The 70,286-nt window shown below is 40.5% G+C and overlaps 7 protein-coding genes across 7 annotated transcripts in view; 3 read left to right on the top strand and 4 right to left on the bottom strand.

The window, feature by feature from the left end:
* Positions 1-18,334, bottom strand: part of LOC132984661 (uncharacterized) — a 21,530-nt gene extending 3,196 nt beyond the window's left edge. Inside the window, exons 1-10 of the mRNA XM_061051533.1 lie at positions 17,884-18,334; positions 15,861-16,175; positions 14,288-14,575; positions 14,032-14,106; positions 11,751-12,065; positions 9,569-9,856; positions 9,331-9,387; positions 1,521-1,835; positions 671-958; positions 343-489 (exon numbers count right to left, since the gene is read on the bottom strand). Coding sequence (XP_060907516.1) covers positions 343-489; positions 671-958; positions 1,521-1,835; positions 9,331-9,387; positions 9,569-9,856; positions 11,751-12,065; positions 14,032-14,106; positions 14,288-14,575; positions 15,861-16,175; positions 17,884-17,929 — 2,134 coding nt within the window. The 5' untranslated portion in view covers positions 17,930-18,334. The remainder of the gene's footprint in view (positions 1-342; positions 490-670; positions 959-1,520; positions 1,836-9,330; positions 9,388-9,568; positions 9,857-11,750; positions 12,066-14,031; positions 14,107-14,287; positions 14,576-15,860; positions 16,176-17,883) is intronic.
* Positions 18,335-26,343: 8,009 nt separating this feature from the next.
* flvcr1 (FLVCR choline and heme transporter 1) lies at positions 26,344-38,298 on the bottom strand. The gene is made up of 10 exons (XM_061051538.1): positions 37,010-38,298; positions 35,887-36,028; positions 34,521-34,661; positions 33,981-34,048; positions 31,207-31,310; positions 30,919-31,029; positions 28,897-29,002; positions 28,514-28,625; positions 28,344-28,411; positions 26,344-26,945 (listed from the first exon to the last, which is right to left on the bottom strand). The coding sequence occupies exons 1-10, from the start codon at positions 37,721-37,723 to the stop codon at positions 26,847-26,849; spliced, it is 1,665 nt and encodes a 554-aa protein (XP_060907521.1). The 5' UTR covers positions 37,724-38,298; the 3' UTR covers positions 26,344-26,846.
* A 1,828-nt stretch (positions 38,299-40,126) lies between these two features.
* On the top strand, positions 40,127-42,747 carry LOC132984674 (spermatogenesis-associated protein 45-like). The gene is made up of 2 exons (XM_061051548.1): positions 40,127-41,972; positions 42,586-42,747. The coding sequence occupies exons 1-2, from the start codon at positions 41,732-41,734 to the stop codon at positions 42,603-42,605; spliced, it is 261 nt and encodes an 86-aa protein (XP_060907531.1). The 5' UTR covers positions 40,127-41,731; the 3' UTR covers positions 42,606-42,747.
* Positions 42,748-43,190: 443 nt separating this feature from the next.
* tatdn3 (TatD DNase domain containing 3) lies at positions 43,191-51,240 on the bottom strand. The gene is made up of 10 exons (XM_061051546.1): positions 51,097-51,240; positions 50,231-50,263; positions 49,993-50,066; positions 49,153-49,237; positions 47,869-47,931; positions 44,896-45,005; positions 44,658-44,713; positions 44,446-44,558; positions 43,610-43,690; positions 43,191-43,518 (listed from the first exon to the last, which is right to left on the bottom strand). The coding sequence occupies exons 1-10, from the start codon at positions 51,151-51,153 to the stop codon at positions 43,384-43,386; spliced, it is 807 nt and encodes a 268-aa protein (XP_060907529.1). The 5' UTR covers positions 51,154-51,240; the 3' UTR covers positions 43,191-43,383.
* Positions 51,241-51,320: 80 nt separating this feature from the next.
* On the top strand, positions 51,321-56,025 carry nsl1 (NSL1 component of MIS12 kinetochore complex). The gene is made up of 6 exons (XM_061051547.1): positions 51,321-51,565; positions 53,248-53,320; positions 53,446-53,576; positions 53,840-53,894; positions 54,552-54,619; positions 54,709-56,025. Exons 1-6 carry the CDS (start codon positions 51,374-51,376, stop codon positions 54,955-54,957), a joined length of 768 nt encoding a protein of 255 aa, XP_060907530.1. The 5' UTR covers positions 51,321-51,373; the 3' UTR covers positions 54,958-56,025.
* A 189-nt stretch (positions 56,026-56,214) lies between these two features.
* Positions 56,215-58,868, top strand: batf3 (basic leucine zipper transcription factor, ATF-like 3). Its single transcript, XM_061051405.1, has 4 exons — positions 56,215-56,584; positions 57,213-57,317; positions 58,138-58,182; positions 58,380-58,868. Exons 1-4 carry the CDS (start codon positions 56,510-56,512, stop codon positions 58,521-58,523), a joined length of 369 nt encoding a protein of 122 aa, XP_060907388.1. The 5' UTR covers positions 56,215-56,509; the 3' UTR covers positions 58,524-58,868.
* Positions 58,869-68,513: 9,645 nt separating this feature from the next.
* The window catches only part of atf3 (activating transcription factor 3), a 5,917-nt gene continuing 4,144 nt past the window's right edge, over positions 68,514-70,286 (bottom strand). Inside the window, exon 4 of the mRNA XM_061051500.1 lies at positions 68,514-70,286. This exon is cut by the window's right edge and continues 1,157 nt beyond it. The gene's annotated coding sequence lies outside the window, so the exon portion shown is untranslated.

The raw sequence follows: 70,286 nt of genomic DNA, 5'->3' as shown, positions 1-70,286 counted from the left end.
TGCGTATGCTGACTTTTCTATAAGTAAGAGATAAGAGATAAGATAAGATAATCCTTTATCTATCCCACAATGGGGAAATTTACAGTGTTGCAGCAGCAAAGAGCAAAGATTGCAAACAAAAAGTGAACACAGTACAATTTAAATATAAATAAATAAATAAAAATAAAAAATGTACAAAAAATAGAGATACCACAATATAGATTTTAAAAAAGTGATTTAAAAAAATAGTACAACATATAGCAAAGCATAATATAGCATAAAGCACATAAAATCGGATTACATTCATACCTGAACCTCACATGAATCACAGTGCTTAAAAAAAACAGCTACAGTGTCACTGACCTTCAGTTACTTTGGCTCTCTTCTTGTATTTGATTAGAAAAGCAGCCATGACAACCAGCAGAAACACCACCCCGACCAACACACCGACGATGATGAAGGTTTGTTTGGCATCAGAGTCAAAGCCAGTGTTAGGACCAGGATCAGGATCTGTGATCAGAGGATTGAGTTTAATTACAACATATACAATCCACTTGTTTTCTCAAAATACATTATCAAGGACATAAGACTACTTGATTACAATCCATTTACAGAATATTGAACATGTTTTGGGTCATATTTAGATTTTCTTTTTGGTCTTTATAGACTCACTGATCCTACATGGTCCTACCTGTGAGGTCAGGTGGGTAGTCGGCCTGTATCTCCACTTTATTCCTCTGAACAAACTGGCAGGTGAATTTCCTGTTGTCTCCACTCTGATTCTTCACCTTCAGACGAAAGACGCAGTTTGTACCTCTGGAAAACTTTTGGACACCTTCAGTAACCTCAGTTCTGGTCTTGTCCAACCAGCGGAGGCCGTTTGGTTCACAAGGGGGACGATTGTTGTATCTCAACAGAGAGCACTCTAATGTGACTTCACTGTTCATCGTTTGATCAGAGTCTGCTGGAAGCTGAGAGACTGAAAGACAAAAATAACTCAGTTAAATGTTTTTCACATCCGCTGAAAAGTCAGTACTTTCCTTAAAACACCCTGATATGTGTCTGTTCATCTTCAGTCCCTTGTCAAAAACCACAATCTAGATCCTCTGTTTGTTCTAACTATATGCTTCCTTTTCTGTCTAACCTATTTAAACAAAATAGACTTAACACAGCATGGAGTACAAATGTATTACAAACCAAAACCAGAACACTTTCCATGCTGACAACCCGGACCCCCTGTGTTCAGATTCTACATTCTTATGTAAAGACAAATAATACATTAAGAGATTAAGCTCAATTGCAAATCCATTTTCAGTTTTCAAACGCTTGTGGGAATCTAAAAAGTGATAACCATAAGAAGGGAGAAGTTAAAATCCAGGTTTTTAAAATAGTTTATCCAGATATCAACTGGTTACACCAACACATTCTGTAAGCCTCAGAGGATAAAGCACAGTTAAACAAAGGCTGATGTGTTCTTAGGTTGAGCAAAATGCAATATTTCATCCAGAACAAAAACATGCCAAAAATGATCTTTCTATTACCTGTCAGAAGACTTAGATACACAAGGACATCAAAATCCAACTGCTGGTCCAGCCGACACGTGTAGCGACCAACATCCTCAGCAGTGATGTGTTTAATGACCAAAGAGCAGTCTGAGTCCACACTCAGCCTGTCAGCTCGGGGTGACTTCTCCTCAATATTTTCACTCTTCGCCACTAAAACTGTCCCTGGTGAATCTCCGTTATAAAGCCATGACATCCTGGAGCACTGCTGAGGTCCATTTTCAGTGCCACAGGGCAGAGTGACATCTTGATCAGGGTGGTAGAAGCGATCGAGCTCTTCTTGACTGTTGCCCACTGGAAAACAAAAAAGGAGAACTGTAAGAATTAAATTAACAATAAAATATCTCTCTGGAGAGAAATAATTCATCTAAGGTTTTGTTTTTATTTTGTTTTAAAAAAGGAACAAAAGACCATAAATAACCATGTGACACCAACATCAGCTGTGTCACTTCCACTTATCCTCCTTTGCACACTGCTTACATAACTGTTTTATTATAATGTTTATATCAGCACCCTTTGCACTCCTCATCGCCGCACTATTGTCTTATGTAGGCTTGTATTTATTAGTGTATTGGTTATTTTTAGCTTTCAAATGACGTCACCATAGACTGTAAATATTAATGTTTGAAGCTTGAGTGATGTCACCCATCTGTTCCTGCAGGGGGCACCAGAGGCTCAAGCTGGAAATCCTGTCTCAGTCTAACTTTCAGTCAACTTAAAGACAGGCTGAAAGCTGGAGCTCAGACAGGTTTTAACAAACGGTTACATCGCCCCCAACTGTCAATCATGTCAGCTGCGTGCCTAACTTTGGATAACACGTATCATTTATGAGTTGTAAAAAAATTCACCCCCCAAATGTGCCGCTATATATATACCTTTTGGGACCTTTAGTTTCCCCTGAACTTAAAATTATGAATCGATATGATCTTTAGAATTGCCTCTTAGGCTTTTAATAGTTGTTGTTTTGATGTGTGTGCTCTCAACCAGGAAGCAGATGTTTATTTGTTTGTTAATTTGTGGATTCAGAGCTGACGTCATAATGAATGATTGGTTGCAGGCTTGTAGCCACCTCCTGTTTAAGATGTTAGAAGAACTCTTTGCCTGATGAAGGTCCGGTACCACTAATACATTTTAGTCAGGAATACTCTCGTCATAGATTTCACCATTTATTACACCTATGGTTACAGTTGTATTTGGCGGTGTTGTATCTGTTCTTAGCTCTCAGCAGTATCAGTGCAGCATGCCACAGATCTTTGCTGAGAGCGCAAACATTTCAACATTTCAACATAAAAACCGTAATCTGTAAGAGCAGAAGTATTAACTATGTTTGTTTCATCTTTTGCAAGTGATGGTAAGACATTTAAATAAAATGTTTTATCATTTGTCACACTTCATTTTTTAATTTTCTAAAACTGATTTCAAAGATAATCACCAGTTTTTCAGTAACCATATCCTTCTGATCCTTAATAGCTACGAAAAAACATGAACACTTATCAAATTATCTCGACTCAGGAGACTTTATAAACCACAGGAGTAATGGAGAGTACACATATTATTTATATTTCCTTAAGTACATCTGCTGACCTCTGATTATATGTAATAATCTCTCCAAAAAAAGGAATTCTACCCTTCTCACAAAACTTTTGATCAACTTTTAAAGTCCTAAAAGAGGCCTATTAAGGGGTGCCGTTTGCCTAGGTCGTGGAGGCGTAAGAGAACAAAAATAGATCTTAAAAAAGAGGCATGATAATAATGTTTCTTGTAGTCATGTCACGATAAGTCAAAGTACAACATGTATTTAAAAAGAAAAGAGCTTTACCTTCAAACAGAAGAGCAAAAACAATGATTAGTTCCAGTCGATCCATTCTCTGTCCATTCTCTGTCAGCGCTCGTTTGCTCTGACTTTAAACCCACATTGATCTGATGTGAGGCAAACGCTGCAGTTTCCTCTTTGTGGTTGAACTACTGTGTTAAAATAACTTTCAAGCAACTGCCTCTCCTTCCATCGAGCTTGTCGCAAGGCCCACAAGCTTTCATCATCAACTTGTTCCTCTTAACAGACTTCTCACGACACGCGCGAGGGGAGGGGGGACAGAGGTGTCAGATGAACAGACTAACCAATAATGAGCATTTCACTTCCTTTTATGATGAAGTTGTTAAACTGAAAAACTCAAACAGAAGTAATATAATGTTTTAAATAAGTGAACATGCATTTAAAGTCATCAAACAAAAATAAATCATAAAGTCTGTCCTGTGTAAATGTGTCTCTGAGTCCTGACTGTCTACAATGAGGGAGAAGCTCGAGTCCCGCTGGCTGTGTTGTTGTCAGAGCCGTGTTTACATGGACGGGACGGCCGGCTCCTCCCCTTGTGTATGATAGCCTTTTTAGGGTGGTTTCACAGTAGGGACCCGGGCTCGGATCCGAGTACACTTGACCCGGAAGTCCGGTTCATTTGATCAGTGTGAACACAAACGTCCTGTACTCGGGTGCTGCGCACGAATCTGCTTGAAGAGGTGTTCTCGGGCACGTTTCATGTGTACTCGAGCTCAAACAAGGAAGTGGACGGCTGTATGACGTCATTCTAAACGGCTGCCGTGGCTTCAAAATCCGTCGTATCCGCACAGCAAGGGCCTGTGTTGTCCTCTGAGCGGGAAGAAGGAAGAGGGTCGTTGTTGGCATCTCAGAAATAACAAAAAACATCCACAGTTAGCAGGGGGGACTCGGTCTGCGAGTGGTTGCCATGGTTACTTCTTCTTTCTGCTGTTTGGAAGCCAACTCTGAGCATACTGCCGCCTGCTGTATCGGACTGTGTACATACACAAGTGTACTCGGGCACGGAAGTTACTAATGTGAAGACAGAATAGCGGGGTAGAGGGGGGGGGGGGGGGGGGTAAGGCACTGTATGAAACAATCATACCAAGGACTAGAGAAAAGAAGAATATACTCACTGCTTATTTTAATTGTCAAGTCAGCGTTTTTAGATCACGCTCCTTCTGTGTCAATTCACATGCAACGTGAAGCTACGAGCTAACTAAAGAGCGCTAACATTAGCATGCTAACACAACAATGCAGGCCACAGGCAATTGCAGCTCGAGCCAAAGACAATTTTGTCCGCCGCCTGCGCTAAAGGCGGGTGGAGGGGGGTTGGAGGTGTGTCACCGGAGGAGAGCGGAGGCTTCAGTATGGAGGAGGCGTGGCCAAACAGCAGTTTGTTTTGGTTTCATGCTGGTGCTCAAAAAGTCGCACATTCTTCCTTTAACAGATGATCCAAGACGGGATTATTTTATCTTTAAACATAAACATCAGGGTCTCTGTTTATACTTTTATTTTATCCTTGCTAAATATATATTTCATTAAGCTGTAACTGGATAGTTGAGCGTTTTTGTATCATCCAAAGTGTTATTTTGGATGATTGAAGAACTGCTCTGAAAATTTTCAGCCTTTAGTTTGCAAAGTTTTCTGCATTAAATCCTGTATCAGAGTATAATATGACTGATGATTATACTATCAAGTTTTTTAGGTAAGTCCCCCTTTCCTTCCACCTGTAGCCCTGTCTGGCTGCTGGCCTAAAGAAATACAGCACAGATAATGAATACACCCCAGTGTGGACTATTTATCTCACAGCGTAGGGTAATGGAAATGTTGTTGTTTCCATTCCCTCATGTGGGTGTAATCAAAAGAGGAAGTGACACGTTTGGTAAGAAGCATGCTCGACCTGTGGGCAAATATTAACTGGAAACATGAACTACAGCTGAGAATGGTGATGAAATCATTCTTTTTGATAAACACTGAGCAGTGTGAGAGAGACGTAATCACTAGTCTCCAGAGCCCGTCCCATAGACAATAACAATATATGTTACCTCTTTTTTTTCTTTTTTTTTTACGCCTGTAAACACAACATTCAAAACGGGGCCCCTCCTCCTGGGCTCATCGCGACGTGGTGTGTACTTGTACTGCTTGTAGCTACAATGCAAGCTACCGCACCGCATGCTAGCTCAAGCTAACCACCAGTGTTTGGCACCCGCTCGTCCAACAGAAAGCAGACCAAGTACACGTCTTCCGGTTAAGGCTAACACAAGATTCACCCTCATTTCTAAATGAGCTAGGTCCACGGCCATCATATTCAGTTTGAATCGTGTCCAAGCACTGAATTGAATCCACTCCTAAACTCACCTGCGCATTAGGAAACACATCAGCTCCCCGCCCAGAAACTCTCCGTGTCATCCAAAAGAAAGCATCAAAATCCAGACTGACTCTATCTTTAACGATGTGACAGCATTCAAAAACTCAAGAAGAAGTTCTGTATTTTATGAAAAGCTTGTGTAGAGTGTCTCAGGGAATACTTTGTTTCTCTAGTTTCAATAATTAGAGAACATCAGGTATCCAGTGTGTAAAGGAGAGTAAGTGTGTGCTATTCATCAGAGTGATATTTAAAAACTAGCGAACAAAGTGACGACCACAACACAGCCGGCCTCAGCCTTTGAAAGTACGAGTGTGACTGGAGGGGTGGGCAAACCTCTTTAGATAGGGATCAGGTAATGTGTCCTGTTTTGTTGTTTATGACTTACTGCCTAATTCCACCAAATGCGTGCTTGGTGGATGAACTACAGCAGTTATGCAAGGCTTCTATTTTTGCAGGATAGCGGTGCACGGTGCATCAATTTACCACAGAACAGATGGAGAGGGAAGTTAAAACACCCAGTTTATTTTCAGAATCAAACACTCCATTTTGATGGTTGGGAGCCAAGACCATATGTGTGTTTGTTGCATGGTTTGTTGTTGTGTTTATGAGGGTTTTATACGGTTTTATATCACATACATTGTATTATCTCGCGGCGTTACGAGGGAATCGTAATGATGAGGGAGCCCAGAGCCGTAATTGAAACGAAATGAACACGTATCTGATGGAGGTTCTGTTAACTTTGTTCAATGTTATGTTTTAAAGAGCTCTCACACAAACAGAAATTGTTCATAAATGTTCAGTTTATTGCAGGATTTTAAGGCCGCTTTTGACAAAATCTTTGTTTACATACAGACAAACAGCAAGCGCCTATACTCTGGCTTTGTTGCACTATAAGCTACAACTTTTGTATCTGTATAAACTTGATCGTCACTTTATATGAATTGTGCAGATATTAACTGCTCTATGACTGCATATCAGCCTTATACCTTCTTTTTCCAGGATATGATTAACCACCATATTTGACTACCCTTACTCGTTTCTTTTTCTTAACTGTTTTCTTTATAACTGACCATTTATCATACTACTTTATTTAAATGTAAGTTTCCCCTGAGCACGAAATAATAATAATAAAAAACAACAACAATAAACGTCACAATTTGCTTCAAACACATTTATAAAAATATAACTTTCGAGGTGGACTTCAGAGACAGTATGACAGCGTGCTAGCTTAGCTAACAGGCTGCTAACTAGCCAACAGGTTATTTCCTTAGATTCAGTCGATGTTGATTGTGAAGTAAACCTTTTCTAGTTTTAAGACATTGTGAGCTATGTTAGTTTCCTAAAATATGGTTATATATTATATACAGTCAGATTGTCTTCATCATTTTGATATTCTCCAAACACATATTTCAAACTACTGGATGGTGAAAAAACATCATTAGTTTCTCCTCCATCGCTACAGGTAGTATCCATCAGTGAAGAAATGCACTTCCTTAGGTTTGACACTAGGAGGCATCATCTGTGTGAATATATATACAGTATATACATTTTAAAAGTTGTATTAGACATACTTTATTAATCCCTGAGGTGAAATATGGGTTAGACATGCTACTCACACACACGGGCGCGAAATACAAACATGCACCAACCGGACCTCAGGACAGGCATTAATGGAGATTTGTCAGATTACAAGCATTTGTATGCAATTTTCTAAGGACTTAAAATTGTGACTTTGCACAAACATCTTGGTTTTAGAGTCCTTAAAGAATCATGCTAAGAAGATTCATATGTTGCCAAATTTTGTTGGATAAGTCAGTACCTCAGGAGGGACACCCCAGTTAAAACAGTCTGGACACGCCCCTGTATCTGCTTGTTGTTGGCACTGTAAAATTCTGACATATTTAAATTTGAAGAAGTAAAAAAGACTATTGTATCTTAAACATAAAATAATCATCCCTACAGGAGCTTTGTATCTAGTTGAGTATTTACTAATTTACCAATAATATTTATTTGAAAATCCTGAACTTTAGCTTGATTAAGATGAGATTTTTGATCATATTGTCTTATGTACGGAAGCCCTAAGTGGACATTTACATATTTATTTTTTTGACTCTGTTTTTCTGATGATTCGTTATTTCCAATATTTTTCCAAGATCTCGTCTTATTTATGTCGATATCTCTAAATAGCAACTCTGTGATATGGAGTTAATTTGTCAAGACCTCAAGAAAACGACTGTAATTCACTCATATCAAAAAAAACCCAGACATGTTATCCCTTCTGTTCTTTCGCCTGCTATTTGTGTAGTATGTTTAGTTGTTGCATTATTTCTATATTTTGTTTTGCTTGGTGATCGGGTAACACTGTAGGCACCTGAGGTTATATACTGTAGGTAGATTTGCAGCTCTAGAGGACCAGCATGCACCTGGGTGGGCCCATGGTTTAAAGCAGCAGGAGCCATGATTTTCTTTTTTGTTTGCTTGCTTGATTTTGGATAAAATTATATAGAAATGTTGATCCCTTGCATGGACAAAGGACTTATTTTGTCTGCATACAGCACATCCCTGCAGTGCCTCAGTGACCATCTGATTATGTTTGATTTAAAGGTTATTAACATTTCTTGGACAATAGCCACTAAAATCACATTCATGTCATTTTAACTCAAAGCTTGGATCGATCAGAAGAATGACTCCGATGACGCTCGACGTTCTTGTGAGTTAAAGTTGGTCTGGAAGTTGTTGATCAGTGCACTTCAGCAGCAGGAGGGCGTGCTTCTACATTTTCATAGGTGAGTTCGATGACGTCCTCATCATCTTCCTCATGCACCTGTGAAATAAAACACAACAAGTGAGAGTCTGAGAAAAATGTGTCAACAGAGCAAACTGCAGCGTCCATGGTCTCAGAAGCATCATCAAAGTCAAAGGAATCCTTACATTACATTTTTCAAATCATTCAAGTTAGCTTTCAACTTACATTGTTTCCTTTGTGCAGTGATTTGATGTAGCCTGGAAATAAAGTTTAAAAAAAAGCAGTATTAATGTTCTATACATTATTCATATTATCCAGTCGTATCAAATTCATGCCGTTTGTTTCCTTACCTCTGAGGCTGAAGACCAAAGCTGTGGTCACGATCATTAAGATGAGGGCTGAAAAACGCAGAGCCAGCATGATGTAGCTCAGAGAAAACCAGAGTGAGGCTTATGAGAAGAAAAAAACAAACAGTCGATGAGTTTCTGCAAAAAGCTAAATAGCCAGTTTTTCAGGGAAGAAGATTATTTAATTATTTGAAATATCAATACATCTGTTAAGAAAAATTATTTAAAGCCACAACAACTTTGTTTTTGTTTCCTCACATCATTCCTCTACTCTGAAAATCTGGTGCACACAGTAAATTAAAACAGTTAAAGAGGATGGTAAGAAGTCACTCGTGGACGTAAGCTGTCAGGGAGTTTTTAAAAGGGAAAAAACTCCACTCCTACGCCGATGACACACAGCTCTACTTCAGCACCAAACTCACCCCCACTTCCCACTTTTCGCTTGAGTGATGCCTCCTGGAAAGAGAGTAAATGTTTTTTTTCTTATGACTTAAATATAGTAAGTTAGTAACCTTTAGTTGGTGGACCAGGATTAGAACCAGGATCATGATTAGAACCAGGATCAGGATCTGTGATCAGAGGATTGAGTTTAATTACAACGTATACAATCCGCTTGTTTTCTCAAAATACATTATCAAGGACATAAGACTACTTGATTACAATCCATTTACAGAATATTGAACATGTTTTGGGTCATATTTAGATTTTCTTTTTGGTCTTTATAGACTCACTGATCCTACATGGTCCTACCTGTGAGGTCAGGTGGGTAGTCGGCCTGTATCTCCACTTTATTCCTCTGAACAAACTGGCAGGTGAATTTCCTGTTGTCTCCACTCTGATTCTTCACCTTCAGATGAGAGACGCAGTCTGTACCTCTGGAAAGCTTTTGGACACCTTCAGTAACCTCAGTTCTGGTCTTGTCCAACCAGCGGAGGCCGTTTGGTTCACAAGGGGGACGATTGTTGTATCTCAACAGAGAGCACTCTAATGTGACTTCACTGTTCATCGTTTGATCAGAGTCTGCTGGAAGCTGAGAGACTGAAAGACAAAAATAACTCAGTTAAATGTTTTTGACATCCGCTGAAAAGTCAGTACTTTCCTTAAAACACCCTGATATGTGTCTGTTCATCTTCAGTCCCTTGTCAAAAACCACAATCTAGATCCTCTGTTTGTTCTAACTATATGCTTCCTTTTCTGTCTAACCTATTTAAACAAAATAGACTTAACACAGCATGGAGTACAAATGTATTACAAACCAAAACCAGAACACTTTCCATGCTGACAACCCGGACCCCCTGTGTTCAGATTCTACATTCTTATGTAAAGACAAATAATACATTAAGGGCCAGATTTACTAATCTCCCAATTAAAGAGTACTAAATTGCGTGTTCACTCCAAAAGTTTGCACGTTTGGTTGGTTGGCGTTTTGCGGGTGATCTACTAAGAACATTTGCGTGAATGACACCAGGTGCAAACCTTATGGAGGCGGTACTATTTAAGTTAGTTTTTTGCGTGTTCTACTGGTTTACATCATGGAGAGTTTGGACAGAAAGCAGGATGACTGCAAGCGCAAAATAGGTATCAGTGAGAGGCAAATAAACGCACAATACTTTCGAGTTATAGGAGATAAATCTGAATATTACAAAGTAAATTTTGGTTATAAGAAAACATCGGCATTAAACAGGGCCTCTCTTTTCTTCCCTTCATCTTAAGAATGAAGTGTCATACATTGCGCAGGAGGTGTGAGCTGTGTCCTCTGTGGCACAGGAGCGCTCTACACATGGGCCGTTGTTGCGCACCAGACAGCTGGCCAGCGCTGTGTCTGATCGAACATAAATGCCCTGGAAAAAGGTATCGAAGACGGGGGTACAAACGGTGGTGAGGTCCCCCAATCAAAGCGTCCTACAGAGTAGCAGCAGCGGGCTTTAGAAGGAGGTGAAGCGCATTATGGAGAGGAGCGCACGAGCTGGGGGAGAGACGCGCAACACGAGAAAAAGGAAATCCCCAGTTTGAAATATAATGTTGGCGAAAAGAGGGAAATAGGAAGACTGAAATGTCAATGTTGAAATTCTATACAATGCAGAGGCTGTGAATGTTCAGTTTTCTTTGGCTGTAGGCTTTGGCAACAATAGCCTGTAGTTTAATCATGGTGTTTCTCTTCCCGATTAGAATATTGAATCAAATTAAAAAATAAATGTATGCCATTTATTTTTCTGTCATTTGAAACATGTAAACACTTGTGAGGAAAAACGCGATCTTTATGCCTTCTTTTGTTGAGCCTATGTCTCCTCCTAACTTCAATAACAGCAGCCTGTTGTGTGTAACACTGGTCTCCTGGGTTAGCACGTTCTTTTCAAAGGTGTTAAATACAGACACCGTCATGAGGCTTGGTAAATCACAATGCGTGTACTAACTTAACTTGTTTGCATTTTCTCCTCCCAGTATTTTGCACGTTAGGGCAGAAACGCCCCATGTTGCATATTCATTAAGGCAAACGTACTAAATGGTCTGTGTGTTTTGCTCATTTGAAAGACGCAATCCTCACTGCGCACTGTTAGTAGATTAGATAGCACTTTTTTTGCTGGTGGTATCAAGTTTGCACACGTTTTAAGACACGCAAACCTTTAGTAAATCTGGCCCTAAGTGATTAAGCTCAATTGCAAATCCATTTTCAGTTTTCAAAACGCTTGTGGGAATCTAAAAAATTGATTATATTATTATATAGATTATATATTTATTGATAATAAAAAGGGAGAAGTTAAAATCCAGGTTTTTAAAATAGTTTATCCAGATATCAACTGGTTACACCAACACATTCTGTAAGCCTCAGAGGATAAAGCACAGTTAAACAAAGGCTGATGTGTTCTTAGGTTGAGCAAAATGCAATATTTCATCCAGAACAAAAACATGCCAAAAATGATCTTTCTATTACCTGTCAGAAGACTTAGATACACAAGGACATCAAACTCCACCTGCTGGTCCAGCCGACACGTGTAGCGACCAACATCCTCAGCAGTGATGTGTTTAATGACCAAAGAGCAGTCTGAGTCCACACTCAGCCTGTCAGCTCGGGGTGACTTCTCCTCAATATTTTCACTCTTCGCCACTAAAACTGTCCCTGGTGAATCTCTGTTATAAAGCCATGACATCCTGGAGCACTGCTGAGGTCCATTTTCAGTGGCACAGGGCAGAGTGACATCTTGATCAGGGTGGTAGAAGCGATCGAGCCCTTCTCGACTGTTGCCCACTGGAAAACAAAAAGGAGAACTGTAAGAATTAAATTAACAATAAAATATCTCTCTGGAGAGAAATAATTCATCTAAGGTTTTGTTTTTATTTTGTTTTAAAAAAGGAACAAAAGACCATAAATAACCATGTGACACCAACATCAGCTGTGTCACTTCCACTTATCCTCCTTTGCACACTGCTTACATAACTGTTTTATTATCATGTTTATATCAGCACCCTTTGCACTCCTCACCACCGCACTCTTGTCTTATGTAGGCTTGTATTTATTAGCGTGTTGGTTATTTATAGTGTTCACATGACATCTTTTAAGGTGTTTTTTTTTTAACATATGAAAGACAGCTGTTGATAATTTGTGATGCACTGACTAACGAGGAGATGAGCCCAGCTTTACTTCAACAGAATTGAATTAGAGAAAGAAAACCCAGAGAGGAGGAGATTGTGGAGTTAAGCTGTGAAGACGCTCCACTGTCTCTGTGAGGGAACAAAAGAATCTCCTCATCCTTACAACACATATCGTGTCAACTTCATCCACATATTTCTGCCTTTTAGCGGACATTACTAACTTAAAGTGACAGCTGACAGTCATCCTGATATTATCATTAACACACGTTACAGAGGGGAGCTGATAAGCACGCGTATCTGGTAGAAGCTCTGGGGGTTTGAGTCCGACCCGTAGCCCCTCACTCCCGACTCTCTGTCCTCTAACTTTCCTACTCTCTATCCGCTGTGCTCTCAAATGGAGGCGTAAAGGCACAAAAATAGATTTTAAGAAAATAGGCTTTACAATAGTGTTTCTGGTAGTAATATTTCCCACTATAGTTTCTATAATAGAGTCATGAAAATATCACGATAAGTCAAAGTACAACATGTATTTAAAAAGAAAAGAGCTTTACCTTCAAACAGAAGAGCAAAAACAATGATTAGTTCCAGTCGAGCCATTCTCTGTCCATTCTCTGTCAGCACTCGTTTGCTCTGACTTTAAACCCACATTGATCTGATGTGAGGTAAACGCTGCAGTTTCCTCTTTGTGGTTGAACTAATGTGTTAAAATATCTTTAAAAAACTACCCTTCCTCCCAACGAGCCTATCGCAGGGCCCACAAGCTTTCATCATCACCTTGTCTTAACAGACTTCTCAAGAAACACGGAAAAAACAAAAGTTTCACAAAATGTCGACGTGTCAGATGAACAGACTAACCAATAATGAGCATTACACTTCCTTTTATGGTGAAGTTGTTAAACTGAAAAACTCAAACAGAAGTAATATAATGTTTTAAATAAGTGAACATGCATTTGAAGTAATCAAACACAGATCAGATCATCTTTAAAGTAAGGATGTGCAACGTTTGACACATAAGTGGTTTCCATGGTTGCTTCTTCTTTCTGCTATTTAGAGGATTTGCAAACCAACTATACTGTCACCTGCTGTAATGGACTGTGTACTCGGACATGGAACGATGTTAATTATGTGAATGCAGACCAGCGGGGTAGAGGGGAGGGGGTGGTCAAGCACTGGGCGTCATCCTGGCCTCAACTCTCTAATTCCACTCCCACATCAAATCCGTCACTAAATCTGCTTCTTCCATCTAAACAATGTATCTGGACTCCGGCCATCACTCTCTGACTCCATGGCAGAAAACCCTCACCCACGCCTTCATAACCTCCCGTCTGGATTAGTGTAACAGAGTCCTGTAGCTATTTTCCTGACAATTTTTTTCGGTCACCTATTAACGGGCGCTGTTGCTTTTTGATCGTGTACACTCACCTTCTGCTCTGCGCTCTACTCTGCAGTAAACGCAGCGCACACCGTGTCCTTTCTGAAATGTCTTTAACTGTGATGTATGACAAGACATAATGATGCCATGTCCCTGTTTGGTGTAGAGAAGACTTTTTGTTTGAGTGATGCCTCCTGGAAAGAGAGTAAATGTTTTTTTTCTTATGACTTAAATATAGTAAGTTAGTAACCTTTAGTTGGTGGACCAGGATTAGAACCAGGATCAGGATTAGAACCAGGATCAGGATTAGAACCAGGATCAGGATCTGTGATCAGAGGATTGAGTTTAATTACAACATATACAATCCGCTTGTTTTCTCAAAATACATTATCAAGGACATAAGACTACTTGATTACAATCCATTTACAGAATATTGAACATGTTTTGGGTCATATTTGGATTTTCTTTTTGGTCTTTATAGACTCACTGATCCTACATGGTCCTACCTGTGAGGTCAGGTGGGTAGTCGGCCTGTATCTCCACTTTATTCCTCTGAACAAACTGGCAGGTGAATTTCCTGTTGTCTCCACTCTGATTCTTCACCTTCAGACGAGAGACGCAGTCTGTACCTCTGGAAAGCTTTTGGACACCTTCAGTAAACTCAGTTCCGGTCTCGTCCAACCAGCGGAGGCCGTTTGGTTGACAAGGGCGACGATTGTTGTATGTCAACAGAGAGCACTCTAATGTGACTTCACTGTTCATCGTTTGATCAGAGTCTGCTGGAAGCTGAGAGACTGAAAGAAAAGAATCAATAATTCAGTTAAAAAATATTTGACATCCGCTGAGAAGTTAGCGACTTACTTAAAAGATCCATTCAAATTTCTATTCTGCTTTGTGGATTTTGAACAAAGAAATCATGAATTGATTGGAAAGAAGAAAAAAAAAATTCTCAACAAACCAAACCAGGAATAAAATGTTCAAAAGAAACATTTCAACTTGATTTATCAGTAGTTAATATGCAAATCACTTTAGTTTAAGCAGATGGGACTTTGTCAGGATCACATCTTTTGATGTTTTTGCAGCTTAGAGGGTCCCTAAAGTTTAGGTCTGTCCCCTGTGACAGAGAGGCCTTCAGTATGAGGAGTTTGTGTTAATGAAAGAGGTGTCTCCATTACTACTACTGTAGATAAATGATGGTATCTGTTAACCCTCTGGTTTAGCTCCTGATCAGTGGCTACAGCAGAGCTGTGGGTTAATGAGAGGGATCAGTTTGAAGACTCCTAGTAGTAGTACTCCTTAGTTCAGACCCAGGCCAGGGCCAGAGTTGAGGAGTGGCTGAAGCAGAGCTGTACCAATTTCAAACATTGTCTCTCCTTTCTTGAGTTTGTAGTTTCTAGTAGGAATCTGAACCAGCAGATGGAAGAGGAAGTTTAAGCTCAGATGTTTTGAAGCCCATCTGTCAGATAATAACTCATGTGTACCGAGATGGAGCGCAATGCAATATTTCTGTCCCAAAAACATGCAAAAATTATCTTTTGGTAATCATGGAAGATAAACATGCTTGTGACACTTAGAAACACAGATACCTCATAAAGATAGGCATCATAAACCAGCAGACATGTGCAGAGACCCACATCCTCAGCAGTGATACCTGCCTTAGTTTTAGCTTCACTGCACTGGTTGCCAATCTCTTTTAGAATGATTTAAAAATTTGACTGACAACTTCTGCTTTTAAAGCCAGCCTTAAAACTAATTTTAGCTGACAGATCATTTAATCAGAGCTCCGGCGTGCAGATTTGAACTCTCCTGTTTTAATGTTTTTACCTTCATTAGTCTTTTTTTCTTTAACTGTATGTCTGAATCTTTGCTGTTTATGTATCTGTAATTGGAAACGTCTTTTTTAAATTACTTCTGTTCTTGACCCGTCTTGAAAAGTGCTCCACAAATAAAGTATAATTATTATTATAGGTTTATTGATCCAGGAAGAAGTCGAGGATTAGACCGTACTGATGTGTTCTTAGGTTGAGCACAAAAAAACATGCCAAAGATTATCTAGATAATCATAGAAATAAGACCTACCTGTCAGAATACTTAGAAACACAAGGACATAAAACTTGAACTCCTGTTCCAGCTGACACGTGTAGAAACCAGCATCCTCAGCAATGATTCGTTTAATGACCAAAGAGCAGTCTGAGTCTAAACTCAATCTGTCAGCTCGGGGTGACGTCTTCTCAATCTTTCCATCCCTTGCCTCTGAAAAAGTCCCTGATGAATTTCTCTTATAAAGCCATGAAATCCTAGAGCACAGTTGAGGTCCATTTTGAGTGGCACAGGGCAGAGTGACATCCTGATCAGGGTGGTAGAAGGGATAGAGCTCTTCTTCACTGTTGCCCACTGGAAAACAAAAAGGAGAACTGTATCAATCTTTGCACTCTGCTTCTATAATTATTTTATCACTCTTGTCTTATGTAGGCTTGTATTTATTAGCGTGTTGGTTATTTATAGTGTTCACATGACGTCTTTTAAGGTGTTTTTTTTTTAACATATGAAAGACAGTTGTTGATAATTTGTGATGCACTGACTAACGAGGAGATGAGCCCAGCTTTACTTCAACAGAATTGAATTAGAGAAAGAAAACCCAGAGAGGAGGAGATTGTGACAGTAGTGCCGTACTGTCCCTCGAGAGCATTGCGGTCCCGGAGTGCAGGCCTGCTGGTGGTACCTACAGTCTCTAAGTGTACTATGGGGGGTAAAGCCTTCAGTTATCGGGCTCCTCTCCTCTGGAACCGCCTTCCAGCCGGGGTCCGGGAGGCAGACACAGTCTGTATTTTTAAGAATAGACTTAAAACTTTCCTTTTTGATAAATCTTATAGTTAGGGCTGGTGCTGGTGTAGACCAGCTCTTAGTTATGCTGCTATAGGCTTAGACTACCGGGGGAACTGGCACCCTGAGCTCCTCTCTCTCTCTCTCTCTCTCTCTCTCTCTCTGTGCATATACAGTACATCATATTACTGCATGTATCTATCTATAAATCTCAGTCACTAACCACCTACTTTCCTGGGAGCTCTTGAGCTCTCCTAGGCTCCTCAAGATCGTCGGTTGACGGCTTGCCAGAACAACCCCCACCCCACCACTACCCCCTCCCCACCGGATCGTCGGTTGACGGCTTGCCAGAACAACCCCCACCCCACCACTACCCCCTCCCCACCGGATCGTCGGTTGGCGGCCTGCCAGAACAACCCCCCCACACCCCCTCCCCTCCCCAACGGATTGCTGATGGACGGTCTACCTCCCCCCACCCCCTTGCTCCCTATCCCTCTTCCTGCATCTTATCCCATCTCTCCCCCTATCCCTTTCCAAGCCCGGCGCAGTCTAGTCCTGTGAAGACTGTTTCGTCATGAGCCGGGGATCCGGCCGAAGATTTCTGCCTTTTAATAAGGCAGTTTTTTCTTACCACTGTAACTTTTGCTGCTTTGCTAAAGTGCTCATGATGGATAGGCCGGATCTTTGTAACATAACAATAAGTAAGGTCTTTTACCTGCTTTTTGTAACATAACAATGAGTAAGGTCTTTTACCTGCTTTTTGTAACATAACAATGAGTAAGGTCTTTTACCTGCTTCTTGTAAAGTGTCTCGAGATAACACTTGTTATGAGTTGACGCTATACAAATAAAAATTGATTGATTGATTGATTGATTGATTGTGGAGTTAAGCTGTGAAGACGCTCCACTGTCTCTGTGAGGGAACAAAAGAATCTCCTCATCCTTACAACACATATCGTGTCAACTTCATCCACATATTTCTGCCTTTTAGCGGACATTACTAACTTAAAGTGACAGCTGACAGTCATCCTGATATTATCATTAACACACGTTACAGAGGGGAGCTGATAAGCACGCGTATCTGGTAGAAGCTCTGGGGGTTTGAGTCCGACCCGTAGCTCCTCACTCCCGACTCTCTGTCCTCTAACTTTCCTACTCTCTATCCGCTGTGCTCTCAAGGCTAGGTAGTAATATTTCCCACTATAGTTTCTATAATAGAGTCATGAAAATATCACGATAAGTCAAAGTACAACATGTATTTAAAAAGAAAAGAGCTTTACCTTCAAACAGAAGAGCAAAAACAATGATTAGTTCCAGTCGAGCCATTCTCTGTCCATTCTCTGTCAGCACTCGTTTGCTCTGACTTTAAACCCACATTGATCTGATGTGAGGTAAACGCTGCAGTTTCCTCTTTGTGGTTGAACTAATGTGTTAAAATATCTTTAAAAAACTACCCTTCCTCCCAACGAGCCTATCGCAGGGCCCACAAGCTTTCATCATCACCTTGTCTTAACAGACTTCTCAAGAAACACGGAAAAAACAAAAGTTTCACAAAATGTCGACGTGTCAGATGAACAGACTAACCAATAATGAGCATTACACTTCCTTTTATGGTGAAGTTGTTAAACTGAAAAACTCAAACAGAAGTAATATAATGTTTTAAATAAGTGAACATGCATTTGAAGTAATCAAACACAGATCAGATCATCTTTAAAGTAAGGATGTGCAACGTTTGACACAGCAGAGCTGTACCAATTTCAAACATTGTCTCTCCTTTCTTGAGTTTGTAGTTTCTAGTAGGAATCTGAACCAGCAGATGGAAGAGGAAGTTTAAGCTCAGATGTTTTGAAGCCCATCTGACAGATAATAACTCATGTGTTCCGAGATGGAGCGCAATGCAATATTTCTGTCCCAAAAACATGCAAAAATATCATACACCATCCGACACGTGTAGAGACAAAGCGGCAACCTCCGGTCCTGAAAAATTAAGCCACTGCGGAAGTGCATAATCCTGCAGTTTGTGGAGTGTCCGCTTGAGACTGGTTCCAGGAACACCTGGAGTCACATACACACCACATCGAAAAAAGTTGTTTTTACACCATAAATAAACATGTTCACAGCCTGGTACAAAAAACTTAACAGGTCTGATTAGTTATTGTCATCATGGGCACACACTGTACAGGGAATTCATTTAAATGGCTTTGTTTTCATTTGGAAACGATACGTGTTATCCATAGTCAGGCATGTAGCTGGCATGATTGAAAGGTGGGCGCCGGGTAACGGTTTGTCAAGAGGCTTAAAACCCGCCTCAGCTCCAGCTCTCAGCCTGTCGTTAGGTCGACTGAAAGTTAGACTGAGACAGGATTTCCAACATGGCGGCTGCTGCCGATGAGCCTCTAAAGCCCCCTGCAGGAACAGATGGCTGACGTCACTCAGGCTGCGTCCATTAACATTTACAGTCTATGATAGAGATCCACATCCTCAGCAGTGAATTGTTTAATGACCAAAGAACAGTCACGAGTTAGACAGTAGCTGATGTGTTCTTAGGTTGAGCACATTGCAACAATTAATTCACAAACAAAAAGTAAATTCTCTGGATAATCATAGAAGTACGACCTACCCGTCAGAAGACCTAAACACACACCGACATCGTACTGATAAGTATTATTCAGCCGACAAGTGTAGACACCAACATCCTAAGCAGTGATTCGTTTAATGACCAAAGAGCAGTTTGAGTCTAAACTCAGCCTGTCAGCTCGGGGTGACGTCTTCTCAATCTTCCCACCCCTTGCCTCAGAAAAAGTCCCTGATGAATTTCTGTTATAAAGCCATGAAATCCAGGAGCACTGTTCAGGTATATATAGAGTGTCACAGGGCAGAGTGACATCTTGATCAAGGTGGTAGAAGGGATAGAGCTCTTCTTCACTGTTGCCCACTGAAAAACAAAAAAAGGAGAACTGTAAGAAATAAAACAAACATCGAACATAAAAGTATCTCTCTGGAGATGAACACCTGCAGGTTAAGTTTTAATTTGACCAAAGAAAAGGTATAAAACAGATGGTCAAGGTCTGAGTTTGGTTCCTGCATTTCCAACCCGAGAGGGGATGTGTCTCCCTGGCTTGCTCCAATTAGTGGTTGTATTTATAAGAGAGTAAAGTGGGAATACATTTAGAGCCGACGGAGATCAAAATGAATCCAATGATGTGATGTTACTGTCTTTGTTCAGTTGTGCATGCTTTGCTGTGCAAAAATATGCATCAAGATTGTAAATGTAAATTTAACTTTAACATCCTATCCATGGTTAGAGCATTAATGAAGAAAATATTAAATACATTCCAATTAAATATAAAGTCGTGTTTTTAAAGGAGCAACATGTAACTCTCACACTTAGCGTTTAAAATGGGTACTGCAGTCAAAATTCAAAACATTGGAGCGCGCTCTCTCCCCCGCCTCAGTCAATGTGCTCTTGGGTTCCCATGTGGTGGACACTGAAGCTTCAGTGTTTATCCAGCTCTGCATGGGTCTGTAAACCTTTCTGTGTTCTAACCTCTCTCCATTTTTCAAAAGCATCTCCAATATTGATCCTAGTTTGAGCACGTTTCTGCTCGTGGAGCTTATTAGAAACATGCAGAGGCTTTTTAGGTCGGGTACAATCACTTATATCTGAACCACTTCTCTTGCCCGCTTCCATCGCTGCAACACCTGTTGACCTGATAACTACTCTCATATCTGACAAACCGAGGGGTGTCCAAAACGGCCGTGTGGCTGTGCCTTAAAACCTCCTACCTTCTCTGGTCCAAACAAATCCAGAGCATTCAGGAGCAGAATCTAAAGTTAGAAGGAGGACATACTGGCTGCTGCATTGTTGTCAGAGAAGCCAGCACTTCAACATAGCTTCCTCCATGTTTCCTTGATGTCAATCATTTTATGATTTAATCCAGTAGATATTTTACGAGTGGTCCTTAAAAAAGAGAGTGAAGTCAGTCTCTCTGGGTTTGTCGTTCTGAGCTCTGTGTTAACATTGATGGGACAGCGTCTCCCCCAGCTTGTTTATGTTGCAGGAGTCCAATTCAAGGAGAACCAATGGACTTTCCACACCGAAAAAAAATACTGTTGTGTGGAGAAAGAGCTAAATTTAAACACTGTCAGAGTAGGTACATTTTTTCAACAATTATATGAGATAATCCAATAGTTGCTTTGATGTTTGGTCCAACAGAAATCATTTGGATAAGGACAGCAGTACCATCAGTGTGTGCACGTGCACATTTGCATCGACTGGCAGTGTTTCTTTCAGTCGATGATGTATGTTTTCAGGTATTTTAATTTTGGGTTAAATGTACTTAATCTTGACGTCCCTTGAACTGAACTTGTATTGCTGTAATGTGTTGTGTCTTTGCAATGTCAAATCTCCTGCCTGAACATCTGTCACATTAATACTTACCACAGCTGAGTCAAAGTTGCCCACATAATTTACACAATAAGGAAACCAGCTATTCTTTCAAGTTTGGTTCAGTATGATATATCTCTTTGGTTGCTCCGGTTTGGTCTCCCACCAACTCCTGAAAAAATAAAACCTGAAAAGTGTCTTACCTCTGTCATGCTGAGCAAGTGTACAGTGGATACAGGTTGGATGACAGCATGGTGAAATAAATGGTGTCAAAACATGGTGACAATCTAACTGCCAAACTTAAGGCTTCAAAATGTTTCTCCTCAATAAAAAAGGAAATCAGCTTGCTGCAGGGGCTTTTCTTAACGTGCCCACTTCCTGATTCCTGAGGACCAATCTGTCCTCAGCTATGAATATATATATATATATATATATATATATTTCATCCATTCATCTATTTCAATGTCATACAAAGGACATTGAGCTTACATGTGATGAAATGTGCTTTACAAATAAAATTGCTATTGATGTCTCCTCTTTTTTTCTCTTCTTTGCAACAATTGCAGTAAAATCAACTGCTGCTCAATATTTATCAGCTCCAAATCCATCATACTACGCTCGGTTAAAGACGCCACGGTTTCTTGTACACAAACAGATGTTACTGGTATCCTTTGTTAAACTTTTTTAAGAATTAAAAGGGTTGTTGCTGCTGTCGAACCTTTTACCACTGTAAAGATAAATAAACACTCAAAGATATTTTGTATCTTATTCCCACAAGAAAAACAACAATTACAGTTCACATGTTGCAAAATACAATAATGAATGGCTAAATAACAGAAAGATTTGACATTACCTTCGAACTGAAGCACAAAAATGAGGATTAACTCCAGAGGAGCCATTGTCTGTGATTCTCTAGAGACTGGTGATGTACTCTAAGGCTACATGTGTCCGTGCAGATCTATAAATGGAGATGTCATTTCCTTTTTGTGGTTTCTGAGAAAAGCAAATCTTAAAACAGCATCACTTACCAGCCAGCCAACAACCTATTCAGACAACATGGGGGAGATGGGATATTTGTGTGTGTACATCTGTGAATTTCACTGTAGTAAAGTAAATGTCTTCATCCATCCTGGGAAAAGTGAACAATCTGACATTAAAATAAATACTTTTTTTAACTTGTGAAAATTTGCTGTCGTAGCAACCAAGTCACGGAAGTCCTGAGATAGTCACGGGCTATTTTGATAAGACAATCTTCACACAATCTCTTGCAACGTGCAAAAACATGCACAGCTTTAAACTGCATTCATTTACTTTACTTTAGTCAGTTAAAGTAATCACACAATTTCTACAGGATTTTAAAGTTTGCTGAAAGCTGATCCAAGTAATTGACTAAAATGTAAAGAACAATATAAGTCTTCACCTTAATTTCTAAAGGCTTTTTAAAAATCTAATATGAGCATTTTACACAAATTTATATTCTGCTGGTGTGAGACGTTGTTAAGATGACACTTCATACTTGCTCACACAATGTCAGTAATTGAGTGTTTAGATATTAAAATGACATTCACTTCACACTCCAACACTTAAACCTGATAGAAAAATAAATGTTGCATATTTTAATGTTGAGACAGGATTTTAATGGGGCTACGTCAGGATTTTAATGGGGCTACGTCATGCAGTGTAAAGAGTAAGGACTTGTTTAGGGCTGGTTTCATGCTCAAGGGCGACATCTACTGGATCAAAAAGTTGCATATTCTTCCTTTAAAAGTTCATACAGTCCTGTGTATCAATTTAAAAAGTAACACAACCGAGTGGCAACATATAAATCTTCTTTGCTTAATTCTGAATGGACCAAAAAAAAATTTGTTGAATGTCGCAATTAAAGGCAGGGTTGGTCATTTTCTCCAGATCCACTTTTTAAGATTTTGGTTGAAATTGTCTGTAGGTCCTGACAGAAATTAATAACTCATGTTCTCTGAAAAAGGAACAAAGAAAATCCCTCATCTGTAGCAGCTTTAAGCCTGTAAAAACTTTGACCGAAATTTTTGGGGCAATATTCAAAAGATCCAACAATGGTTTTAAGATATAAGTAAATCAAACTGTCTCCATCAACAAATAAGCATTCAACTGTTCTGGAGATACAAGGTTTGGCTATGACACTGTGTGTAAATGTGGATGTTTTTGTGTTTTTGTGTTTTTGTGCGGGGTTAAAAAACATGATGACACTCACAGATGTCGAAGGTAAAAGCTTTTAGTGTTGTAATTTTAATGTGCCTTTTGATTTCAACAGAAGCGTACATAGTAATGTCATCTGCATACGGTGTGATTACAGTTTCAATTACAGATTCTCCATCATCCTACAGCGTGTGGATAACTTATGAAATAACTTAAAATCCAACAGCAGCTCTGCATATTTGACATCAGACATTTAATGGGATACATTTAGACAAGAAAAAGCTGAACAAATCTCAGTATCATTCAAGGTCAGTTTTTCGATTTAAATGAACTCTTAAACCAGAGTCCAGTTTCATAGTGACAGTAGAGCGAATTCAATTGGTTTTAAACATAAACTGACTTGATGTCAGTCACTAAATGAAGACAAATAGAAGCCATTTTCAGACTGCCGTTTCAAGCCCTGGTATTTACACCCCTGTTACTTTTCACCTTCAATCTGAATTTAGTGGAGGCGTAATGGGGGGACAAAAGGATCCCCTCTCTGTACCGTTTTCTGAGGTAGTAACAGAGGCGTTACAGAGGTGGGACGGTTTAGGCGGGGTAGCGCAGTGCTGTGTGCTTGCATGTCCGACTTTTGCAACAAAAAAGAAGCAGTCTGAAGAGGAGTAAAATCTGTTCTGCATTTTACCTTTAACAAAAACAATCCTCCTTGTATGAAAAGAAATGTTGAAAACAAAATAAATACAAATGAATGGTTTTACAAATGTGTCATTACGAATGTAAAACATATAACCAGAAATGTTGATTATCAAACAAGACCATGTCTTAAAGTTGTATTTTTTGGGCCTTTTTGCCTTTATTGGATATGACAGAAGAAGAGAGAAAGGAATATTGGGAGGAGAGAGTAGAGGACGACATGCAGCAAAGGGCCAAGGTCGGATTTGAACCCACAGCCGCTGCGATGAGGACTACCGCCCCATGGCACACGCGACAAAGCAGCTAGGCCATACTAATAGTTTTCAAACCAAAGAACCAATGAAGGAGCTTGTAATAACATGTTATTTCACCTTTTTTCAGTGCTATTTTTTTATTAAATAATTTACACAGTGAAATTAATAAATAGCCTAAGTTGACAACAAAAACATACAAACATATAAGTGCTCTATAACGGTTACAAAAAATGAGATAAATACAAAGGAATGTTAGATCTTCATTACTAAAAAAACAAAAACAAACTGAAGAAACTTTCCAGTTTTACACAAAGTATCAGTTTTTGGGCCTGAAGTTTTCACATGTTACCGTGTCAAAAGTACAACAAAGAGATGGAACTGAACTAATAAACATCTTTCTGTTACAGAAAAAAATTGGACCCATCTTCTTCCATCTCTGAAATCTGTGTCAGTGTTTCATGAAGCCCACAAGATGGCGTCAAACTTCTGCTTTATCTTCAAACCTGACACTCAGCAGCTCTCTGAGGCTGAGAGACTCAGTGTGATACCTGACCAGAGTCGACATTAAAAAGACATTTAAAATCATGCAATCGAGTATAAAACTTGTACTTGTTGTGCATTTGTTTCTTTTTGTGCACTGAACTCAGAACATGTTCACATTCTGTTTGGTCCACTGTGGTATTTGTGCAAGCAAACACATCAGACAGTATGCTCAAAATGATTCTGTAAATATCCGCCATCAGGGCGTGCCTGAAGGTTATGCTTACAGAAAGGCATTTGTCAATACAATCTTGAATTAATCATAAGTCGAGTTTTTTTTTAAATTCTGGGTATCAGTTGAGTCCCGATCCTTGTCTCTTTGAGGTCGTGACTTCAGGAGAGGAAAGGCGGTTCATCTTTAGATAAATGTTCTCCACAGTTTATGTGTGATCCTGTGAATGTTCAACATGTTCTCATTCAAGGATATCAGAAACCATCTCTTCAGGGTCCGTCTCAAGGTACCTGTTCGGGTCTGAACTTAGATTATTACTTTCTCTAAACCTTGTGTTTTAAAATGATACTCTCTGTTATTCTAGGAACTGAAACTTAAAAAAATATTACAAGAAGCGAGCTGCGTTGGAGAGGAAGGTATCCATTATAAATTCCAGGCGAACTCCTGCACGCCGTCTAAACACACAAAAACATTTGCAGCATTTCAGAACAGAAACTTTGCCATTGTTTTTGTTTAGACAGCGTGCAAGAGTTTGCTTGAAAACAAGAAAGATAACTGAAAACAAGAAGTTACCAAATATCGGGTGCAAAGACTTTTTTTTTTGGAGCAATGGCGTCAAAAGTGTTTGAATTTTACTGGTATTATAACAATGTTTAAAACTCCAACTTGGCTTCATATTTTGTCTCTTACATACAAATCGAAGCGCATTACCTCCACAAGATAAAACAGCCTGTCCAAACAGCACGCGATTAAGCGTCATCCTCAAAATCAGCCTGATTCTATCGATTCCTATTGGAAACGGGGCGCCATTTTTTTTTGGTTTTAACCCTGACCCCCCTTTTTTTCTATTCTCCTCTCTGTGTAGACAGTTGAGGAACGAGGAAGGAGGGGGCACTGGCACTCGCTTTTCTCTCTCAGCACAGCTCGTTTTATACTTGTTAGCTTGTTGTTCAAAGCGGAGACACCGGTGAATAAATAATATCCACATGCGTGATTTGAATTGTTGGGCGGAGAAAAACTTTTTCCGGCTCACAGCGAGCTGTTTATAACGAGCCTCTGATTGTTGTGATTTGAGTCACCAGCTCATCAATACAAAGCAGCACACAACCGTTAACGTCCACCTTCAATACAAGAGCACCAGATGTCATTCTGTCCTCAAGGGGAAACAGTGTGGACCGTCAGCATGCCATCATCCATGATGCGACACATAAACACTCATTTTTCGATCACTATTGGAAACCAAAGGAAATGAAACGGACCGATACTAAGAACATTTACAGCGTGTTCTACAACGTCAGTCAAGCACATGAAATGATGATTCAAGTCAACTCAGGAAAGGTTGGCCCCTCTGCAGTGGGCAGGAACCAAACCAAACAGGATGGCTTTTCTAGTACTCCTTCTCAGACCTGCAGCTGTGATCCATCGAGAAGACCCAGAAGCATTTCCTCGTTACAGGCTAACTTTTTCTTAGCTGTCAGTTTTCTTTTACGTCTTTTTTTTTTTTTTTTTTTTAACGTAGAAGTCAAATTTTGATACAGTAACCAAAGTAGGAGTTCCAGGGTTTTTCCTACAGATCCAATAAAGTGCGTTGAAGCTTCTTCTGCTTGCATACATTTTCAACAATCCACCTTTTCCAGAATAAAACCTAAAGTTTTGTGCACTGGAGGTATTTCTTACTCTGTGCAAGTGCTTTGAGCGTCAGCAACCTTACGTCTCCTGCAGAGGAGCCTTGAAGGAGCCTTGAAGGAGCCTTAAAGTCTGGGGGGGGGGGGGGGGGGGGTTGGTGTTGATTCTCCTGCCTTGTTGGCTGCCCCCCCAGCTGGCTTGAATCCACTGCAGATTGTGGCTGTGCTTCATCAGACTTTGCTCACCTCCAAAGCCTCCAGCAGACATCATACTTTGCATTAAAACCAATAGCACCCTCAGGTAGTTCATGTAGAGCTGTGCCTGGAATGCCTCCCAGGGGGAGCAGGTTTTTAAAGTTTTTAATGTCTTCAAAGATTCAGTGAGGTGGCAGGCTCACAGCGAGGTTTCACGGGAGAAGCTGACGGAGGGTTCCAGCTTGACTCCGTTGGTTTTCTGCTCTAAAGGGCAATCCCCGGGACACTCAGTCGGAAGCTAAGAAAAAAAAGAAAAGAAAGAGAAGACATTTCAAACGAGTGTCAGCTAAGAACTTGTATTATATGTTATGTGAAAAGTTTTTTAAGTTTTTAGGTAGGCGTAAATAAGACAGAAAATATATATCAGGTCATGTTGTCATCTTTAAATTCACTTTTAGGCCGAGTATCTTTCAGACCGGGCTGAGAAAAAAATAAGTTTTGATTACATTTCTTGAATTCTATACTGTTGGAACAAAGCTGGTGATGTGTGGCCTCCTCTCTTAACGGTGCGGCCCCACTGCATAAGACAATTCGCGAAATTTCATGCAAGACCTCGCTTGTCGCCTAGCCTTTCTGCTGCTTGTGGGCGTGAACCATGGCCTAAATAAGCAGCTGTCAATCACAGCAGAGCGTACACCACAAACTTATTATTTCGGCCAAATGGGTCAAGATTCAAAAACTACAAATAGCCTTTCCTGTCAATCACGGGAGAATACAGAATATCCAATCAAATAGCGGTGCTCGGATCGCACTCATTTGAATATAGTTCACTGAAGTTCAACTTTTGTCCCGCCCCTTTCTCGCATCTCGTGCCTGCGCCTGCTCGCCAAGCATCCCATAATCCTTTGCCCTACTCGTCATCTTTAGTGGAAGCCAAAGCTTAGGTTGGAGGACAAAGAGAAAGCAGAGGATGGATGTGATGGTTGTCTTCTCTAAAGGGCGCGTTACAGTGACTCAGCAGGATGGAGGGAACATTGGAGGAGGAGGATTGAAGAGAGTTCAATCCGCAGGTTTAATGGCCAGGCTCGTCTGGAGGCTGATTTGTGGGACACCTTCAGAAACCATGAGAGGGAATCAGCTGGTAGAGAGGTCGCAGTCAAGAAGAAGAAAAGGAGTTCACCGCTTTTTGTTTATTCAGAGGACCATGGACACAAAAAGATTTACTGTCCAAACTGGGGGGGAAGGAGACTCTGTTCAGGGAGAGTTGAGAGCAGTTCAAGAATCTGTCTCGTCAGGGTCACCTCATGGGACGCCAGGAAAAAAAACTGAACAAAGAGACGCTCAGATGAAAAAATGCTTTTTGTTCTTAAAAAGGGCAAACCAGGAAAACAGAGAGAGAGAAAGTCAGGACATAATAGAGCAAGAGCTGCAGGGACGAATGGATCCCCCCTCTGTACCGTCTTCAGAGGTAGTAGCAGAGACGTTACAGAGGCGAGACAGGATCAGCTGAGTCAGCAGGAGAGCACAGCGCTGTGTGTGTGTGTTTTCTCGTTTTGCTGCTTCAAGTCCTCACATCTCTCTCTCTCTCATTCTAATTGGGAGGAGCGGACGTAAGGAACAGACGCAAGTGAAGGAAACAAGGAGACAGTTAGTGTAAAACAAAATGACCCACTATGAGAGTTTTTCATGCACTTACAGCGAGTAGGGGGTTCCGGTTTGCTTCCATGTTGACATTGTTTCGTTTCAGTTCTGACTTGATTAAAGCTGAAACACAACAAAAAAAAAAGAAGCATTACTTCTCCAACACTTGGTGTAACTAGCGCAAATAAGCAGAGTTACACACATTCACACACACACACAGCCTACCAGTGAGCAGGATTCCCAGGAAGATCCAGGCGCACAGGAAGAGATTCCCAGACAGCGGGCCGTTGTGTGTGGTCAGTTTGCCCTGAATCAGAGTGAAAATGATCCCAAAGATCTGCACAAACACACAAACACACACACACACACACACACACAGGTCAGAAAGCAGCACTAAGAGAACGTCTACTGTCTCTTTAAAATCCGTCGTATCTGTGCAGCACAGGCCCGCTTCACCCTCTGAACTGCACGGTACATGTCAAAGCAGCAATCATGCCCGGGCACGGTACTGAAGAATCGTGCCTATTGTGAAAACGCTCTAAAGTAGCCCGGACTCATATCTCAAAATGTTATTTACAGCAGGTTTTGAGAGAGGAACTTTTTGATACCTGAGCGAAAGCATTGAGGAGTCCAGACGACGTTCCTTCAGACTCTGGGTAGGTGACCTCCACCCCGAACTCGAAGCCCAGAGGCAGGTAACCCGTCATGAAGAACCTGAAACACAGACATCACCCAGGAGAGTAAATTAAGTCAAATGATGCATCTATTCTTCCTGCATGTGTGAACACAGCCTCAAACTATCTCAACAAAACAGAAAATTCCAGAAAATGGAAATGAAAAGAATAGGTAGGCGGTTTTAAGGCGACCCCGCACACGGTCCGTTTTGGACGCCCCTCGGTTTGTCAGATATGAGAGCAGTTATCAGGTCAACAGGTGTTGCAGTGATGGAAGCGGGCAAGAGAAGTGGTTCAGATAGAAGTGATTGTACCCGACCTAAAAAGCCTCTGCATGTTTCTAATCAGCTCCACGAGCAGAAACGTGCTCAAACTAGGATCAATATTGGAGATGCTTTTTGAAAAATGGAGAGAGGTTAGAACACAGAAAGGTTTACAGACCCATGCAGAGCTGGATAAACACTGAAGCTTCAGAGTCCACCACATGGTGACCTGTGTGAGCATCAACTCTAGAGAGGAGGGGGGGGAGACAGCTCTCTATGATGTTTAAAATTTGGACTGCAGTACTCATTTTAAACACTAGGGGTCAGAGCTACAGTGTCTGATGATACAGTAAGGTCATTTCATGATTTAATACAGTAGATGTCTTACAGATTTCTCCTTTATATTCCACTGAACTGAACTATTTTGTCATTTTTTGTTGTTTTCAGATGTATGTGATCGTCTTCTTTTACGTCTTGTCTGTTTTTATGGATCAGTAACAAAACATCTTCGTTCCTGTTATGAATATTAATTTTTCTATACTTTAAACATCTTTAAAATTAACTCAGAAGATACATTTTTATTTTTTTTTAAGGTTTATTTTGGGGATTTTTATGCCATTATTTCAGAGACAGGACAGTGGGATCGGAGCCACAGGTCGGAATCGAATCCGAGCCTCCCGCCTGGAGGACCACAGCCTCTGCACATGGGGCGCGTGCACTAACCACCAGGCTGCCACCTTTTTTTTGATTTATCTCTGACGAGGGTTGCAAACCTTGCAGAGTCGTTGGTCTTTCTGATCCCTCTGACATATCTAGAAGTCGTTTGTGAGGTCTCTCCGTCTTGTGTGAGAGGATTCTTGTGCAGCCTATTGTTGCTATGCAATGTGTAACATCACAATGAAGCGTGTTGGATTCTGTCTAACCGCCTCAGGGCTGCACCGACAGGAACGTGAGCGGTTTGACTGTCAGGTGTTGCCACAACAACATGAAGAGTCTCATTGCAACGGCTGCTTCTCGGAGCTTGAAAAGGTCAGACGTCATCATTAAATACTCGTCTTTACTCAAGAAGTCGTAATTCTATTGTTCCTCTCAACATGTGGACTCGCAATAAACACACGTCAGATGAAACTCGAGCTCGTTATCAGATACCCTCAGAGGACAATGGGCGGTAAAAAAAAAGTTTGTCAGAGCAAATCACCTTCTTTCATTAAAGGCTTCATATGTGATTTTTTGATCCAGTAGATGTCGCCCTTGAGCACCAGCATGAAACCAAAACAACTCGCGCTGCATTGTTGTGTTAGCATGCTAATGCTAGCGATCTTTATTCTGCTCGTATCTTCACACTGCATGTAAATTTACCTGAAATGAGCGTGATCTAGAAACACAGTTAAGCAGTGAGTACAGTATGTTATTCTTCTTTTCTCTAGTCCCTCAATTAAACAACTTTTATACGCGAGGGGAGGAGTCAGCTGGCCGTCCCGGCGATGTAAACAAACTGAAGATAGGACTCTGAAAACTCTGAAAACATCACAGACAGTGGGACTCGGGTGTTACACCCATTGTAGACAGTTATGACTCACAGAGTTATTTTCAGAGGATAGACTTGATTTATATTTAAGAGTGAAAAGTCACATATAAAGCCTTTAAAGAACATATATTTTAAGGACACGTTCTAATAGTCTCATAGTCTTACCCCAGGACTCCAGCAGTGAAGAAGACCAGGTAGATGTTGTTGAGGTTCAAAGTGAAGGTGAAGACCACCATGCCCAGAAACGACAGGATGTACACGATGAGTGTGGTGATCCTGCAAAGACGCAGACACACTTCAGTTATTTGATTTATTTCATAGGAAATCCCCCCCCAGGTGGAAAAGTGAGCGCAGGATAGAAGAAGGTTATATATTATTGTTTTTGTCAACAGATGTTTGCATCCTGCCGTGTATGTTATCAAAACGTGGTAAAAGGGTGAACGTGTTGCCTACTTGTATGCCTTGGTGTGGTCCAGCCACAGGCCGCAGAGGATGGAGCCGACCATTCCAGCGACAACCAGAGTCAGACCAATTCTCCCAGCATTCAACTCCTGGTTCTGCGGGGGGGGGGGGGGGGGGGGGCAGAGGAGGAGGATATGTTCACAAAGCCTTAGTAGACAAACAGCTGACACTACTGTGCACCTTTAATCCTCATCAGACCCGACACAGGTGGATGCAAAGGTTAAAATCCCAGATACCAGATGTTACAAGAGGAACCTCTACAGCCTACTTCAGCTTGGATTTGGCGCTGGTGTTGTCACGATACCAGATTTTTTAACTTTGATGCAACTCTAGTAAAAATCAAACAATATTGGGCAGCCAACTGGTTAGTTTGCACGCCCCATTTACGGAGGCTGCTGTCCTCAAGGGGACGGCCCGGGGTTTAATCCAACCTGGGCCTCCTCCTCCTCCTCCTCCCTGCATGTCATTTGCATCCCTCTCTCTCTCTCTCTCCTTGATTTACATTTCTCTCCATGGTCCTGTCTCTCTGATAATGGTGTAAAAAGACCAAAAAGAAATCTAAAAAAAGAGTGATATTGATCTTCATACTACAAAAGCTGCTGGAGCATTTTGACCTCTTCAAGTCTTTCGCTCTTCATGCACCTTGTTAGTTGGTGAAGTTGTTCTAGAAAATCCCGCTCTGCTTCTTTTTTCTCTCGCGGCAGCTTTTTCCCTGCAAAGACTCGAATGTTGCCAAGTGTAGTTTGTCTAAGGCCTAGTCCACACGTAGGCTGGATTTTCCTCCTCTGTTTAAAACAATAATCCCGTCCACAAAGCTCAGTTCTCAAAAACATCTGCATCGTGTCACGAGCACGCCAAGTCAACAACGATCTCTGCAGGTCAACATAGTGGGAGAGTAACTGTGTCTGTATGTGTGAGCATTTAAAAAGACAAAGTTAGCAACGTTAGCACCAGCACTAGCTCGGTTACGTCTGTCATCGCACTAATCTCACGTAAACAAAAGTGACAGTGTCGCTCAATGACGGCAAACAGAGAAGAAACAGATGCACAGTGTGACGTTACAAGCTCAAAACTCCTCGTGTACACGTAGACACCTAAAAACTGAGTTTCCGTAAATCTTCACCCTGGAAGGAGTTTTCCAAAAGGTGAGTTTTCAGTGACCCTAAAATGCAATTTGTGTACGAAAGACCAAAACACAAAAATCTATGTTTCCAAAAATACCCGCCTACCTGTGGACCAGGTCTAACTTCTAGTCAAACATGTCTCCATACTTATCTTTCGGGTCCAAACAAACATCTTATTCCAACATATTAAAAGAAAGAATGAAGCCTGAATTGCTTTGAATAAGCAATGAAAATCTGACATGCCTTTTTTTCTGCTTAGAATATCATGAAGTACGATGTTTGTTTGGACTTGTCAGATAAATATGTTTTAGAATAAATGTACTGAGATATTTTGACAAAAGATTAGACTAAATGCACTTGTTAAGATTCAAGGTTTTGCAGCTTGGTAAAAAAAAAAAAAAGACTCAAGGTGAAGTTTGTTCTTCTTCTGTACTTTTGGATACTTTTAATCAATATTTTATTGTTTTAAAACTCATGATATGGAAAAGTTTTGAACCTTTTGACAACCTTATTCACAGATGGTGTCTACAGCTGAGGAACTGAATGAGCGCCGGCCTGCCTGTGGGTCCTTCATTGTTGTGTGAGAGGGAGAACAAGAGAAGAGCTTCAGAGTGAATGAATCCGTCGTTCTATCATTTTGCCTCTTGTGCGTTTGTGTAGACACTGATGGTGTTATGGTGGGCAGCAGGCATGCGTGGAAACGGCTAATGAACTCGGACAATAAGCTAATGTCTCATCAAAGCCATCTGATGTTTTCAAACTTGACTGGCTCTCCCTCCATCTTTATTCTTCTCTCTCAACCACCATCCTCCTGTGTCGAGTCTTTTTATGTGCTTTTTAAACATGAATGGAAACACGTTGGTGTTCTGACTGAGAGAAGTCTGTTCTATTATTAGACTGTTTGACCTGCTTTGTAACTACAAACTGTATTCATAACCTTTAAAATGTGACAATAGCTGAGGAACAACACAAAGATCGACAGAAATCGGAGAGCTATTCTTTGTGTCGTCAGTACTGAAGAGAATGGCCGATTCCCCTCCAGGAAAGACTCCCTCAATCTCTGAGAACTCTCTGTCCAAAACACAAGGGACAAAATAGCACACGATCGTCAGACGCCCCTCGGTTTGCCAGATATGAGAGCAGTTATCAGGTCAACAGGTGTTGCAGCGATGGAAGCGGGCAAGAGAAGTGGTTCAGATAGAAGTGATTGTACCCGACCTAAAAAGCCTCTGCATGTTTCTAACAAGCTCCACGAGCAGAAACGTGCTCAAACTAGGATCAATATTGGAGATGCTTTTTGAAAAATGGAGAGAGGTTAGAACACAGAAAGGTTTACAGACCCATGCAGAGCTGGATAAACACTGAAGCTTCAGAGTCCACCACATGGTGACCTGAGTGAGCATGGACTCTAGAGAGGGGGAGGGGGAGACAGCTCTCTATGATGTTTAGAATATGGACTGCAGTACCCATTTTAAACACTAGGTGTCAGAGTTACAGACTGCTCCTTTAGCACTTACAGCTCTTATTCTGTCGATAATATATGAACTGCAAAGAAGAAAAATTGAAGTTGAAGAGGCCAGAGCTCTAAAAAGATCCCAAGATTCGTTCTCCCATTAACTCCAAGTGGTTTGTGTGTTTTACCTCATAGCAGGCCAGGATCATCTGGTTGAGAAGCGTTGAGACAGAGTAGAATGACCCGGTCATTATTCCTGCAAACAGAGAGAGAGAGAAATAAAGAAAGACACAAGAGGAGTGTGCAGTTAGTTTCAGCCCTTTCAAGTCTTCAGGGAATCTGTCAAGCATGAAAATGAATTTGACCTTGACGAATACGTCTTGAGTTTGATTGTGACAACAAGCAACCCTGACAGTAGCGCAAAAAACACAACAGTGCAAATACAAGGTTAACTTGTAGTCTGCAGGTTTACTCTTTGATGCTTCTTTTTGTATTCAAGTCAACTGAATGTTAGTTCAATTGTAAGAAAACTCACCTGTCTCAATACCATTATGACTCAAATTTCTGCATAAAGACCTAGCAACACCAAGTCATACTCAATACATAAGAGGGAGTGCTGGATTCTAATTACACAACACAACTCTGCACATGAAACTCAACAAAGTGCTAAATATTACCTTAGAAATCTATAACGTTTTCGTGTTGATTTGGTTCTGATTCACACTTACCGTAGCTGATAAGCAGGAGGATAAATGCTTTATTTTTTACAAGGTTGACGATGGACTGTTTGTAGGAGTAATCCTCTGGAGGGCAGTCTGGAAGGACAGCCTGGGCGTGACTAGGAGGGAGGGGAGGGTGGTCCGTAATGACTGTTATACAAACAGAAACAATCAAGTTTTAGGTTAGCTTGCTAAAATGGTAATTTATCTAAATATAAACAGATTGATGGTCTCAATTAGCTTTTAGGTTACAAACATGAGGGAACCCAGGACAGCTCCTTGAGGAACTCCAAAAGGCTTTAATGTTATATTAAAACACTTTTAAAATCATAAAACCCACAGAAACTGTGATGAGAAAGAAAAATACACAAATAGAGGGCAAATACAGAGTACACGCACGGTTTGTCATCTAAATGAGCCTTTAAGATGTACTGTGTGTATAAGGGAACCCAGGAGAGCTTGTTTAGGAACTACAAAAAACATTTTATTATAAAAGTTCACAACTACAACTCGCAAAAATCAACTAAAGTAATGATAAGACACTTACTGGACTGTTCTCTCAAAGGTGTGTAGATTAAACGGTGCAAAAAATACATGCTTTCTCACTCAAAAAGATAGGCTACACAGTCAGCTCGCTTGTCATTCATGTGATGATAAAATAAATTAAAATTCATAGACAGCAACTATGTATCACTTTTTTCCTGCATCCCTGGGAGGCTTTTATTTTGGATACATGTAGGAGTTTCCAAGTAAAGAGGTTGGGAACAGTTTACCTAAAGAAGCCTTCAGGTAGCAAAAAATTAGGGAAACCAGGACAGCTCCTTGAGGGACTCCAAATTGCTTAAATGTTATATTTGAACACTTCTACAGACATAAAACTCCACATAAACTGTTCAATACTTTTAATCATGCCTTGTTTAAATCTACTTTAAAACAAATTATAATCCAAATACGTTCTAAATTGAGTTTGATTAGACAGGTTTAATACGAGCTTAGCTATTTCCACTTTCCACCTAACTAACTCACTCTTATTCCAATCTAAAATGCCATTCATACTTGTAATTCATAAAACCCTGACCCTTACCAAAGGTCTATCCTTGACCTACACCTAATCCTATTATCTTAAATCTAAACTCAAATTCTTTCTGTAATATTTTCATCCTTGTGAGGAAAGCTGGCCCTTAAAAGAAACGATTAATACACACTGCACGCCTCTGTTCTTATGTACCCAGGTATGCCTGTGGTCATCTCACATACTTTTGAAGTAACTGAACCATAAATCCCTGGCAACTGGAGCAGATGGCGCATATGTATGCTACCTCCCATGACAGGGCAAGGCGGCGTGTGAATGTGTGTGTCTTTATGACGTGTGTACCTATGATGGTGAGAATGAAGAGGACCGTAGAGACAGCAGCTGTTCCATAAAACATGACGCTGATGTTGTGACCCGTCAACTCAACATCATCTGTTTTGGGGACCAAAACTGGAGGCAGCAGGAATCCTATGGCCGTTCCCAGCTAAGAGACGAGAGTAACAAAGATGGAGAAACATTGTCATAAACACTGCTGTGATTGTTATATTGTGTGTTTTCATATTCTACATATCAAGTTTCCTTTGAAACGCTTGGGAAGTCTGACTGTCATGAACTGTTGGAAAACAAAGATGCAGATACGAAGAAAACTAAATTTATTAAACAAAAAGCCAAAGGCAAACAAAACGCACTAATTCAAAATGTGCAACAAAAAGCCAAAGGGGGGAAACAAGGAGCCACGAGGAAACACTGGAAACTCCAACATAGACGGACAAACTACACTCTATTTACAACATACAATGAACTGACACAGAAGAAACACAGAGACTAAACAGACATGGGTAATCAGACACAGAAGACAAGACAAGAAACACTGGAGACTAGAACTACAACATAAATCAAGAAACACTCAAGAATGTAACATAACCACTAGAACAAAGGATAAGGATAAAAAAAAACTACAAAATAAAACAGGAAACACTTAAGACTAAACTATGAAACATTAAGACAAAAAACACACACAAGGGAAACAAGCAACACTAGGATGGACAGGAGAAATTAAAACATGGAAACCTAAATACAAAACTAAATAAGACCAAATCATGACATTGACATGATCATGACGAATAAAAGAAACATGCTGCGGCTGTTATACTGATGGTAGAGCTCTTCAGAAGGCAGAATATATTCAGTATCTTGGCATGTGGATTGACTCTGTGCTTAGCTTTAGAACACATATGGATCATTTCATCAAACAAGTAGATTTGAGTGCTGGAGCTCTTTATCATTTAAGACAATGTTTCATTTTGAAGGTTAAACAGATATCCAATAAAACATATCATGAAATATAACTTCTAACCATATAAGCTGCCTTGTTAACTTAGGGTTATATGCACCTTTAAGACACGAGAATATACAAATAATAGCCTATCAATAAGAGTATTTGTGGCACTGCGCACATACTGACCTGGTTTCCGAGCACGGCCGTTGCGCACGCAGTAGAAACCTCCCGGGGTCCGAACCACACCGAGGCGACCCGGGACGGCAGGCCGAGGATGAACACCTGCGCCACGGAGCAGATGACCTGCGCAGTGACGGTGACTCCGAACAGCTCGGGGCTCACGCTGGCGCACTTGAGCCACGCGCCGGCGCAGTTGAGGCCGGCGCCCAGCAGGGCCGTGAGCCGCAGACCCTTTCGGTCCAGCAGCCAGGTGGCCGGGAAGATGAGCGGCACGTAGGCGAGCATGTAGACGATGGAGAGCCAGTCCACCTTGTCGCTGGAGACGCCGTAGTACTGCATGAACACGTTGGTGATGATGCTGTACTGGATCCACTGGAAGGCGTTCACGGAGGAGTACAGGCTGAAAACGAACAGCACAGCGAACCGGCGCCGGTAAAGTCTCGTCTCTAGCATCTTCCCTTCTTTCTCTTCCGCCTCCTCTCCTCCTCCTCCTCCTCCTCCGTTAGGCAGCATAGCCTCTCTTTCATCCGGCTGCACCTCCTTCTCTCTCTCCCGTTCTTCCCCCCGCTGGTTGTAGTTCGCCTCGTAGGATGGCACGGCTGCGTAAGGCGGATCCGCGGCTGCTCCCTCCAGCTCCAGGTTCTTCCTGCTGACCGTGATGTCGTCAGGTGCGCCAGCATCCGCGCGCAGATGCTCCTGCACGAGCTCGCCGGCAACCATGATGCTCGTGGGATACTTTGTCTCTTTTTCACTGAGCCGCCAGATGAATATTAGGGGCGAGGCAGGAAGAGAGGAAGCGCTGAAAAGAGCGGCTTCCTCATTCAGTTGGTACGCTACGATGCGTGCAGTCAGGGACTAGTAACATCCAGAATAAGACGACATAAACATTAGAATAACCTACTTTAACTCTGCCCTACTATTGGTGTCTTCCTCTGCGCTCTGGCGTCAGCATGCTGCCATCTATCTCTCTGTCCCTCTCCCCTTCCTCTCCGTGTCGCTCTGTCTTTTGTTCAGCCCACACTGACGCCTGCACACACTGCCTTCCGATGCTGATGAGCCAATAGTAGCAGAGATAGAGCCTGTAGTACGACTGCCTGCAGGGGACTGTGAATGGTAATCCCTGGCCAATGTGGAAGTGAAGCCCCGTTTCCACCTCGCGGTTCAGTTCGGTATGGGGCCATATGGTGCGCACTTTGTACTGTCAGAAGTTGGGAATGGTACCAAAATAACCCATCCCTACTGTCCCACTTTCTGTTGGTAGTCATCCTTTTGTTTTAGTTTGTAGAAATAGCATGTAAAGGGAACAACTCCTGAGCAAGTGTCGAGCTTTAATATCAAATAGTCAATTTTGAAGTGTGACAAATTATGACAATTTGTTTTAGTTCGCTATAAAAAACCTGAAAAAATCGTCCCAATAAGAGTAAAATACAACACTGAGCTAATGTTGGGTTATTTTCACCAACAAGCAATCCTTATAGCTGAGAAATAAAGGCAAATAAATATTGCCAAAATCAGAAGTTCCTCCAGTGGCCACTAGAGGCTGTCTCCAAAAGTGAGTTAATCCCCATTAGGCCTCATATTAAAACGTCCAACTTTATGGGAGAATTAAACATGTTTAAAGCCCAAAGAAATGAATATGAATTGGTTTTTAGACATTTCTTAATTCATTACAAAGGAGGAGGAGAAGATTTAAAAAAAAAAACTAGTGCTGGGAAACGATTAAAAGTTTTAAATGCGTTAATCGCATGAGTTCCTGTGATTAATCGCGATTAATCGCATTGTTATACACAAAATCCAATAATGAATTAAAAAGTAGTGTATAGCGCACTTTTATTGTAAATGTACTTCTCAACTTAAACAATGTAATCAAAGCAAATAAATACAAAACTAAAGCTTATTGCATTGGTTGCAGTCTGGACGCAGAGTGGTGTGGGTCTCCTCTCTGACTGACAGCCTGTGAGAGCTTTTGGAAGGGGGAGGGGCTTACGGCAGCACCCGCTGCTGGTTGAGGACAGCAACTGCAGAGCAATACGTGCTTTCACGTCAGTTTCTTACACCAAAAAAGTCTCCAATAACACGTTCCCTTACAACTACAAAATGAAGGATTTATCTGGCTTTGATAACTATTGGAAATGTTTGAGCTAATGTAATTACTCAACAAAAAGTATTTATAACATTGATTAAGTCACATTTTTTTTGATATTTTAGAGTAAAAATTCTACATACTATACCTCCTCCTCATGGAGGCTCTTAAGACATGAATGAGGGTAAAGTGAACAGGAGTTAGCTGGCAACAGAAGACGTTGACGGCGGGATAAAAGAAGGAGAAGAAGGAGGCAGCAGGATGATGTCAGAGAGCGGGGAGAAAAATAAGTCATGAGACACGATAAGAAGTGAAACTGACACCAAATGGCAGTGGATATAAATATTTGAGTCCTGGGGCATTTTGTGTTCTTCAGTCCATCAGATATCCCGATGAATCGTTCCATGATGGTCTCACAGTAGATCATTATCATGAATGATCCTACCATTCCCACCCATATTCTTTACGTTCTTTGTTGTCTGTTGTTGTCAAAAAAGTCTAATGCCCAGATCAGTAATGATGAAACCAATCCATAAAAATGACAAACACACACCCTGTCAGAGCATGCTGCTTTACGGTGATTAGCCCGTCCATATGCTCAGGCCATTATCTGTTCTAATCCTAATCGTCGTTTGACCCAGTGAGGACTCCACTACAGCGGGCAGGTAGAGGTCTGATCCTGCACGCCCTTCACACCTAGTTAACAGGTACATTTGAAATTAAATAAAACAGACTTGTACAAGCTCATGTTTTACTTTACAGTGCAGAGAACCTGTCCTAAAAGTACCTTAAGTTCTTAACCAAATACCAGCATGGCATACAGTAACGTCTGCTTACCCACACACGACACACCCACTAAGGATTGTCTAACGCTACACCTGCAGCCACACCCACAGGTGCTGTCATAGCATTCACACATCCTGGAGTGCACTTCCGTCTCACTGCAGTGAGTGGTAGCAGTGAAACCACAAAAGGCGGTCAGTTCAAGCAGGTGTTAAATTGCTTTGAAATATAAATGTCCTAGATTACGGTTGTTTTAGAGTCATTGCAGTGCAGAAAGATGTATTTTGTTTCAAGTAAAAGTCATGTAAGCAAAGTCAATCTTGTCCAGCTCTGACCAGTCTCTCATGGAGGATTTTGTTCTTCTCCCTTCTGGTTGGAGGTACAAGATATACGCCAAGTGCTAAGAACAACAGATGCAGATTTTTTGCATGTTCATTGTGTATTAATGTACTCAATCTTCTTTAAACCATGACTGCATTTCCCAGCAGCATAAGAACTTTATTTATAAATACCATTCCAGTGTCATTTTTAACAGTTACCTGTTTGTAGTCCATCAGGTTGTGTTTCACTGTCCTATGTCTTTTTTTTTGTTGTGTTTTCGTCCACTCCTGTAAATTAAATTTCCCTAGGGACAATAAAAGTCTGAACTTTAATATAATTATTGTTATATTTATTTTCCATGGCTGTATAAATGAATTAACCTCCAAAAGGTTTATGAAATAAACAGTGCATAAATTCACAATAGTCTGAAGTTTAGTTTCCACTCCTTCTGTTGGGTCTAGTTTTGTCCTTGGAGGATCAAATAACATGTGTTGAGGAGGATTTTAGTAAAAGCAGTAAGCTCTCACTCTGTCTCTGTTTTCAAATACCAAGAGGGGGAACAAAAGCCCCTTTTTTGGAACAAATGGCCCCAGAGCTTAAAGCTTCAGGGACTTCTCTTCAAGGAACTAAAAGGTTCTTGTGGCCCATAGTAGAGTACGCTCTCTGTGGTTTTTGTGACGTCTAAAGCCATAACCACCATAACAGAAACACGAAAATGAAACCATATCAAAGAGAGTGTGAACAGATGTAGCTGTGTTAGGATGACAGAGTAGATTTTAAGGAGACAGTTTAATATAGCACACATTTTATAGGAAACTATACCTCAGGAAGTGAATCCTTACATTTTATTTTGCTCAGTTTTCCATGAACAACAAGTGCATTATGGTTGTTTTCTTTAGATAGTCTTATATCTCCCTATTTCAGGAATTTTTAAAAAATGGTTTTCCCGTGATGACAAGGTAATTTCAGTCGTTTTCTCAAGATCTTGAGAGCTTAACTTGTTATTAGGAGAAAAGACTCAAGATTTCAGCAGCGTTCATCTCAAGATACCGACATAAATCTACATAAATGAACTGGATATAACTCGTCATCATGGCGATTAACAGTATAGAATAAAATGTATGAATAGTTCACTTCAGGGTGTGCACTTGTGGATTTTTAAACATGACATTATATATTGTGATTTTGTGGTTGAGAGTCTTTTTTTTCAAAGAGTTGTCATGGAATTTATGAGACATAGGCAAGCATTTATTGGCTTGTTTTACAGTATTTTATTGTAGTGTCAAAAAAAAATAGTGGAAAACAAAAAAGTTTTAAAGACCTCGAAGATGCAAGACTTATTATAAATCCTAAAAAAGAATCTGGTTGCCTCAACTTTCGAGAGAGTAACACCTCCTCATACTATAAAAGATCTTTGCTGCACTTGTTAGCTTCCTGGAGTTTCTTTCTGGTCGCCATGGTAACGCTAGCCTCACCTCACCAGCGACACACTCTGAATTTACAACAGAAATAACAGAAAACACTTTAGAGATAGAAAGACAATGTCCGGGTCAGAGGAGCGGGCTCTGCTGGAGCTTAACCTGCGGAGGGAGACGTGGTGTCAGGTGGAGGTGAACCCCCGTCAGTCCTGGGAGAGGACCGAGAGGAGGCATTACCGGAGTCACCTGAGGACCAGCCCGGTCCTCCTCACGGCGCTGACCGCCGGACCGCAGCGAAGGCCGGCCTGCAGCGAGCGACCTCCCCCGGCGAAGCTGGCGGAGAGGAGGCACTTTGAAGAGAGCTGTAAGAGACTCTACTGACCTCTCAAGTGCAGATTTAAGTATTTACAGTAACATACGGGTTATTTAAGGATTTTATGTTTACATTAATATCTTGTAAAGTCAAAAATAAGAGCGTTTAAAGTTATTTTTTATGTTGATGTGACAACTTAATTTGACTTTTTCCCTCTGGTTGCATTAATTAAAACTGTCTCGTCTTAGACAATAACATTTAGCAATATACTGATAATAGGAAACTCCACTGCACACCCTATTTAAATGATTTAAATGTCTTTATAGACACATCATGGTCATGAAAGCCTTAATACAAACTAATTTGAGCATGCACAGTCAATAAAGGAAATTTAAGTGCTTCAGGTGAGGGTGTCTTACAGTTTGTGATGTCATCAAGGGAATATCCTCAATCCTGTTTGAGCACACATTTTCTGAAAAGTGGAGCAGGGGAAAGACGGAGAGGATGGACTTTTCTCATCTTTGGGGGGTTTGTAGACAGACTTGGGACTTAATTAGTGTTAGAGAAACATGGTGAAGTGTATATTGCATAATATGTGACCTTTAAAGCTGTGCAGTTTTGAAACAAATCTTTTGTCGTTTACGTCTCTCTTCTTCTCTTACAGATAAATCCCAACTGGTGTAGACGGAGACACCTCGACAGGACCCCATGAGCTAATACAACGAGCAGACCATGAGCCTAAACACTTCAACCTTCAGTATTTTATTTCCATGCACAGAGAACATAATACATCATGATACATGACAAACACGTCATCACATAGCATCACTGTATTTATTTCCTTGTTGTACTGTCTGTTCCTGTTTAACTTGAAATCCCGTTGGCCTTAATAAATGTGACTCAAAAACAGAACCAGTGAGAATGATCTCTGCCACTATTGTCATATGTTCTTAAACTTTGGCAGCCTTCTGTTTGTAGTCTTGTGCGAGGAACAGCCAGCAGACCCTGATCAGAGGACCTCAGGGTCCTGCTGGTGTTGTACGGCTTCAGCACCTCAGTGATGCACGCCGGAGCTTGACCGTGCAAGACTCTAAACCCAATATCATATTTCAAATCGTATTCTGAAGCTGATGGGGAGTCAGTGTACAGACATGAGGATAGGTGTGACATGAGAGCTTCTAGATGATTTTGTCAACAGCTTGGAAGCAGCTTTTTGGACCTCTTGTAAATATAAGGTGCACCCCTTACTCACAGTAACTGCAGTTTGAATCCAGGTGCAACATTTGGCCAGACAAAAACCGGCCTAAAACATAATGTTCTTAAAAATAAACAGCTGGCTTTCACTTTAGCTTCAAAATGAAGATCTGGAGGTTGTTTCCACTTCTTATTTTTCAGTCCTTGTATGTTTTCAGATATTCTAGCTCCCTGAGGATAAACCTTACCTTTCTGAAACATGTGAGTGTTAGCGCCTGTTGGCCTTGGGGAAAAGTCTGTATGCATTTTGTGCGGTGACGAGTTGAACAGTTTCTGGCGACACACCTTTGATGTCAGCGACGTAGCGACAGGACAGAACGATGTTACGAGGCTCGTTCCTCACCTGTGTCAAGAGTCAGAAAGTGACAGGCTGACATAAAGACGTTTACAGTATTGTGTGTGAACGTAATGATTTTAGGTCTTTGGAAACGTACATGCTTCTCGAGCCCCAGTGCAGGAGAGTCGGTTTCCAGACAGATGTGTTCCAGCGGGATCTGCTTGATCAGTTTGTCTCTCTGTGTGGAAGTAGTTAAAAGTCACATATCCTCCTCCTCTTCTTCAGTTTAAATAAGTCTCAGAGCTCCTCAAAACATGTGTGTGAAGTGTCTTGTTCTAAATCCACTCTGATCCTGTATTTGATCATGTCTATAAACCCCTCTATTTCAGCCCTGCTCAGAACAGGCTGTTTCTGTGTCTGTACCTTTAAATATGTAAATGAGCTGTGTCTGACCACGCCCCCTCTCTGGAAGGTGCTCGGGTGTACTCTGTGCTTTCTCGCTCCATGTCCTATTGTTTACGGTGAGAAGGCAGACTCAGAGGACAGAACAAACACCTAGCTGTGGGAGTGTCACCCACCTGGGGGAGGGGCTACTGCCCTTTGTGATGTCATGAAGGGAAAATTTCCAAACGGCCTGTTTGAGCACACATTTTCTGAAAAGTGGAGCAGGTAAAAGACGGAGAGGATGGACTTTTCTCATCATTGGGGGGTTTGTAGACGGACTAGAGACACATGTTAGAGTTAGAGGAACATGGGGAAGAGGAGTTTGCTTAATATCTGACCTATAAATTACAAATCCTGCATCAAGAGGTTCAGGCTCCATGTTCACTAAGCGTTTTTTCCGGTCAGAAAAGCGCTGGCTGTGTGCTCGGTGGCGCTTGTATGCAACGTTTGTGTGCTGTGAAGATAAGCGCTGCACGTCCATCCTGTCTCTAAACGAGATGTTCTAATGACACAGTTGTTTTAAAACAGTTCTTTAAAGACGCTACACACCTGTTGGTTTCTGCACACCGCTGGTGGAAACGAGAAGAGGTACCCGGCCTTCACGCCTTCCAGAGCTACAGACGGCTTCCCAGCGAAGTTATGAAGTAGAGCTCGACTGATACCTGTTTAAAAAAAATAAAAAATAACAGGAGACGAATCATTAAAACTTGAATCCTGCAGCCACGTAAATGTAGACAACAACGTGGATTTAGTCACCTCACCTTGTTCCCTCATCGTCTCTATGGTGACCTTAGCAGCTGATCGTGAGTGGACGTTACTGGGCAGGAAACAGAAAGTAAGAACAGCGATTTAATCACGCTTTGTATATTCAGAGATTTACAAAAACATACAGATAATTCAGAAAAATTTTAACTTGTTGAAAATGAAAGAGAGCCATTCTATTGTGATGATAAATCAAAATACAACATAAGAAAACAAACGCCAAAATTTGTGTCTTACACGGGTAACTCGAGCTCTTCAGCGACGCTGAGCTGTTTAATGAAAACCGCCATCTGGTCGTCTTTATCCTGCTGAGTGGGAGCGCACCACGGCGTGAAGTCCAAACCAATCTGGAGACAGAAGTGCAAGAAATAAATACGCTGAGTACATTTTAGAGATGCACCGATCCCAATCAGGGCCGATACTGATGCCGATGTTTGAAATAACGATTTAGCCGATTGCTGATACCAATGTTTGTTCATGACTTCTTTTGGTGTAATGGTGCATTCAAGTGGTAAAGAGGACATATGATCCCCCTCCTCCACCTTTTCAAACAGTCCCCTCCTCCACCTTTTCAAACAGTCCCCTGTGGTCTAAATGAAACATCTGTGCTGTGCTTTGGTCAAAATATAACATGAATCAAGCACCAGAGGAGGTTTGTGACCCTGTATAAACCAGCTCTCTCAGAACGCTCCGTTTTGGTGTGTGTGTCTCTTTAAATGTAATGACCCCCCCGAGTTTTCCCTGTAGACATCACTCCTCTGTAGTGACAATAAAAATGGCGGACCTGCTCAAAAGTTTTCTTCTAGTCTGGGGGTGGAGATACCAGGGGAGGGGAGGGGATTTTTTTTTTACCAGAATCCCACTGTGACATCACAAGGAGAGCACATTTGAAACAGAGCATTTTTCTCTGTGTTGTAAGACTTATGCAGACCACAAACAAAGGACTGGATGGATTTATTTCACATTTTGTGGGTCTGTAGACTCTCAGGTTACTCAGATATATGTTCAGAAACACTGTAGAAGTGGATTCTTCATAATATGTCCCCTTTAATTATTTACAGAGACCGATTGTTACCAAGGCGAGGCAAGTTGAAAAACAGAACATAAAAAGCATTAGTAGGAACTTTCACTGCTGTGTCAGGTGTTGCTAGACGGGAGAGCACAAACACCTCGTGTTCTGAGTGAATCGTTGTATGCACAATGCTGGAATCTTACATATGAAAATATGTTGAAGACTGTCTGATTTTCACAGGATGTCCGGGAGCGAAGCCAAAGCAATCTCATCCATTGAAACATCAGTCCGTCTACATGGCCCCTCAGTGGCTTTGAGTTTAGGTTTTTTAGCCGCCATAAATTGTTTTTGCTTCTCATGCAATTAATGATTTTAGTTTATCAGAACTGCATTTCTAATATTGAGGCCCAAGATGAGTCAGTCCTAATTTTGTGGCATAAATTTGAGCTAAGTGGAAGTCTTAGCTTCAGAGATGGAAAACCGGCCAGGTAAAAATGCATGTGGGATACTGACTCATGGAGGAGCGGGGGGAGGGGGTGGGTGTGTGTGTGTGTGTGTGTGTGGGGGGGTGTTCCTAACTTATCCAAATAAATAACAGACATGAAATGGAAAGTGGAGCGTGGGACTGTTGACTCAGCTCTGTGAGGCCTGAAATCTGCTCTGACAGAACACACACATTCCTGAAAACATGCCCTGCTACCAGAGACTACAGCAGAGTGTGTGTGTGTGTGTGTGTGTGTGTGTGTGTGTGTGTGTGTGTGTGTGTGTGTGTGTGTGTGTGTGTGTGTGTGTGTGTGCGTGCGTGTGTGTGTGTGTGTCTTCTGTCTTCATGACAGAAATCAAGACTGACAGGGGAAGAAAGGATGAGGAGGTGAGCGGGTAACTGATTTAATTCAGCAGGAGTCACACATCAGTTATGATTTATATCCAAGGTGTGTTTCACCTTAGCTTTATATCTTTGTGAGGACCAATTAGAGTGTGTGAGACGAGGACGTTTTGTCTTTTAGTTTTGAGATTATAAGAAGTTTCAGGTTCAAACCGGGATTATACTTATGCATCAAATCTGCGCCGTAGCTTCATGTGGCCCTGTAGATACATACTGAGGAGGCCATGTATAACGCCTGACGTGCACCTCCTCACTAATGTAACAAAGCGCCCAAAGGCCCTGTGATTGGACCGCTGGGTAGCATTGCATTTCCTACATTTACAACATTTAGGAAATTGCTGCCGTTTTTAAAAATTCTGCAGATGGAAGAACGCTACAAGCCACATTAATCAACTGCTGCTCAATATTCATCAGCTCCGACTCCTATATAACACGCTCAGGTTCAGTCGACATGAAACTGGCAATAAGACAAGCTTAGAAATCAGACTGACCACTAGGCGGAGTAATGTAGAGCTAGGTAGACACACCAATGTAACAGTATGTAGCGCGTCGAGAAGGTATAAACCAGGCTTAAGAGGCTAAGAGATTTACAAGAAAAAATAATTGTGATGGAATTTCTGTATCTCTGTAGATGTAGAGAGAGACGCTCAGTCACCGGGTCTGACAGCAGTCACAGCTGCACTGATAGCGTTGGCCTATGACTACGACAACCAAGGTCACTTTGCCGCGTCTCTCCTCATATCGGTCTTGCTTTTGCAGACTCAGCATCTGCTCTCCTTTATCTGAAACCTCACACACTGGCTGAGTCCATGAGAAGCTTTTAGGTGAGAAGACATTCATCTTATTAGAGTTATATAAAGTAGAGCAACATGCTGCTGACTTTATCTTCATCTGAAGGCTGAAAACCAATCCTACAGGATGCACCAGTAAGATACTGTGTTACATCTGTTAATGTCATTTCTCCTCATGTCATATATAAACAACTTCAGCTTAACACACCTGAGTCTCCTGAATCTTTCTTTTGTGAAGTCAGGTATCTATAAATTTCCTCAACAGTTATAAGTAGGAAGAGGTCAGGTGCTTCCATATCAGAAGTCCAAGACAAAAATTTGAGAATGAAAGATTCAAGTTGTCGCATGTTTTTACAACTTAGGTCAGTCGCTTAATTCTAAATTAAAGAAAACAAATAAGGAAAGACTAGTTTTAATTTATCGGACAGCAGGAGCCGAGTTCTCTCCAAATGAGAGAGTCTTACTTTCTCCTTGTAGAGTAAAAACTTTTTGTGTTTTGTGTGTGACGGTGAGCGCTCTACCTCTCCGATACCAACGAGGCGTTCTCTGTGTTTGTAGAAGTGAGGCAGGGCAGCATCGAGGTCCTGTTGAAACGAACGATTTCATTAGAAGTTGGAGTTGTTTAAGAGATTTATGCAAAAAAAAGTAGAAAAAAATATGAATCTGTTCTATTTTTACAGCAGTTTTTGTAAATTTGATATTGTCGCCCTCCAGTGTCCAAACAGGGAACTACATTTTAAATCTGATGCTACACAAAAACTAACAATACATCAAAGTCAATATTTTGGATAATCTTTGACATATCCAAGACTGATTTTAAAAAATCCCCCAGCCACCAAATATTTGTTTTATGGAAAATAACTAATTTTTGTGTTTTTTTCTTAAATAACAACAGTGACATCAAGTAATCAAACTGGCATTTTAAGGGTTAAATTCCTAAAAATGATTGAATGTTTGGTAGTTTTGAGCAGGGCTGAAGTTGTTTAAGAGATTTATGCAGAAAAAAGTAGAAAAAAATATCAAGTTTTTTGGCGTGGACATTTTTGTCCTTAGTGACTTAAGAGGGTTGTAAATTAAACTGATGCCTGAGGGTTAAAGGAATACGGTAAGAACCTTCAGATTCAGGTTTTTATTTCACAAAGCCGCTCTACTTCTAACTTCCAATGTCAGGAAATATTCCTAGGCTGTTGAGAGAAATCCTTTCAGTAGCTCCAGCAGTCAAAAAGAATGAAACCAGAGTTAATCCTGGATCAGCTGACCTGCTTCAACGGGGTATCAAGAGATTGGAAAGGATTCGATTTCAGTCTGCTGTCTGAGAGAATTACAGCAGAAACTCTCAGGAGGATTAATTTTCACACATTTCTGGGGATTTTTCCACTGCGAGTCATATTTCTGTCCGAGTCTGTGACCCCTCCCGAATGAAAGAGGGGTCCTTCAAATGAGCAGACGGGATTCTACCTGTGAGTGTTTCAAGATTTCAGAGAATACCATCGTTTGTTTTCTAGGCAAAGTTTTAACAAACAAAAAAAGATCCAATTCAAAGGTTTCTGCTGTAACATTTACACATATTTAGAAGCTAAATGTCTCTTTGTCTTTCCAATGACAGAAAATTAAAAACACACCTTCACCTCCTCCTGAGGACTCAGAGATACTACCTCCCCTTTTTTTACTCTAATGCCCTCTCCTCCTGTTATTCAAAGCAGGAACACCACTGAGTAGAGCGGATAAAGTTACTCAACTCACCTCCCAGGAATAGTAAAGACAAAAAAATATAAATATAGCTGAGATTCAGACTGTTTTCCTACCTGAGGTTTTACACTGTGCTGCTCGGAGCCCCCGCCGACCTGCAGCGGATGGATACCAAAACATGGAGCCACCAGATCTGGATAACTGTGGGAAAAGGATTCACCATAAATAATAAATACAACGCTGTCCAGCTGAGAGACGTTCTGATTCTCTACATCAAGAGTACATTTACTTCTACAATTACTGTCAATACAGTTAGGAGTTTTCCCAAGCGGCCTCCCAGTGTTGAAAAATTAAGCCGATTCAGAAGGGAACATGCAGTTCCTCAAGTGTCCACCAGAGGCTGGCTCCAAAAGCCCCTGAACTCCCATTTACACCCATATTAAAATCAGGTAGCAACTTCCAGTGTTGAAAAATGAAGCCATAAGGGAAGGGCAAAAATCCTGCAGTTCCTCGAGTGTCCACTAGAGGCTGACTGCAGAAGCCCCAGAAGTCACATACACACCCATTCAAAAGAGCCAGCTTAACAGCAGAAATAACCATGTGGTAAAAAAAACAAAACAAATTGGTTTAAGGAGATCATGTCTTTATCAACAAATGTTTAAGTTCCCATTCAGTAACCAATGGGTGTTTGACAAACAACCAGTTCGCTGCTTTTTTGTTTGTCATTTTTTTTGTACGTCTGAATTAAACCCTCATAAGGTATTTACTGACGGCAGTTTCAGATAAATGAAGGAGTTTTTTTTTAGCTGAAAAAGAGACTCCATAGGTTTCACAGACTGACAACATGAAAGGAGAACATGAGGATGATATGGGATCTTTAAATAACACGACTTAATATACGTTTACGGGAATGACACTAACTGCTTGACTGGGACTGATTAAAATACATCACTGACCGTTCCTGCAGCTGCAGAACTCTTTCAAACTCTCCAACTTCTTCTGTAACTGCAACCAGAGTCTTCAGCCCGGCCTAAACACACAAAAAGACACACAAACACACATGAATTGGCTCTTTGCTTTTTTTTCTAAAGTCCCAAAATAGTCTGTAAATAAAGTTTAGCAAGGTACAAAGAGCTCACAACTTACATCTATAAGAGTATCACAAAGTACTGAATTGAAAATCAGATAACTGACCTCTTTGGTCCTTTGAATAACATCCTCCAGATCCTAGAAAAACAGTTAGTCAAAATAAAAAACACTAGAAATGTCAAAACAAACAGCAGCTAACAACATTCATGACACTTAAAAGACTTAAAACAGTGTGTATTTATGACATTCAGTTAAAAAAAACATGTGATATATAACTGATAAACATGAATATTTATGGTTTTAATAATTTAATAATAATAATTAAAAGTATATTTACATCAAATGTCTCTTTAATTAATGTTAAAGTTCTTAATGTTAATGTTAATGTTCTTGTTGTTTTGATTTCTGGCCCTTGTTGAATTTTTTTGTCCTTGCTCCAGTTTGTCGTCTGTTTACATTTGCCTGATGTTTTCTTTTGGAAAAGTTTGATTTTTATTTATTTATTTTTATATATAATCCCCCCCTAGTCTTGATTTATGTTTGAATTAACTTGTTCCTGTGTATTTTGCTGTTCATCCTCTTTAAGAGTTTGTATAAACATTTTTTGTATATGTTAAATTTGTCAATAAAGACGCTTAAAAAATTAAAAAATAAATAAAAACAAGTGTGTGTGGAAGTGGAAGCCGTGGATAAAGAAGCTCCCCGCCTATGTGCCGTTTATTTATTTATTTATTTATTTAATTATTTATTTATTTCGAACGATTAAAAAAAATTGATGAAAATGAATAAACAAAAAGGAAAAAAAAAATCTGTATAAAATAAAAAAGCCAATTTCAATATTAATACACATTTGACTCGTTCGAACCATAGACTGTTCGAACACCATTGTTATTGTTTTCTGTATCCGGTCCGACAAACCCAGAAAGCTCGGTTACAATAGTGACAGACTGTTTGGTTAACTTGGTTCCTACCTCTTCAAACTCACGGGCTGATATGTGACAGTGACAGTCAACGAAGCCTTCCTCCATGAAGTCAAAATAACACGAGTTAAAAGTTCAAACAGTGTAAAGAAACGGTGATATTTGCAAATTTAGTCCACAGAAACAGAGCTAACGTCCGAAGCGGAACTCTTGTGCGGCGCAAACTGACGCGCTGGTGTTATGGTTCCGGGGGGTGGGAAGCATTCGAAGACGGACCAGGAAGTTCCGGTTTTGCGTCAACAAATTATAAACAAAGTTGGCGGTAAAGATGGAGCCCGTAGAGACGAGTGAAGCTGCGCCCAGCGATGAAACAAACGAGGAATACAGAGTGAAAGTTACGTCGAAGAAACAAGTAACAGAGCAGATAAATAAACATAAAGAAACTCTGCGGAAGGTTCTGGACGGACAGACGGACATCGAGGAGGAGACGAAGCGGGTGTTACTGCAGGAGCTGCAGGCGGTGAGTCCCAACAAACAACAACTATTAAACCCTTTAAACCCTCATTATACTGACTTTATACTGCAGATAATCTGTGTTTTTAAATGTGTTTAATTCACATTCCAACATAACATTCAGTATTTATGTGTAAAGATTTACATTTGTTTACAGAGTTTTTCAGGATTATCCACCAAATCTCGTCTGAAAAAAGACAATTTAGTTGATTTCTTTGTAGATAACATAAATTAACACTTAAAATATTTGTATTCAAAGCTTTGTACACTTTAATTAACATCTAATGACTAATTCGGCTTCGTAACTGTGGGGGTAAATGAGAGAAAACTTGACTTTACACTTCAGTAGAGCCAGACCGATTTGTGTGTTTTGGGCTGATTCTGATATTGATATTAAGAAGAGACAGAGAAATCTGAAGCTGATATAAGATAAGATAAAACTTTATTGATCCCCAGAGGGGAAATCCGGGCGTTGCAGCAGCACAGACAAGAAAGCTCAAAATACACATTAAACAGATTAGATAAGATAAATAAAAATAAAAACAGGGGGTATATACAGTACAAAATGAATGATGAAGTTAACTATGCAGGGAATTGGGACAGTATTTACAGAGAATGACAAGATAAAGTGACAAGTGATGATTAAAGTGATGATGGTTTGATAAAATAGCAGCAAGTAATGTAAACAGCAGAGAAGAGAGGCAGTGTTGTACCACAGTACTGCAGAGTGCAGTTATATAATATAATGTAGTGCAATATGAACAATATAGTGTAATATAATGAAATGTTATATAATATAGACTAATATAATAATATATAGAATGTACAGTATATATGTATATATATATTGATGCTAAATAATAATAATAATAATACAATGTTAGTAATGTTAATAATGAAGCAGGTCATGTGGTGTTTTATGGGGGTGAAGTTTTGTGTCAGGACGGACTGTTATTGATGTCATAGGCTGCTGTTGTACAGTCTGATGGCAGTGGGCACAAAGGAGCGCCTGAAGCGCTCTGTTTTGAACCTGGGGGGGGGGGATGAGGCGTTGGCTGAACAGCTCGTCATGGAGAGGGCTGATATGTTTCTTAGATTTTTCTTTGATCTGCAGAGATAGATAGATATATACACATTTGTTGTGGCCAGATGGAAATACGGATTATTTATGGTTAAAAAATGCAAAAAAGCCAAACATGAATACTTTAGAATTGTTTGTTTACATTATTGTTTTTTGGGCCTATTTTGGATTCAGCTTTTATAAATTAATTTTGGGTAATTTTGCATTGTTCCTCCCTCTTTGGAGGAACCGGCGCTTCGTTGTGTTGATCATTTCATGGATCACTTATGAAACATTTGTGGGGAAAAATAAATAATCAATCACCCCTTGATACTGAGTGAGAAAGCTTGTTGTAATCCATATAGCGCCCTCTGCTGGTGACAGAGAACTGCTAGTGTAACACAATAAAACTAAAAAATGAAATGCTGTTTGACTGGTGAATATATAGTATTGTCTAGTAATAACAGCCATTTGATTAACGCCGATAGTCACTGGATATGCTAATATTGGCCGATATTATTGACAAAGATATGGCAGCTGTGATAAAACTACTATTGTTGATGTCAACTCTAAATTGCTGTATTAGAGTTTATTGCATTAATTATTGACAACTATTTGTATCTGTGCAGAACTTTGAGGCAGCTGTTCAAGAAAACGTGTTGGTGAACGGAAAACCTTGGGAGGAAGCACCCGACGATGAAGGTGATCCACGCTGCCTCCTTCAACTCTTTTGAAATATGAACATTAACATTTCATCTTTATAGAGAAAAAGGTGTTGTCCTGAATTAAATTAATCCCTATTTAATATAAAATATTACACCGGGCAGAGAGCGAGGCTGTTGACCTGGAGCGCCTGCTTGATGACACCCTCGTTGAGACCACCAGGAGGCGCCGTACGTACCCGAGAAAGATCCTGCCCCATGTTATCCACTCCCTGAAAGCCCAGCGGAAAATCATGGTAGGTGTCAGAATACGTCCTTTTACTAAGGTCTAACAAAACACGTCTACTTTTCAGATTCAACAGCACTGTTACAATTAGTGACATCTAAAAGTGTGCAAGGTGCAGCTCACGTGACCTCATCAGACCAATGAGGAGACACGCCATCCAAACAGACAAGAATTGATTTTAAATCCCCACAAGCTGCACAATAATTGTGCAGCATCCAGAGCTGTTGTGTCTTAAAGTGAACTTTACTAACGTCTGCTGTGTTTGTTTTTTAGGGGCTGTACGAGCAGACAGTCCAACCTCAGGAGGTGATCAGAGATCCTGAACAAGGTAGTTACTTCAAATCACTTAGCCTGTAGATAAACACATTTTAAACATGATTTACTGTTCTCTCTGTTCTAAAAATAGAAACTTCAAGTTGTTATCTAAAGTATAAACTCCGCTTTGTTTACATTCACTTACCTAATCCTGCTCTCACTTTGCTTCTATATATTTCCTTTGTGAGCATGGTTATTTATTTATTATTTTTATCAGTTTTATTGGTTGATATTTATTTCTCTTAAATACCCTGATTGGAGGAACTTTAAGCACTTAAATCATGTTCATCATTTTTATAATTTCTTTGTGTATTTTATAATCTTTAGTAGGCTTTGAATAGTTTTCCTTCTCTCTAATGTGTCACATCTGGTGTCATAGATGTCACTATCGCACTGGCTGAAAAAATTCCCTATGTGCGGGTGGTCTGGGTTCGGGTCCGACCTGGTTCTGGCTCCTTTCCCGCATGTTGTTTCCCGCTCTCTCTCTCTCTCTCTCTCTCTCTCTCTTTCTGTTGATGATTTCTGACTCTCGAGTCTCCACTGTTCTGTCTCTGGAATCAAAGCATAAAAAGCCCCAATAACAACCTAAAAAAAAGGAAATGCCGTTGTTAAATGAGTTTTTGACTCTCTGCATGTGATTAAATTCTTATTGCAATTTTCTATTTACTAGAGAGCATCATGAACGATCTGTCAGCAGCAGCTCCTGTGATGGTGAAACAGGCCATCCAGGTCATAAAGGTAACACACACAACACATCTTGCATTTTTATCAACATGTTTATTTTTCATAAAAAAGCTGCTTATTGACACGTGTGTCTTCTTCTGTAGTCCATCAACACCCTGCAGAAACAAGCCGAAGGCCTCTGTGAGATCCTCAACATGAATCCGAGCCACGCCTCGATGGAAATCCACAGAGAAGTGTTTGGTTCCAACGGCCAATCAGACGCTGCCCTGCCTCCTGTGAACGGAGGGACGGAGGGCAGGCAGCCAATAAAGAGAGCCGTGGAGGAAGCAGCAGAGGCAAACTGTTACGTGCCGCTCAGTAAGAAACCTGCGGCAGAAGAAAAGCCAGAGTGACAAATCCTGCCGCCATTATCCCAGAACAATGGTGATGACGTGATGTCATGGACTAATTGGGTTTCTTTTTTCTCCTCTTTAAAACATACAAAAACAGTGGTTAAAATGACATTACTTTTGGGATTAATCATCAAACTCATCAAACATGTAGTTACAGATCTGTGTCTCATTTATGGACATGAAAAAAAACAATATTAAAGATTAAAACTTGTAAATAAAAAGAACTGTTGTCCCCAGCAACCTCTACATTTCTAAGACCGGAGTCCTTAATGTCCAACATTCAGAGCAGATGTTTCAGAACAAAGCTGCCTCTTCAGAGCAACACTTCCCCTCATCTCCCACCCCTACCTTAGTGATCCGACAGAGTGCAGCCGTTTCTATTATTACGAGACAACAACCCACAAATTCACCCAATAAAACAAATCAAACACCTTACAATAATCACCCAACAAAGATCAACTCAAAAACGAATTAAAGAAAAAAATAAAACCTAAAATCCTTGACTGAGCAGCACAACTCCAAAAGCTTTCCCTCCTCAGGGAGAGAGAGAGAGAGAGTAGGGAATGACATGCTGGACGGAAGCCTCAGGTCAGATTCTAACCTGGGCCGCTCGCTTGGAGGACTACAGCCTCTGTACTTGGGTGTACCTCGTGAGGCGATCAGTCGCTTCACCTGGGCAGAGCTGAAGACAACAGAAGGGAAGAAGAGTCAGCTGTAACACTATCGCTGTTCTCCATCCAGATCTGCAGCCCCAAAATGAATCTGACTCTTTTGTCTGTGGTGTATTTTATAAACCTTTGCAACGAGACTCTCATTATGCCCTTACTAACAGCGACCCTAAGTGGGCGGGGCCGTCTCTCTTCCTCCACATGGTAGCGACGCTGACGATTTGACAGACGGGTTCATGTGAATAAAACATTCCTGAGCCTCTGAGCTTGAATTGAACTGTTATTTTAATATATATGTACTTCTCTTTTTGTACCCTTTTTTTAAAGGCTGAGGTTACAATATTTCTTCATTGTCATAACGTCTAAATATTCTATAAAAACAATAGAAAACCAAGAATGTGCCTTTTTTGTCTTGTCTGTGGCTCTGAGCCTCCAGTCCATTTTATACCTGCTGAAGATGTCACATAAACAGGAGAACATTTGTTTTGGACTATTTTACCCCGGTGATATTTGTGCTTTTTTCATGTAGCTCTTGTGCAGATTTCCTGCAGCATTTTGGTTCTGTATAGGATGAAGGGACATCATGTCACCAAGTGCAACAGTCTGTGCCCCAAACATGGAGGTAAACTGTTGCCCTCGAGTCATATGACTTCACTGAACTGGCTCCGCTGCTGCTTCTTTTAATACGGCAGTGAAATTGAAAGGTGAATAGAAAGCTGAAGTGAAACCGCAGCGTATTTTCTGCCTGGTTTGTTTAGACTTTCTGGTGTCGCTGCACAGTCAACAGACAGCACGTTTTATTTTCTGACACACAGAGTGAGCAGGATATCCTCCTGGTTTTTTTTGTCTTCTAAATTTAATGCAACCATTGTAAAAAATCTGTGATGTCAGAGTGTGATTCTTCCTGCAAATCATATCGGGAGAACAGCAAGAATATCCATCTGTACGAAGGATGTGAGGTAAGAAAACAAAAACAAGCTGTTCCATCATCTCTTTTGGTCTTGTCTTGTTTTAGAAGATGATTTTTTATTGTTCAAACGACACCTTATTCAGATCGGAGGTTAAAGTCATATCCTCGTGCTTAAAATCTGTTTCGGTTTCTGCGAGAGATAGTGGATTCTGGTGACTTAACGTCACTGTTGTTTGTGATGAATGCTGTGATTTTAATGCTGAAATAAATGTAAATAGCTTAAAAGACATTTGTTGGAATAAATATATAAACTATTACAATTAACTACACCAACAACGACATGGAGGCAACTCACAATAATGAAACCTGTGTGTGTGTGTGTGTGTGTGTGTGTGTGTGTGTGTGTGTGTGTGTGTGTGTGTGTGTGTGTGTGTGTGTGTGTGTGTGTGTGTGTGTGTGTGTGTGTGTGTGTGTGTGTGTGTGTGTGTGTGTGTGTGTGTGTGTGTGTGTGTGTGTGTGTGTGTGTGTGTGTGTGGGTGTGGGTGTGGGTGTGGGTGTGGGTGTGTGTGTGTGTGTGTGTGTGTGTGTGTGTGTGTGTGTGTGTGTGTGTGTGTGTGTGGGTGTGTGTGGGTGTGGGTGTGTGTGTGTGTGTGTGTGTGTGTGTGTGTGTGTTGCAGGGTTCAGGGGATGAAAACAGGAGGCTGAAGAGGAGAGAGAGGAACAGAGTTTCAGCAAGAAAGAGTCGGAACAGACAAACGCAGAGAGCTGACCTTCTGCATCAGGTGTGTGTGTGTGTGTGTGTGTGTGTGTGTGTGTGTGCATACTTTTCATGTTTTGTAAGGACCAAACTAGGGTGTTAACAGAAAATGGTACTAAGACAAGATAGACTGTTTTCAGATTCGACAGCACAACATCTCGCCTCAAGTGAAGCCAAAACATTTGGAGCTCCTCCCATTCACTGGCTGCAGAGTACAAGCTCCGCCTCCTCTTTACAGATGGGACAAACTTTAAAATCAAAATTCAAGGGCTATCAAACGATTTATTTAAATTGCGATTAATCACTGAAGTTAAGTGGTTTATTGCAACATTTACATATTTAGTTGCATGTTTGAAATTCCATTATTTAGCTTTTAATAGTTTTTGGTTTGCTTTCATTCTGAATTTTTTTACTACTGTCTTAAACTCAGGGTTCCCTACTTCCTGTTTGGACACAAACCTGCTTTTATTTTGAAAGAAACTAATGAACGTCCGGTTGATAGATGGTTACGACATTAACTTAAAGTCCCCTTCAAAACGGAACTTCGAGAGTATCTAAGCTCGTGTTTTGGTCGTACTTCAAACCAAAATGGGATAGAACCAATCACAAGATAGAAGGCGGGGCATAAAGTTGGGATAAACTTGATTAGACAATTAGCTTGGCACCTCATGTGACCCTAGGCCACCAAAGCATTATTCTATGGTTATTTTAAACAACTGAAACTGACACACACTACTACACAAACTAAGCCCTTGATTAACAATATTAGAGGTCTTATTCTTGCCTTGTCTTCCATCTCTTCTTCTTCTTCTTCTTGTCTTCTTTCGTCCTCTCCTGTCCTCCAGACCTGTGAGCTGTTGGAGCAAAAGAACAGAAAGCTGAGGAGCGAGGTACCTACAAAAATATATAAACTTTTAAATCACTACCGACCACTGCACCAGGTCACACTTTATTATTTTTTTTCTGATTTGATTTTTTTTCTTTACCCGAAAAAGGAACAAAATAAATCTTGTTTTGACAAAATGAGTCGCTACAGTCGAGTGAAACAAGAAAAGTAACAGATGAATATCTGTTGACTTGTCTACAGGTGGATTCTCTCTCTGAAGAGCAGCGCCTGCTGAACAACGCCCTCGTGGCACATGAACCCCTCTGTCCCATCATGCATTGCTCCTTCGCCTCGTCCACCTCGTCCAGCCTGCAGCCTGACACCAGAGAAATCCACTCTGTCTGAGGCAAGCAGTTATGACTCCTACCACGCAGTATGCAACAAAATCATCTGAAGATACACACCGTGTTATAATGCAGTCAACCTCCAGAGGGCGCCCTTCACCATGCTCAGAGACAAACTGTCTCTTCAACAGACAAGAGGACTGAACACGTACTGAACTCACAGTGAACTTATAACCAGAGTGAAGAGCGCCCTCTGCTGGTGGAGCCTGTTACTCAGCTAATCAGGTCCAAAATGTAAATACAGTAATAGATATTTTCCACACGGCACCTTCTTTTATATTACAAAAAAAACTGGTTTGACTAAAAATTCTGTTTGAAATAAATATTTAAATATTGAGTCTAAATTGTTGATTTTGGTTTGACTTTGCAGAAATTATTTATATTTATTCAGAGGTTTTCTCTGCTCTATGAGAGGATAGGATTAGCTGCATCTTAAATGAGAAAACAAACAAAAATATATTTTTGAAAAGCAATTAAAAATAAAGATAAGAAAACTGAAACAAATTGTGTGATTGTAATCTCTGTACAAAATATTTTAAGACATTTAAGTAGCATTTTTATGATGTTGTAGTAACAAAGAGAAGAATTTAAAACAGCCATGCTACATATTTTCCCACCTTATTTACGCTGGTAACACGACCTAAAAGAGCATCTTTGATAAACGTTTATAAACATCTATGTGTGGTTATAAATCAGTCATAAGTACTTATTTTGTGTTGCACCCATAAAGAGACAAGGACTGTCTTCTGTTTGGCAACTTTTTTCACATGTTTAAGCATGTTTAAAAAGCGCTTCTTCTTTTTTCTCGCTCTACTTTTGGGTCCTGCCCCACCAGTTGAGACCCCCTGTTTTAAAGGAACATTACAGAGACGTAAATATGAAAGTTATTTAAAAACAGAAACGTCCATTTAAAGAACCTTAAAATCAGATATATGACACTTTAAATTACAGTAAAACACAGAAATACTGTATATTGTCGAAGAACATTTCAAAATAAAAGTATGACACGTTTAAAGAATGTTAAAAAAACAGAATTACAGAACATGAAATCAATCTGTAAAACTCTAAATATGAAACAATTAAACATTAAAACACAAATACATGCCAGGATAGATTAAGATCACAAATGCATAACTCCATTAGAGGGGCACTGGGAATGTACTTTCTACATGTAATGAGTGTTGGACTGAGGAAGTAAAGAATATGAGGATACATGTGCTTAAACACATGGGGTATTAAGTTTGTGAGATACCTGTGCATGTGATACATTTATGGACTGACCAGATAAAAGATTATCAGTGTCTTATGTTTTGTTTTTCAATCTGCTGTATGACCCATATTTTGTTTGTTTTTGATGATTGAAATGAACACAGCAACTTTGAAATGAAGCTCAAGTAAAAAAAAAAAAAAACACAACAAATCTTTAAAAAAAATAAAAAAAATGGATACACTGACCACAAGCAAAATATATAATGAGATAAAAATAATCAAGTGAGGTAAAAAGTAGTGACACCTTGTTGACTTGGTCTTGTGATAAGGGATCTGAGATAATTCACAGAATAGACATCGGTGTAATACGTAATGTCACAGTTTAAACACTTACTTCTCACAAACACATTCACACCAGGCGCCTCTTCTTCCCTTTGGCTCTGTGTTTTCCCTGCTCTGTTTTACTGGCTGGTTTTTAAATCTTTTTGGCGTCGCTCCTTTCTTGTGGCACACGATGTGAACCAAAGATACAACACAATGAATGAACATAAACAGCTCAAATGTGACACATTTAGGGAACATTATAAAGCAGAAAATACACTTTTTACAAACTGAAATATTACCCTTTAATTTAAATCTAAGACATCAAAAACTGAAGAGAAACTGGAACGTCCATGTCTTTAGATGGATTTAGAAGTCCCTACAATTCTAAAATGTATTTTGATGATTGATCTTATTTGGTAAATGCACTTGAGCTTGTACTTCTGACTACTCAAAGCTCTTTTACACTGCAGGTCACACATCACATTCACACACTGATGCTAGAGGCTGCTGAGTAAAGAGTCCTTTAGAATAACTAATCACATTCATACACATTCATATGCTGAAAAAGCAGCAGGAGCAACTTGGGGTTAAGTGTCTTGCCTCAGGACACATCGGACATGTGGCATGTCATCGCACGACAAGTATAAAACCCACAAAGAGGGAAGATGCTTCCACAAAAACCCACAGCAGTTATTACCAGCAGGCGTTTCGGTAAAGGATGTATGACAACTACAATAAAAAACCACCTTGAGTGTATCATTACCGCCCTGTGATTGCAGACATGTTCACCAACATCATTAAGTGTCTTTCGAAACACGTTCTGCCGGGACATGAGCTAATTTTATCGACGCTCTTGAGGTCATTTGAAGCCACAGACATGTCAGAATGAATCCATAAAGTCTGTGTCACCTACATTAGAATAGAAACAAGCAGTCCTGGTTACGCTTGAGGGCTTGCTGCAGAGGTTATAGTTCCTTATTTATGACCACAACAGCATCAAACTTTATCTACACTGGGGTTCTCTTTCATTTTTCCTTCCGCTTCCACGATGAGCTGAATGAAAAGTGCATCTCGTGTGAAACGAGCTGACGCAAACCAAGCGCAGTGAACGGAAATGGAACTGAACAGTTACTGCAGCAGACTTATGGGAAACTGCACGGATGGTGATTCTTGAATCGCCTAATATGGTTGTGTGGATCGAAAACTACTACTGGTGTGTCAAACTTCATTCACTGGATTCTACCCGCTGCTTAAAACAAACCCTGAGAGATTGAAATCTTCTGGCAGTTCCACTCCCCTGACCCTCCCTCTGCAGGAAACAAAGGGCGCAGTAACAGTAACTGCCCTCAGCACATAAGCACATGAATACCTGCAGATTTCTAGGGAAATCTTGATTCAGATCTCGGCTCAGAAATGATGACAGAATATTACATCAGACTCCTTAGCTGCGTTCAGACACAGCGCAGTGGTCTGGTCTCGTTGCTTCGGGGGGTTAGGACTGAGCTTTTACTTTACTGCTTAGGAAACGAGGTCACAAGTCAACCTACATCACCGATCATCACTCAAACCTAAAATACATATATTCTTCAATTTATGACTTTCTTGTATTCTTAATTTTTGACATATGTAACTCTGACACCTAGTGTTTAAAATAGGTACTGCAGTCAAAATTCACAACATGAAGAGAGCTGTCTCCCCGCTAGTTAGCCTACGTTTAACACACAGAGGTTCATGATAAGAACATATATCTATCTTCTAGTCATTAATAGACTTGGGATTTGGATTTTTTACATGTTGAGCATCAAGGAGAGAAAAATGTAGCCCGTGGTCTGTGAAGTTTCAACGCACACTTACATTTTTGAGGAAGGCGAAAGTCTTCTGTGTAGGTACAGGGCTACGCCGACCTACAGGGTATGCTATGGCGTAGTACCGATGCAGAGGTATAAACAAGGCTTTACTCTACCATGAAAAGATTATTTATGTGGGGGCGTTGGTAGCCTAGTGGTTAGTTAGTGCGCCCAATGTAGCCTGGCTGAAGTCCTCCAATCAGGCTTAAAATCCGACCTGTGGCTCCTTTTCTGCAGGTTTGTCCCCACTCTCTCTGCTCTATCCACTGTCCTATCTCTCTATACACGTATAAAAAGCCCAAAAACAATTATTTGTGGTCACACCAAGAACAACAAACACAAAAGCAACCAGATAAAAAAGAAACACATGCAGGAAGTATCATCCTCCAGCCCCCCCCCCCCCCCCCCCCCCCCCCCCCCCCCCAAACATTTACACACACTTCTGCTGAATTGTGGATGGATTTCTTGTGTATTTCTCTGGAAGAGTCACGCAGCAGTGCCAAGATAGATGTATTCTCATTAAAGATTAACCAATCTTATTGTTGTATCTTTTCCTGGCACTCATAAGGTCATCCTAAACGATGTTATATTCATTGACTAACCCCCAAAGTCTCCACGTATACTTAGAGTAAAATTCCTCAGAAGGTTGCAATTACTAATTCCTTAAAAGTTACTTCACAGGTGGATTTGAGTATGCAACTTCCCAGTGCCAAACATCCTGGTGAGCTTTCTCTTTCGTTCAGTGAGGAAGTGAAGAATGAAGTCTTTGTGCTATGTGCTTAAGCACAGTACGGGACGACTTTGATAGTGTGAGTGCGTCCTAACTCCTCGGATGCCAACCAGAACTCAGGGGGGAAAATTTGAATTATTTCACAAAAAAATTGAGAAATTAAGAATAATTTCACCCTCCAGTTATGATCTACTTTTGAGTCAAAGCAGCTTGGCAGGAACGTTTCTCTTCCCAGTCACACAGATACCATATTAAAAACCCTCCTTGGACATTTTGACCACTGATACACTTACATAATATTTGGTGCAGTTTGCCTTCTTTAAATGTCTTTAAAACTCCATTTTTTTGTCTTGCTTCTTTTACCAATCTTAGTGACTCAAACTCTGATTCCTCTTGCTCAAAAGTTTACCAGGAATTTTCCTGAGGAAGGACTTTAATAGAAAGCAGCGGCAGAGAAAATCAAAATTGCACCACAGAGAGCAGTGTTCATTGAAGTTTCGCAGTTGAAGCAAAGAATTTGCAAGCCATGTTGCATCATGTTGACGTTGTGCATCGATGACAAATTTGGACGTTCTTAGGCAAGTTCAGTTGCACAAGTAAACGGATTCCTGACCTCATCAATAATGGTCACTGAAACTTCACAATTTCTACAGAAAACAGGACACAAAAAAACATCTGCTTTATGGAAGAATTTTATTGGCAGAACAACTTTTAGGGTGTGTTTGCGCCTGAATACACTGGTGCTGTATTCATTGTGAATTGCCCTCCGGGGGCTTGGAAAGTATTTAAATCAATTAATCAATCTTTGTTGGTATATCGGCAAGTCATAACAAGTGTTACCTCGAGACGCTTAACAAAAGAGAAGATGGGATAAGATGCAGGAAGGATTTCTCCTTTGTATTCCTCGCGTTTGTGTTGTCCACACTTCCTTGCCGGAGGTCGGAGAAGGCCGTGCATGAATGAGGATGGCGTTGGTTGTGGTGGTTGTTTCTGGTTTTGATAGACTTTGAGACCGAGGAAAAAAAGAATGCAACATTTTTGGAGCTATATGCGATTGCAATAGGGCTCAACAGTACGATCCCGTTCATTTTCTCCATAGTGGATGTGATTATTAGCCATGATGTCATAACCATCTAAGGTAGACTGACCACGAGCTGGGTGTGAAACGAGGGTATATGCTCCTGTAGGAGACACAAGTTCGTCTGATATCAACCTCGTTGGAAGAAAAACACGGTTTATTCGTTACATCTGGGAAAAGAGCTACACTACCCACGATCATAGAGTGCCACAGCGATGTCTCTGATTGGTGGAGCTCACTGTTACCATGGCAATGTTTCCCACCCCTTGTCGCCGAATGCGAACGGACAGTTTCGCTAGCAGGCTAGCAAGTTAGTTAGCTCACACAAAATGTACTAACAACCTTGTCATGCCGCAGTGAATGTAGTTTATATATTCAACAACACAAACTACAAGATAGAACAACACTTAGAGTAATAGTATGAACACGATAACAACGACCAAAGTTACATTTAAGAAGAAGCGATATCATTGGCAATAGATTGTGGGATATGTAGTTCCTTGACTTTGGGGGAAAGTTATGTACACAGTCTTGTACCTTTGGCTTTTCACCGTTTTTGGCGCAGAATCAAATGTACTGTAGTCACGAGTATTGAGGTAGCTGGTTGTCATGGTTACAGGCGTCAATCTTTTGCTGTAAGGACTTTGTAAGATGTCAATGGACGATTTGAACAGGGGAAATGTACTTCCTGAACCAGAGCCGCCGAACAAGTAGGCGGTCACGGTTGAGCACTAATCGTTCTTGAGAGTTTTTCCCCATCCGAGTCCCTTCTTTACACATAACAGCTTTACTTCCTTGTCCTATTTTGTATGTAATTCCCCACTTTATTAACGTGTAACCTTTGAACAGCTTCTTCAAATTTTCTTGATTAAACAGTTTTTCTTCCCTCCACATTCAGTTGTATTGTCCACTCGATAATGGTTTATTCAGAGTGTTGGGTTTAGTTGTGTGCAGCTTCCTTAAACACACTGTGGTTCCTTGTACTCTGTTAATATGACAGGAAGTGAGTCACCTCTTCTTTTTTTTTTTTTAAAGTGCAGTGGTGGCTTATTTTACCTGGTGAGTGTGATCAAGTGGATGAACTGGCACTGACACTTTCAGAATCATATGCTTGTGTGTTAAGCTGTGACCATTGACCTCAGCGGCACGGGATGTTGCCGTTCAAAGATGACGACACGGCTGTTGCATCAGTGACCTCGCCTCCGCTTGTGATCGAGTTGCCTCAGTTTCCCCCTCAGCTGAGAGAATGACAAAGCATCTTCCCGCTCCTTACCCCTATGCTACAGGTGTGTGTGTGTGTGTGTGTGTGTGTGTGTGTGTGTGTGTGTGTGTGTACTTTGGCCCCATGTTGACCAATATCCTACGTGGGGTGAACAAGCACTGGGGTGGACCACAGGTCACTCACTCATGACACTCCACTGTTTCACCTCAGAGCATCTGAAAGAGAGCCAGGTAGCAACATCCTGCTCTGTGACCAAAATGATGAAGATGATAGTGCTTAATATGTTTTTTAAATGTTTGATACTTTGATACTTTTCACTGTCATGTGTACAACCTCTGTAATTGTTAATGATCAACAGTTTTAGAAAGTCCCAAAGCTTTAGAAAACTACACATTTTAAGTCATATTTTTGAACCCAAAGCTGCTGATCGACCCATTATAGGTCCAATATGTAGAATGTTTACACTAAAATATCTAAATTAATTAAAAATAGACCTATCATTTATTTTTGGCTTGAGGATAGCGTTCAGAAATTACTGAAGGGAAGGGTATCTACAGCCTCATATTTTTACAAGCCAGCCGAACATACATTTGATATTGGATTAAGTTGGATATTTAATTTTGAGGTTGCATGACTTGAGAGTCTAACCGTTTGTAATTTCTGGAACTTGTATCTCCAGTGTTCTGATATAATAATCATGTAGTATGAACAAAGGTAGTGGTTAAAATCTGTCATCATCTTCCTGGAATGAAGCCCGATGTGAAAGCAAGTCGACTTTCAGTGACCTCGCTTGTGACCCAGAAATGATCTGAGAATAAACTGAACTGTACTCTGCCTTCCACGAGGCCCAGAGAGTGTTGAAACTCCTCACTTCTGCTTCCACTTCAAGTAAAAAACAGCCGTACTTCTCCAATAAGAGCTCGTCAGCTAGAAAGAGATGAACGTTAAAAGAGGAAAACCTGCAAATGAACACAGGTTAAAAACGTACTTTTCTTTTCTGAGAATCTGCAGCTGAGCCCGAAGCAACTTCACCCTCGTCTACTTTGAAGAAATCAAGTGATGGAGAACTGTATTTGTGCTATCAAAATAGCAGAAAAAGACACATTGAGGAGTATTTTTATCATGACAGAAGAACAAAATGAAGCCTTCTTTAAATTAAAAATGCGTTCATGTCAGTTCCTGTTCACACCACCGCTGTACCCCCGTCACTCCCATCAAACTGTGTAATTAAAACCTGAAGAGACGACAGCGGAAACTTGATTCACCTCTGAAAGCATGCTATAACCAGACAAAATATGTTCTCCCTCAAGTTAATCCTTTAATGGGATAGAGAAGAATAACATGAGCCATGTTGAAATCATACCTCATACAAGATGAAAGAAAGGTTCAGTCTCATTAGAAACATGCAGAGGCTTTTTAGGTCGGGTACAATCACCTCTATCTGAACCACTTCTCTTGCCCGCTTCCATCGCTGCAACACCTGTTGACCTGATAACTGCTCTCATATCTGGTAAATAAAGGGGTGTCCAAAACGGCCGTGTGGGGGTGCCTTAAGACTTCCTACCTTCTCTGGTCCAAACAAATCCAGACCATTCAGGACCAGAATCTAAACTAAGAAGGAGGACTGCTGCTTTGTTGACTAAACCACAGCGATTTCTATGTTCATATTATTTAATACAACAAGCCTACAATGTGCCAGATTGAGGATGAAACCAAAGGAGAGCAGTGGGGGGAACGTGGTTTCTGTATTAAGTTCTAATTGGCATACCTGTTGGGAATCAAACACTATTTAAGCAAGTTGAAACATTTGCCCGTAAGATAACTGAATACCATCTACTTTCTCACATTGGTGAACAGCTTTGGACTCTTCCCCAAGTTTCAGGAGTCAAAATAGACGACCATTCCATTCACCGGGATGACCCCATAAGATTGAGAACCAGCTGTTGATCATGTGCTATCCAGGATAACTTATTGTACCAAACCATCGGGGCGTATGTTAGTGTTTCCCTCCTTCACCTTTGAGTAAGTCAGGCTGGGTAACAAAAGAACACGGGATTCCAACTTTCAGGCAGAAACCTGGATTCATTGTTTAATGTTTCTTGGTAGTGAGCCGTTAGGGTGGGGTTAGGCGCCTGAGGGCTGATTAGCTGGTTGTGTAATTGTATAATAAGCTGCATATCACAGAGGAGTCTATTTAAGAGATCTTAAACACTTGTGTTATTGCAGAAAGATGGTACATTATCCGATGATGGTGAGCCCCACCCATGTAGCATGAGACTTCATTTGAACTTTTGCTGCTTTGCTAAAGTGCTCATGATGGATAGGCCGGGTCTTTATAATATAACAATAAGTAAGGTCTTTTACCTGCTTTTTGTAACATAACAATGAGTAAGGTCTTTTACCTGCTTTTTGTAACATAACAATAAGTAAGGTCTTTTACCTGCTTTTTGTAACATAACAATGAGTAAGGTCTTTTACCTGCTTTATATAACATAACAATGAGTAAGGTCTTTTACCTGCTTTTTATAATATAACAATGAGTAAGGTCTTTTACCTGCTTTTTATAATATAACAATGAGTAAGGTCTTTTACCTGCTTTTTGTAAAGTGTTTCTAGATAACACTTGTTATGAGTTGACGCTATACAAATAAAAATTGATTTATTGATTGATAGAGAGGAGGGGGTGGGGAAAGACAGCCCTTTCCAATGTTTTGAATTTGGACTGCAGTACCCATTTGAAACGCTAGGAGTCAGAGTTACATACTGCTCCTTTAAGGACATATGTAAGGTGATTTTTACTTAAAATTTCCTCAGATTTCCCTGGTTGATTAATTGAATCTGATAAGCAGTTGCATTTTTTGTTAATCCAGAGATTTCTGTACATCCAGTGGTGTTATTTTTCCAGGTCGGGGTTCTTGTTGGTATTTCACATCTTATCTTCACAGATATGAAGTCATCGACTGGTACAAGAGACACTCCTCTCTCTCTCTCTCTCTCTCTCTCTCTCTCTCTCTCTCTCTCCACCTCTGAACAGGCAACATGTCCAGTCTTGTCCCTCTCTTTTGCACAAACAGTTGCCGTAACTTAACACGTAGGAAGATTTTAACTGGAGTTATGTTCATGTTATGAAATGTCTTACATCATAAAATATTGAGCCATGCCAATCATCCTCTAACAGCAGCTTCTTCTCTTCTTCTCTTTGGATTTATGCTTTCTTCTATTATTAGATAAATTAGTATAGTCCTAAAAACTGATTTTTCACACATTGTTCTTATACCTTTCTACATTTGATATATTTAAGTTTAACAATGAGGTTGATGCTGTAAAAACTGATAGAACAAATAACTGAAACAAAAGTCAACAGCTAATGGGAGATACCTGAATGTTTAGGGCTTTTTATGCCTTTTTAAAGTTTTTTTTTGGAGGGGAAGGGGGGATTTGAGCCTGTGTTGGATAGGAAAGCTAAAGAGGGATGTGGGGGATGAAATGCAGTAAAAGTCCTCGGTCAGATTCTAACTCACGGCTGCTACAATACAAAACAATATCAGACTTTTTCCAGAAAACGACATGACAAAGAGATGTAGCATTTGCAATACATATTTTTAATTAACAAAGTATCAAAAACAAAAGTTGACAGATCACAAAGATGGAAGTACACATTGGTAGTAGCAGTGCAGTTGTACCTGACAGCCCATAATTTATTGGTTTAGGCTATGACGCTCCAACAGTCGAAACGCTACCAACAAAATAAGAACGGCCTCCAGTAGTAGAAGTAGGCACGAGAGATTAGAAACACATTGAAGTGCCCATTAGCTATCTATTAGCCATGGCTAGCAACAAGACATCGAACAACTTCATTCACAGATATAACATACGCGCTGTGAACACACGCAGACGCCTGCGTCCCTTTAACCGTGTGACTCTCACGAGTTGATCCTTTTATAACACGTCATCGACAAAACAAACCTTCAACCATGCAAACATAAAATATAAAACTTCAGTCCTCACCGTGATCGATATACAGTAATGTGCGGTGCGTACATAAACTAAAACTCCTCTATTGCAAACTGTGTGAAAATACTTCCCTGTTGCGTGGAACCTCAGAGGTAACCATAAACGCTAATGATAAATGATGCTAACATGATGTACAGTGTTTAGTCTGTTTGGTGAAGGGTTGTGATTTCCTGGAAAGGATTGAAATACCTCATTAATGAACTCTTCAAATGAATTCCATGATATCTGCCTCTTAGCTCTTGTTGTTTTTTTACACTACCTCAGTTGTAAACCATGTTTCTCTTGAGGGATGATTTCACTTGAAAGATAACAGACCAGAGAGAGGAAAAAGGAGTGGAGGGATGGACACATATTTGGCAGGATTTAAAGCCTGATAAAGTCACAACAGACAGAATAATATCACATCATCTTGCACAACTTCCAGAGTCAAGCATGTTAAGGAGCAGCCGAAAGCCGATGCAACACTTCTGATACCTAGCTAACGATATCTAGTGAACACACAACTTCCAAACCAAATGTTGTTAATAAAATACACTTTAGAAAAAAAATTACAATCTTTTTTTGTTTTGTTTTTTTGCTCTGTCAAGACCAAAAGAGGCATATGGTGTTTACATACAGCAGAACAGACTCAATGCGCAGTCAAAACGATACACAAGATTTCAGGTAGAAAAACAACACTCGTGCTTGTGAAGCTTCATCGTCACAGAGGATGCAGAAAGCAACACTAGTTTTTGTTTAGTTTAAGAGGGAACGCAGTGACAAATAAAGTGAACTTGCGAAATTATAAACAGTAATCAATTATTTTGGGCAATTTGGTTGCCGGCGAATTTAACAGTTTCAAAGAAAAGTAAGGTATCATCTGCATATACGATTATATTGTATTTTTCATTAGTAGGGATGTAGGATGCGACTAGCCTACTCAACGCTGGTCAGCACTAGAATTAAAAGTCGGTTAAACGCACAAATAGTATTTCATAAGTACGCTGGCCCTCAACCTTGTAACACCACTAGCCAAGGCTGACCGCTGTAGCCCAGGCTAAGGCTAATGGCCCTTCTCTGCTCGCTGTGCTGTCTGGATGTAAACAATCACAGTGATCAGACAGCATCTCGTAGCGCAGCACACATGGAGATTAACTTGTCTGTAGGCCATGTCAGGTTTAACTGATCAATGTGTAACCACATTGAGAACAGGACTGTGAACGTTAACCTGCATCTAGGACCGAAGGCTGGCAGTGACATTAGCAAACCCTCGGCAAACCAATTTGACATCGTTGACCAACAGACGCTATAACCCTGTGTTTAGCCGCGTTAAATAAATGTAATTTTGCACTGTTTCTAAA

Source organism: Labrus mixtus, chromosome 12 (assembly GCF_963584025.1).
Source record: "Labrus mixtus chromosome 12, fLabMix1.1, whole genome shotgun sequence".
In the NCBI taxonomy this organism is placed as follows: Eukaryota; Metazoa; Chordata; class Actinopteri; order Labriformes; family Labridae; genus Labrus; species Labrus mixtus.
This window is presented reverse-complemented; position numbering and strand designations above follow the sequence as displayed.

Coding starts and splice junctions, on each gene's coding strand:
- tatdn3 (XM_061051546.1), bottom strand. CDS start 51,153: ATGGAGGAAGGCTTCGTTGACTGTCACTGTCACATATCAGCCCGTGAG. Junction 44,559..44,657: donor AGAGACGATGAGGGAACAAG/GTGAGGTGACTA, acceptor TTTTTTAAACAG/GTATCAGTCGAGCTCTACTT. Junction 43,519..43,609: donor CACTGGGGCTCGAGAAGCAT/GTACGTTTCCAA, acceptor CTCTTGACACAG/GTGAGGAACGAGCCTCGTAA.
- flvcr1 (XM_061051538.1), bottom strand. CDS start 37,723: ATGGTTGCCGGCGAGCTCGTGCAGGAGCATCTGCGCGCGGATGCTGGC. Junction 31,030..31,206: donor GACCACACCAAGGCATACAA/GTAGGCAACACG, acceptor GCGTCTTTGCAG/GATCACCACACTCATCGTGT. Junction 29,003..30,918: donor TTCACTGCTGGAGTCCTGGG/GTAAGACTATGA, acceptor TCTGTGTTTCAG/GTTCTTCATGACGGGTTACC.
- LOC132984674 (XM_061051548.1), top strand. CDS start 41,732: ATGTCCGGGTCAGAGGAGCGGGCTCTGCTGGAGCTTAACCTGCGGAGG. Junction 41,973..42,585: donor GAGGCACTTTGAAGAGAGCT/GTAAGAGACTCT, acceptor CTTCTCTTACAG/ATAAATCCCAACTGGTGTAG.
- nsl1 (XM_061051547.1), top strand. CDS start 51,374: ATGGAGCCCGTAGAGACGAGTGAAGCTGCGCCCAGCGATGAAACAAAC. Junction 51,566..53,247: donor TACTGCAGGAGCTGCAGGCG/GTGAGTCCCAAC, acceptor GTATCTGTGCAG/AACTTTGAGGCAGCTGTTCA. Junction 53,895..54,551: donor GATCAGAGATCCTGAACAAG/GTAGTTACTTCA, acceptor TCTATTTACTAG/AGAGCATCATGAACGATCTG.
- batf3 (XM_061051405.1), top strand. CDS start 56,510: ATGTCAGAGTGTGATTCTTCCTGCAAATCATATCGGGAGAACAGCAAG. Junction 56,585..57,212: donor ATCTGTACGAAGGATGTGAG/GTAAGAAAACAA, acceptor TGTGTGTTGCAG/GGTTCAGGGGATGAAAACAG. Junction 57,318..58,137: donor GAGCTGACCTTCTGCATCAG/GTGTGTGTGTGT, acceptor CCTGTCCTCCAG/ACCTGTGAGCTGTTGGAGCA.